At 40.0% G+C, this 72,089-nt stretch overlaps 2 protein-coding genes and 1 long non-coding RNA gene across 6 annotated transcripts; 2 read left to right on the top strand and 1 right to left on the bottom strand.

Annotated features, from left to right (window-relative positions):
* The first annotated feature begins 15,944 nt into the window (after positions 1-15,944).
* eda2r (ectodysplasin A2 receptor) lies at positions 15,945-37,578 on the top strand. 4 transcript variants are annotated; one of them, XM_048266447.1, is made up of 8 exons: positions 15,945-16,120; positions 16,800-16,903; positions 18,091-18,269; positions 18,435-18,523; positions 18,928-19,098; positions 20,472-20,573; positions 20,698-21,209; positions 23,263-23,832. In XM_048266447.1, the coding sequence occupies exons 2-7, from the start codon at positions 16,820-16,822 to the stop codon at positions 21,207-21,209; spliced, it is 1,137 nt and encodes a 378-aa protein (XP_048122404.1). In that variant the 5' UTR covers positions 15,945-16,120; positions 16,800-16,819; the 3' UTR covers positions 23,263-23,832. The 4 variants fall into 4 exon arrangements, 3 of the variants coding, with proteins under 3 accessions (XP_048122404.1, XP_048122413.1, XP_048122421.1); XM_048266456.1 differs by having other exon boundaries at positions 16,795-16,903; XM_048266464.1 differs by lacking the exon at positions 15,945-16,120 and adding an exon at positions 16,154-16,338.
* A 9,085-nt stretch (positions 37,579-46,663) lies between these two features.
* gpr83 (G protein-coupled receptor 83) lies at positions 46,664-65,714 on the bottom strand. The gene is made up of 4 exons (XM_048266480.1): positions 65,357-65,714; positions 53,633-53,758; positions 48,124-48,257; positions 46,664-47,617 (listed from the first exon to the last, which is right to left on the bottom strand). The coding sequence occupies exons 1-4, from the start codon at positions 65,675-65,677 to the stop codon at positions 47,152-47,154; spliced, it is 1,047 nt and encodes a 348-aa protein (XP_048122437.1). The 5' UTR covers positions 65,678-65,714; the 3' UTR covers positions 46,664-47,151.
* Positions 50,979-58,414, top strand: LOC125309581. Its single transcript, XR_007196148.1, has 6 exons — positions 50,979-51,129; positions 53,650-53,771; positions 56,843-57,235; positions 57,354-57,506; positions 57,606-57,701; positions 58,193-58,414. It is a non-coding gene; the product is annotated as an uncharacterized LOC125309581 (long non-coding RNA).
* Positions 65,715-72,089: the final 6,375 nt, after the last annotated feature.

The following is a 72,089-nucleotide window of genomic DNA, read 5'->3' as shown; positions in this document are numbered from 1 at the left end:
TCCCAGAAATGGGTAGCCCACACTGCCATGAAAAAGGAATATATGTATAGATAACCATTACAAAGATACCTAGCTTATCTTAGATTACCTATCTGAACAACACATGTGACCACTTCTGCATCATTTCATGGAGTGCTGAAATGTACACAATTTCTGACCATTTCTGAACTGTGAAACTCAGCAAATATGCTTTGTTGTTGTGAACTTTTTGCAGTATCATAACTATTCCACCTGTGTGTACATGGATAAAATTCTGAACTGCAAAATAGTTTAGGCTACAGCACAAATATTTCCACCCACAGATAAAAACGAGCAAATCTAGCCTAGAATTTATTTAAGTACACCAAATGTATGCATGTAAAGGTTAAAATATACAAAATGTTCTTAGAGGGGGGAGCATGCCCCTGAACCCCCCTAGGGGGGCTTGTGCCCCAGTGCAGTTATAGGTTCCTGGTGAAAATAGTCACAGAGGTGACTAAGACCAAATGACCAAGAAAGTATTGCTACACCACAATACTCAATATGTTGTCCCCCGGTGAGTCATTTTCCCCTGTTGCACCGACACTGGATTTGAGGGTTCCCCCACCTGTCAAATCCCACTTTAACCACTGACTGTAAATCCAACCCAGTGTTCTAATCTGTGTAGTAATATACTGTGATCAAAAGTGTCAAATGCTGCACTTAGGTCCAGTAGCACTAGGACTGATGTTTTGCCAGCATCTGTATTGAGGCATATGTCATTTAAACCCTTAATAAGAGCTGTTTCAGTGCTGTGATTTGCCCGAAAAACCTGACTGAAAGTAATCAAAATGCCCAATGTTAGGTAGAATGGATATGTAAGGCATAATGGACGACATGGCGTTTGGTTCACAGAAACACTATAGGCTAACACAGATATCAGAAACACTATAGGCTATGTGAGAGACATAACAGCTGAGTATTTAAACAGTCTTTGCCATAGGCCCCTGTCCATAGATTGGCAAGAAGTGCGGGGATATTGGATCCCGCCGATAGAGCGAGGCAGGGGCGAGGAGCATACCCCCCGGCATAAGCTTGAAACGGGGACCAACTGGTGGCAGTGGGGTGGTGGTGGAGACGTCGAAGTCGGCTTGCTGAAAGTAGCAAGGAGCTGAGTTATGGTGTATTCATGGGCTTCGGAAAACCTTTTTCCCAGTGAAAACATCATCATTCTGTGTCATTCACGTCACGTAATGTGTGAGTCAGAGGTCGGAAACTGGGGCTAGATTTTGCTAACAGAGTTGCCCAGTTAGGGGCTCGTCATCACTTTTGTCGACACGTTGTAGTTCGTTTGTAGTCCATGTGGCCTTTCATGTCCAACAGTTTTAATGTGAACTTGGGAATTTGCCGTTTTTGTCACTTGAAAGCTGCATATCTTTCTTTCACAAGCGTCTTACACTATATTTTAATCAAATACAGTTGTTTATTTAGGATTAGTGAGTGTATGTTTTAACCTTTGTTGTGGCATCCGTGTTTGTCACACATTCTGATGGCAAAGCACATGAACACTTGCTGTGGGAAAAACAAAGTAGCCACGGGGGCGGTCCTTGTCATTCCGAAGTGCCTTGAATGCCCCATTAGACACAGAGGTTTTTAAGAAGCTCACTTCCTATTAGTTCGTAGTAGACTAATTAAATGAATGGGAGGTGTAGGCAATGAGACTTAAACGACCGTAATTGGCTAGGAAAAAAATGAATGGATGACGTGGCGAGTTAACTTGCTAGTAGTAGGCCTACTTCTCCTGAACTGTGATTGGTTAGCAAGTTACGGAATATGTGACTATGAGTCTTCCCTGTAGAACTTCACTAAAGCTACCATCTCTTTTTGTGAACCGAACGCCATGTCGTCCATTATGCTTTATCCATCTTATCGATCAAACAACTAATCCATTAATCGAGAAAATAATCAACAGTCCTTTTATCAAAGCAGTTTAGAAATTCTGTTTTGACATGCACCTCTTTTGGCATGACACTAAAAGAATTCATTTAATTGCTCCTTGTTCGCTTTTATTGTGCTGTATACAGTGTGATGGCAAGATATCAAAGGAAAATATCCAAGTTGCCCTCAAGATGTCAACTGAAAGTGTAACACAATAAATAAATATGGCCTGTGACTTAGTGAGTTTAGATTCATTTTACGAGGTAGAGATATAATGACTGAAAAGAAAGGAGTGACTATGTGGGAGAGCTGCTGAAATGAGAAAGTGCAAGGTTTCCCTGAGCATAAATGCCAAGGCTGAAACCGTACGGCGGTTTCTTTCCTTTTAGAATTCAAGGTTGCAAACATCTCTATCTTGTCATGTTTTTCCATCTATGGCTGAAAATAACAAGTCTTTATGGAAAGATTTGTAGCCTTTTATACTATCACTGATACACAGATACAGATACACACCGATGCAGTTGCCAAATGGCTGCAACTTTTTTTTAAGAAGATGTCTTTGTATGTGTGCTTTTCTCATTTTGTCCTCTCCAAAGATGCCTTTACAGTAGGTTTGAACAATTCCTTTATATAATTGATAAAAAAAATATATTTCAAAAGATACCTAAAAAGAAGTGTGTGTGTGTGTGTGTGTGTGTATGTGTGTGTATGCACTACGGACTTTGCCAGGGGAAGACTCCTGACCAAAAATGTAAACATATAAATTAGACCAATACTTACATATACAGATAAACACTTACAAACACACATACACACATTCTAACATTTCTCATCCACATTCCCACAGTAGAGAAAGCAAGTTTGCTGCTACTGACCGTTCACTTGCATAAATGATGATTACAGTCAAACCAACCAGCATATTCATACACACCTGAATTACCCACTATTTTACTTTTTTTGCTGTTACTGTTTTTCTCCTCTCTCTCTTTGGGAGCACTATTGCATTGCGGTCTGTGATTTTGTTTGTATTTGGTATTTGTTAGTTTTAGTTAGTATTAGTTCTGGTGATGCCTTTGTGGCCTAGCCTAGAAATCTAGACGCACCCTAGCAGCAGCAAATTTAATTTGCTGCCCTGGCTAGTGTAGCAACTCTCCGTTGGCTTGCGAGCTGGAAAAATTAAACTTCGATAGGGCCAATCACATCATGTAGAGTCGTTAGGCGGGCTTAACATAATGATTGATGGCAGAGTTGAAACGGTTTGGCGTGAATTCCCTGCTACTTGAAAACAAAGAAGGTGGATGTTGCTGTTGCCGAACAGTGTGACACGAGTTAAGCATTTTTTTAAGTTGGCAAAAGTTTGAACTAGCCAACCAGCTCCACTGGTGGGAAAACGCAAGGGACTCATGAGTTGTAGCGCTATCCTATTGCGTGCAGAGGGAATTTGAAAGACAACCGATTATCCCGCCCCTCGGGCTGAGCACTGCGAATGGTGAGTCCCCAGACCCTATAATGTGGGTCTGGCTTGTCAGGCTATTTGTGGCCCAAAGCTTATATGTCAGCAGCTTCACTGGTCAAAGCACTCATTCACTTCAGTGAGTGATTAAAGCGGACAGGGAGCTCCCAAAAACAAGGAATTAGTCTCCGTCCTCTAGACTAGAAGGCGGTGTGGGTCACCACCCTTGCCAAGTCTCTTCATCAGTCTTTAGAGGTTGTTTTGAAGTGGACTAAAGCCCCTAACGGCCTTGACTAGTTGTCATTGAGTCTGTTTTCAACAGTGATTCTGATGCGGTGTTTTAATGCTAAGGTGCTGACATGTTAAGTGTGTGTGTGTGTGTTTTCCTGCAGGTGTGAAATGTTTCTGTCAGCCTTATCTTTGGTATTTCAGAATCGTCCAGGCTGCCTTTGGCACCCGTTCACGGCCTTCGGAGATCAGTTCCCAGCAGGATTTGAGGCGCTGGAACTGGCTAAACGTGTGCCGGGGGGATGCAGCCTAAAATCTACACTACCTCATCTGTACTGGATCTGACCTAACTCCAGATAGTTTTCAGATTTTTTAAAATCCCTTTTGCATGTTTGTTTATTCGTCATTCAATAGTTGTAAATACCTAAATAGAGACACCATCAGACAAGACAGACAGACAAACTCATGTCAGAAATACACACACAAACATATGCAGACACACACTCACACACTTTCAGATTGGACCATACTGCCTTTCTGTTTCATCCCATGCATGCTCCTGTTTTTCAACTGTGGTAAAGTTAGTTTTACATTTAACTTTAAATTAAAACTACAGTGCAACATGAAGACTAAAGTTTCTCTTGATTGCTTAGATGCACATAATGAAATTGGGATCCACTTGATCTTGATCTTCATCTGTTTAGCACAGCAGAAGTCATCTTTTGCAAATGATTTAACACATTTTCATTGGTTCAACACGTTTCACATCCTTTTTCAAAACATTTAACACAGTTCTCATACAAAGACTCCAAAGTTCATTGGGTTAACTGTGTGAAACAAATGGAAAACATTTATTCACAGCTAATATATACTGCTTGCAAAATTAATAATTGTGTAATGTCAATGTGTGAACCTCATTTGCACAATTCTTCAATCAGCAATCATTCATTATTCATAGGAGATACCATGTCTGTTCTGTGTTGCTATTTGCAAGTATGGATCTAAGGCACATTTGGAAGGTAATGTATTGCCTATTTAGTGAAGAAAACAATACAAAATCTGCCAAGTCCAGGTGTTTACTGGTCTATTTCAATGAAATATAGGAGTATTGGGTGTTGTATGTAGAAGGGCAAAATGACAAAAGACTACAAATATAACTGGGAAGTTTGCCCATTAAGGCCTTTGCTATAAAGATTAAAATATGTATTTTTCTTTTTACTATATACTGTAAATGCAATGAAGTCCATTGAACCTTTTCATATAACATGAAAAGGTTCAACCTATTACAAACCGCAAGACAGAGTGATACACAACATCCAGTTTCTTTGAGGCCTAGAGAGGCATGCATATATATTACTGTAAGTTATGCAGCAATATCAAATCTTGCCTTCAAACAACACATCCTGTCATCAAATCACTGTGTGATTTTAATTAATCATTACGCACTGGACAACAAAATGCAAAATATAGTTCTCAAAATGAGCATTTTTGCTATGTCTGTTACATTTCTTTCTCATTTTTCTGGTATCAGAAAAAACTGAAAAGACTAAATGTACTGAATAAAAAATAATTATGGGGATCATATAGGGATTGTCAAAGTTTTTTTTTTTTTTCAGATTTGTTTTTTCATTATCATTCTGCTTTAATTGCCCCTATCCTCAGTTAAGATGTTCAGAACTGCACCAAATTTTATGTGTATGATTAACCTGACATTCTCTGGGGGTATTCCAAGTTTCGTAGAATTCCATGGGGGTATGTTATGTGTACATTTAGTGACTGTACACTCATTGGCCTGTAGATGGTGTTGAGCGAAGGGTTGCTGGAAGAGGATATTGTCTCACACATACTCTTTCTCACAAACACACATACATACATCAACACACACACGCACACATACACATGCACACATACACACACACGCATGCATGCACACACAATTACATCGACAGGCACAGACACACACAAACACACACACACTCACAGACAGAAACACACACATGCACACACACACATCCACATACACACAGACACGCACACACACAAACACACACACACACGCACACAGGCAGGCACATACTATCGGTATCGGCAATTATAACGGCCGATACATAATTACAAACTTAGTAGGATTTTACAGTTTTTCTCGATCGTTTTGATACATGTGTCAACTCTGACATCACGTTCTCAAAACAGTTAACACCCGTGTCTGAACAAAAGCACTCTGGACAAAATGACACATTTTGCTTGCAAAAGGCTGTTACTCTCTCAAAACACTTAAAACATGCAGCAAAAGCAAATCTTGCCTTCAAACAGGGCTGTAGTACTCGAGTCCGGTCTTGGACTCGAGTCCGGACTCGAGACCGTTTTTTTCTATGGTCTCGGACTTGTTTCGGACTCGCTAGTATTTGGACTTGGTCTTCTCTTGGTCTCTGCCACTGGTCTTGCCAAATATGGCTTTTGGTCTCGACCGAGTCCAGGTGTCTTTAGGGCCATCAAAATTAACGTGTTAATCGCCGCGATTCATTTTGAAATACATAATCCGTTACAAAATATTAACGCAATAGTGTTTACCTATTTCCTTTGTGGGGGGCTGATGTCACGTAATGGAAGCCGCAAAACCTAAAACCGCAAGCCTGAGAGTTTATTTTACTGTCTGTGGAGTTAGCTGCAGATGAAGAGGAACTGCAAGGAGCCAGGCAACAAAGACGAGGTTAGAGGAGATTGCGGATTTATCCGGTTCCCACTACTGACCAGTTATAAACTGTGAGTGCCCTCACTTTGACATACTGTAGGCTGCACTCACTGTGATTTGAAAAATGGACAAAAATATGAAGAGTTGTCTTTGCCTTTGTGTAATGGACCTGGTGAGTATTGCTGTCTTCAATAATTTGTTTACATGAAGCACAAATGCCGATTGAAACTCATTCCACTCAGCTAGCTAGGTGACTGACTCAGGCTCATCATTCACTTTTAATTGCAAACAGAAAATGTCTAGCTAGCATCATGTCATTACATGGTTCTATTTCAAAGGAATTAAAGCTGTTTATACCAACTTAATATCATGCTTATTATTGTGTAATACATGTGTACAAACAATGTTAGAGTTTGTGGACTAACAATAGGCTATATTTCAATGGAGCTGGTAAAAAAAGATCATTATAGAGAACGTGGCCACAATGGGCTTAAAGTAACAGTGCACCATTTACAAATGAGTTAAACAGCATCAAATGAGTAGTATTTCTTAAGAAGTTAATACTTTAAAAACACAATTACTGTATCAATATTATCATTTAAATAATATAAAAGTGTTTTACTTTTACCTTTGTGGTTACTCATTCATTTTGTAATTTATGTTATATGAAAAATGCCATTTAAGAAGCGGTTAATCGAGATTAATTTCAAAATATATTTTTTTAATCGTTTGACAGCCCTAGTTTATAATAATATTGGAGGAGAAAGGGGAATGCCTACACTTACAAGTCCTGGGTCACACTGTTTTTGCTTTTAGATAATAATAATAATAACCCAAAATGATTGTCTTGATACTGTGATGCGTAAGACTTTTTTTCCTGTCCTGGACTCGGTCTTGACTCGGACTCGAACCTTTTTGGACTCGGTCTTGTCTTGGACTCGAACCTCTTTGGACTCGGTCTTGACTTGGTCTCGACTAGTCCTGGTCTTGGACTTGTCTTGGACTCGACAAAGGTGGTCTTGACTACAGCCCTGCCTTCAAACACTACAACTTGTTCCCAATTCAAAAGCACTCTTTAATCAATCATTACACACTGGACAACAAAATGCAAAATCTAGTTCTCAAAATTTTTGCTATGTCTGTTCCATTACTTTCTCATTTTTCTGGTATCAGAAAAAAAACTGTGAAAAGACTAAATGTACTGAATAAAAAAATATGTATTTATGCCTCACAAGATGTAATTGTCATTGACATGTAAGACCTACAGTAAACACCTAGCAAGATACAGTAAATTTAATTGAACTACAATTTGTCATTTTTCATCTAAATAGACCTACAGTAAACACCTTTTGTACTGTTTTCTCCACCAAATAGGCAATACAGTACTTTATCTAAATGTGCATTAGATCCATACTTGCAAATAGCAACACAGAACAGACATCTCTTATGTATAATGAATGATTGCTGATTGAAGAATTGTGCAAAGGAGTTTCACACAGGTGTATCAGAGATTCAGACTTATGCAAGGAATCTATACCACCTGTGAAAATATGTTTTCCTTTTGTTTAACATGGGAAAACCAATAGAGTTTGGGGCTTTTGAATGACACCTGTGTTAACTGTTTTGCAAAAGGTGCGAGAAATGTGTGAACCCAATGAAAATGTGTGAACACATTCGCAAGAGATGACTTCTGCTGTGCAAAGAAAGTAGTCATGAAGACCAAGTGGATTCCAGTTTACTTAAGCAGGTAAAAGCAATCGAGAAAAACTGAAACCGAATATTCATCATCATTTAGACTGCATTTCCAGTATTTTCCATGCTACGTAGTTTGTCCACCAGATGGCGCAGCAGCAAGACGTAACTTTGTTGGAAGTTAATCTAAAGTGGGTTGGAAAAACAATGGACGTTTCCTACAAGGACAACACCGTAGGTTACTGCAGAGGATGTCTAATAAGGGTAGGATGATTTTTTCACGTCATTCCCATTTCTTCTTGAAGCCAAAATAAATCTGAGAATGTGTATCGGACATGCTTGGTTTTTACTGCAGGTATGTTAATCTAATACAAGTTATAGCCTAGGACCTAGGTAAAATAATGTTACCGTTAGCATTGGTTGAGTGATGGAGGCCAATTTGTTTGTTGGTGCATTTGTAGAAAACCATAAATGCGGTTAGCAAATTGATAACAACATTGTAATTGTATCTTTCTACTGTCATCTCATTCTTTTCTGACCATAGCCTACTAACAGGAGTTAAGTGAGTTAGCCACAACGTGTTTGCTAACGCAATGGTTTTCTAATGAAAAATATACCTGCTGTTGATACAGTTCTTGGTGGCCCTGTCAGTGTAAATGTTGCATTAAGACCACAAAAAGTCTCAGAAAAGCATCTGAGTTTAGCCTGGAAAATCCAGACCCTGGTAATCTAGAAAGATTAAGGGTCAGGCCACGAACAATGTAATGGCTCAACTCGAGGGGCGGCACCAAGCATGCATTTGAAAATCTCACTGCACGCAATTGGATAACACTAGACCAATGTTTACTCTGAATGATTCCGGACTTCGACACAATAGGATAACACTACGACCAATGTTTACTGACCTCCAACGTTGCAGCGCTGTCGTCATAAGTTTAGCTCGCCTCTATCCGATACGGCAATTTGATTGGTTCCCGGAATGCAAGGGGCAAAAGTAACGTGCATCATTGCTCATTGCCAGAGTGTCTCGCAGAGACAATTCCATTGTGCTCTCGTGAGAACTCTGGATTTCCAGGGCTCTGGATTTCTGAGCTAACGTTCATTCCCAAACACACACTACTTCAATCCTCTATTTTCAAAGGTGTTTCAAGTAAGGAAGAGCATGGCTCAAAGTAAAGTAACTAGGCTGAGACTACGTAATTGACTATATAAATTCGTCAGAGTAAAATTTGTGTCAACTTGCCAACAATATAGATTTATTAATGCACCTGTGATGATCTACATCTCCATTTAACCAAATATTTTAGAGCACACTTTGAGAAATGTATCCAGGGTAGGGCTGTAGGTACACATATTTGTTGCACGTGCTACAAAAAACATTCGGTTCGATGGAGTATTTACCAACGTTACACCGGTCCGATACAGTTTTGCCTATGGCTATACATGCGTGAGACTGAGACGCCTGGTGTGTTTGTTTGAAGTGCGTGTGTAGGGTGTGAGAGGGGAATCGATGTGCTTTGATTTCAGCTTGGTAGTTGTAGTCTATGCGATTAAAAAGCACGCGTGTGTGTGAAGTATCCAAACATTGATAACACTTGCATTATGGCTTCTTTAGCCACAGACCTTCTGCTACTGTACAGTGGGTCACATTTAAGTGGCCACTTCATTCGCGCTTTCCGTGATTCACGCAACTGCATTACAACTTTTCGCAGCTTAAGTCCGCTTGATACTGTAAGCCAGGGGTCCCCAACCTTTTATGTACTATGGACCGGTTTGATTCCCATTTTTTTTTCACGGACGGGGGGGGTTCGGGGTTCCATGTTCCGTGTTGTGCATGCATTACTTGAAAAGAACTAGCTCATGTTATGTATGAACACTACAGTGAAGGTAACGAACTCTTAAAAATGTGAAAAACGTGAACTTGAAGAAGTGAAAATTGAACAATATGAACTATGAAAATTGAACAACTTGAAGCTACATCTATCATGTGTGAACATGCTTAACAAAATATGGTAACAAAACAGGGGAACTAAACGTGCATTACGAATATAATCAGTGGGAGCCCTGTGCTTGTTTCCCTGCAACAAGAAGGTTCCATCTGGGGGTGATGGAAGATAGTGACACCCTCAGTGTGTTTGAAATGTCCAGTCGATTGCGCAATTTGGTCTTAGTTGCAGTCATTGCCGAAAACCTGGCCTCGCATAGATACGTGGTGGGAAATGGTAGCAACGTTTTCAGCGCTTTTACGGCTATATCAGGATATTCTGCTTTGGTTTTCATCCAAAAACCCGCCAGAGAGGTTTCCTCGTAGCCTACACACTCTTAAGACCACCGTCATTTGCAATTTCGATCAACTGCTCTTCCTCCTGCGCTGACAAGTTAGGACTATTCGGGATATTGACAAATGGGTTGCGGACCCACTCATTGGTTTGCCGTGGATCTTTGGAGGATGGGAAGTAACGCTCAAACTCATTTGAAAGCGCAACAAGGTGATCGCGCACCAGCTGCGAGAGAAAGGGCCCTGCCTCAGTCTCTCCCAAAACCCCCTGCTACTGTTTGGAACTACTGTTTGGAACATATCAAATACACCCCGATCCACTTGTCGTACCCACAAATCAAGCTTGGCTTTAAATGCAGCGACTTTATCTGCCAGTTTAAAGACAGTCGTCATTCTCACCTGCAGTGACAGGTTGAGGTCATTAAGCAACCCGAATATGTCACACAGGTAAGCGAGTTTTAACACCCAGCCCTCGTCACTAAAATATGCAGCTAACGGTGACTTTTTTCTGTAAGAAATCTCTGCAGCGGCTCTCGCAATTCAAACACTCTGGCCAGTGACCTGCAACCAACCAACTTCGATAGCGTACCACAGTGACCCATTCACCCTCTCTAACAACTGTGCCTCAATATCCTCTGACATATCATCAATTCGCCTAGTGCTTGCAGAAAGCGGTACCTGAGCTATTTTTTTAGCTGCAGCCTCCCCAAGGAGTTCATTGCACATGCCTTTACCAGCAGGCAGAATTAACCCTTCCCCAATAGTAAAGGGCTTCTTAGTTTTAGCAATCCGACTAGCCACTATGAGGCTTTTAGCGCAGCCACGTTCACCGATGTGGTTGCTTTACGCACTAGTTTTTTGTCCTTGCTCGCGTTTCTTACGCTCAAAGAACTCAAGTGATTTGTCTTTAAGTGTAGGATGCTTGGACTCTAGATGTCGAATTCGCTTTGATGGTTCCATTGCTTCGTTTGACAACTTATCGCCAAATACCACACAAGGACTTGGTGCATGCGAGTCACCGGTCTCTGCGAAACCATATTTTAAATATGACTCGTCATATTTCGTATTGAATGACCCCTTCTTTTTCTTTGAGGTATCTGGCTCACCATCGTCAGTGGGTAGGCCTATTATTGCGAATGTGACATTATTGCGAATTAAATTGAACTTTTAAATGTGACATTATTGCGAATTAAATTTAACTCTTGTCGTAGGCTACGCCCGGTTAGGAATGTCCCGCGGCCCGGTGGTTGGGGACCGCTGCTGTAAGCCATTGGTTTCCAAAGAAGATTTTATTTGGGTCGCCAGCATAGCCTAGTAACAATTTATGTTGTGTACCATGGACTAGGCGACTAGGTGAACCCAGCCTGATTTGCCAGCGATTTCTTTTTCGATTTCTTAAAAGATTGAGCTTGGTCTGGTGAAAGCCTGACTAACCATGGACCTCACAGTTGCAAAATGCAAGGGAATTAGCCTATTTGCACGAACAATAACGAACAACAGCTCTTCAACTTGGCCCGTTAAAATGTGTATGAACAGTCTAGCGACGCATTTCATGAAGGCCCTTTTGGACATGTCAGTTATTTGCACCACTAGTTAGATGTAAAAATTTGTGCATTGACAATAAAGTTCAATATCATATGAACTAAAGATGACTAAAATCTTGCATATGTAGAAGAAGAAACATTCACAAAAAATCATGGCATGACCTCTCTTCTTGATAACTGTTGAAAACTGCATGGAACTGACAGGGATTGTTTTGTTTATTAATAAATAAATAAAAATAAAACATTATGCTTCTGCTTTTCCCAAATACAATGTAGCCTACAGGTGTACATGACCTTTCATCAGTCCAGTTGCAATGGATGAACTGTGATAAACTGCCCTACTTGTGATTGTTTAGAGATTTTAAAGGTTTTATAACAATGCTACACAACTTTTTGGCTAGTGCTACAAATCTATTCACCTTTGCAGCACCAGTAGGCTACTTTCTGTGTGGCCTGCACAAACACAGGCATGCCAAACAAAAGTTTCAAGTAGGGGTGCACCGATCCGATATTAGGATCGGATATCGGCCCCGATATTGACAAAATAGCTGGATCGGGGATCGGAAAAATTAGCAGATCCATGGGCCGATCCGAATTTAGGCTACTTCAACTTCAAAGACTGGGCCGTGACACGCGCCACTTAGCATTAAGTAGACATTTCTTCTTTTGTCATTAGGCTAAGTCATTGTCTTTACAGTCTGCCCGTCATTATATTTCTGGTTAAACATGGAAGAAATTAGTTTTGCTGTTGTGATTACATGGTAAGCTGGAAATGATGTTTAAGCTGACACTACATCAGATCCCAGCTGGGCAGCCTTGGCCCACATCCCTAGTGCTGTTCTGCATTGTACCATGTCAGCAGAAGTCCCTTGTGGTGTCTAAGAGACATAGACATCAAGAAAAAAAACACATGGGGACGATATCACAGAAGACCACCCTGTCATGTATGACCTTTAGTGTGGAGCAGCCACACAGACATCTGTGTTAGTCTACAAAAGAACTTCATTGACATGTCAGCTTTTTTATTCAGTTCTGACACTATGCATCTAGGATGATCTAGGGAGTAAGTGTATAAGAGTATAGATATCTCGCACAGGTATAGGCTAGTACACATTTTTAGTAATTTAAGTCCATAGTTGCTCTCGGAGGAAAACATTTTGAGACCAATGATCTGGTTGATAGGTTGATCCTGATCTGATGGTTTTAACATACTATATTTTGTTCACCACATTTAAATCTGATGTTACATCACATAAATCTGTTCAAGGTCAGGCTGTCCTGCACTGGCAGTGACATTAATGAGGTTACCTGACTATCAACAGCAGACGGCAGGCAACACTTCAAAAGTAATCCTGCCAAGCCAAAGCTCTCCCTTCATGGCTGGTTGATTGTCTGTGGTTGAAAGCCAACTGTGGAGTTTCATCTGGCTGATAGCATCACTGCAAGGGAGAGGAAGAAGGGGGGACATGCAGGATGCTTTGCCTTAGGGTCAGAGCGGAATGGTCCTGCATTGAGGACAACAATTTTCTTGTGATGTCTGCCTAAGAGGATCGTTTGTAAAGGGGCTGCAGGGTGGTAAGTTCCAAGGATATGGACTGTGGAAACTTGGGATGGATCACGACACCCCCTGGTGGTTTCAGTGATGTCCTACAACAGTGTGAATGTGATAACTAGTAAAAAGCAATGAGCAATCTGTCCATGTCTTTTTGTATAATTTTTTGTATTTTTGTACACTATAATATGTAAGGGATAATGGACGACACGGTGGTCTGTTAACAGAAATTAATGCACAGTCGAGGTTGTACTACGGCCCGACGCGCAGCGGCTCATAACCATGCTACCTGTCACATAGATAGCCTACTAAAGAGTGAGTTAGTCTTTCATAGACATCTGTTTTCTCAAGGATAGGCTATGTGATAAATAAAAGCCCATATGGTTCAATATTAAGGTTTTACTATTCTAAACATTCAGTTTGAGTTAAAGTCATAGGCTAAGGCTTCTCACACAGGATTCCTAAACCCTATTTCAGTTTTTCTCGATCGCTTTAATGCTTGTGTCAACTCTGACATCACATTTTCAAAACAATTAACATGTCTGAACAAAAAGCACTCTGGCCAAAATGACACCTTTGCCTGCAAAAGGCTCTTACTCTCTCAAAACATTTGAAACATGCAGCAAAAGCATATTTTGCCTTCAAACAACACATCTTATACCCATATCTGGGAAGTGGGAAAGTATGATGTGAATGTTTGCATATGGCTTATGTCAGGCTTTATATATATATATATATATATATATAAAATATTTGTGTCTCATTATTTGATGTTTGTTATATTTTTGCATTAATGTCACTAGGAAGCAAGCATGCCAATAGAAATATAGTAATTTATCTGTGTAAGTGAGACTGGCTGGAACATGGCAATATAAGAACCATGATAGTGGGATAATATATGGCTGAGCAATTTACAAAAATGTATGTACTGACAAATAGTTTACAATACATTATAATTTCGCCCCAATGAGACTATGTAGAAATGTGTTGCAATTTCAAAACCGGGAACCACTTATTGCACAGAGGCATGCTTTATCCTCGTATTCAGTAGCCTACGGTTTGCTGTTTATTGTGATATTGGTTTTGCCATGTGTTGTGTGAAGGGTTAGTGAGATATTTAACCAAGAGTAATGGGTGTGCACTGTTTGCAAAATGCAAATATGATTAAATTGCATGTAAGTTCAATGTTAAATTTCTCGCGAACCATTTATCACAGCTAATATCATTGGAAAGCTTAGATTCCACTCATTCACATGACATGTGATATCTGTATAGGTTTAGTTTATTTGAACCTCATCTGCCAGGTATTGGACCTACCAGGTTGACACTTCAGCGTGAAAAATACTCATTAAATACTCAAACCATACCTGAAGCCGGGAAAATGCGGGGATGTGACTGGATTGGAGGGAAATGCGCCTAGGATGGCTTGTGAATAGCAACCCCCTCACAGTCTCTGAAAGCATAACTAGTCGATCACGAATGGCTCAACAGGTAGATCTATAGATAAACTCATCTTTCAGGCATTTGACCGACCGGGTTGACACTTCAGCGTGAGAAATCGGGGGTGTGGCGTGTGAGCCTGTGAAACTAATCACGCCAATGCGTGAGACTTGGCAGTCCTGGGTCTTTGAATGACCTCTGTGTTAACTGATTTTGCCAAAGGGTGAGAAATGTGTGAACCCAATCAAAACGTGTGAACATATTTGAAAGAGATGACTAGCACATTCATTATGGCCCAAAACTGGCTCGGCATTTTGGCAGAGTTTTGGAGGGATGTACGGCCCATATATAGCAACAAATTAGGCAAGCCAGAATCAAAACAAAAGGATGCCAAAACTCACCCAAAACCAATTGTGGCATTCCAAAATATGGCCATAACCATCCCAAAGAGAGCCCAAAATCCTCAAAATCCAGCCAAAAAGTAGCCAAAACAGACCCAAAGTGAGGCCATAATTATGCCAAATGATTGCATCTACATTAAAACCACTTGAAAATCTTTACATTTATTTAATTTTGCATTTTGCAATATGTCTACATTAGTTTTATACATGAATTGCTATGTCCTAGTGCACTAGGCTCATATTGTTAAATTAGCCTATATGTCAATAGATATTTTTACAACAACAAAAAAACACGAAGATTAAGTGCATTTCATTGTGATTTGTATTTATTAAGTCATATCAGCATACTTATTACTGTAAACGGGTCGACTGTTGGCAGAGCAAATAGAAAGCATTTACTTTGCCGCTTCTATGCCAAAACAAACCCAAAAATACCAAACGTATGCCAGACTTGCCAAATGACAGCCAAAATGTGTGCTATCTGGGTTCTGCTGTGCAAAGGTGTTCATGAAAACCAAGTGGATCCCAGTTTCTTAAGCAGGTCAAAGCAATCGAGAAAAACAGTAGGCTATAGCCTCCTATTCTGTGCCACTTTTTGTAGGCCTATACTCGGCGTTCAAGGTTTGACTTAAGCAGTGTATTCGAGGAGGGATAACCATTTCAATATTGAAATAAATATATCGTTTTCATTATTTGTTTTGCCGGTGAGGATTGGTACGGTAGCCTACCGATATTAGAACTAGGCATTATAAGTCTGTGTATGAGGTTCACTGCGGGTGACGCTGCCGCAATTTGGGCACCACGCAGTGAACATGTCGAGACTTGTCCGGCTACTGATCTGGCAGTGGCAAGCCAAATCCATCTTACCTCTTACCGCACCAACTTGCAGCCAGACGCAAAGGCTTTACGGACACAGACACATTTTTGAAAAGCAGATGATAAAGGTATGCGACTTTTCTTACCGTGACACTATGCTATAATGAATCAATAGGGAAGTCGAGGAGCGAGTGATGCGCAAGTTGCTGGGTGTCACATAACCGCAGCTTTGTGCTGACTCACTTGCCAACGCAGGAACGTCAGCACTCAGCAGTGTAAATATGGAACATGCCGTTTACATGAGACACACTGCCATCGGGGAATTATATAATATAGGCTACCCTTTGTAAGAGTTCGGATCCATTTTAAAGTAGTGTTTAGTAGTAGTAATAGCAGTAGTAGTAGTTTTTGGATTATGTTTGTTTTTGAATTTATGGGCCTATTTGAGTTTCATTGTTTCTTGGTTGTCAGTTCAAATGAGAATAACATTAAGTTGTAGGCTACTACATTGTAAATGTATGCTGTGCAGTTTTAGGAGAGCTAATGACAGGTTAAATCACAGGTTGTCCATTTTGTGGCATAAATAATTGATAAAACACGAAGACCACTTTATATTTACCTTACAAGTCTGCACAATTTCAGCACAAGAGTAGCCTAATATTGAATTATTGCGATGGATCCATAAAATTACCTCTGTGACAGATCATTAATCTTAAACCACATGGATTTCACATGCCATAATATCTTATGTTTTTATTTATTTCCTAAAAGAATGGTTAGCATAATCTTTTTTCTTGCTCAGAATAGGCCTGCTCAACTGATTCATAATGGATTGCTCTGAAAATCAGTATTATGACACTGGAGAATGCTACCCTTGTGTGCAGTGTCCACCAGGACAGGAACTCACAGAGGTAAGTCTAAAATCTTTCCTTCTTTCTTTCTGTCTGTCTTTCTTTCTTTCCCAGCAGCTTTGGAAAACAGTTTGTACCAAAACAGAGCTCAATTGTCCTCCGCTTCTCTTTGCTCACTGAGTCTCTCAGCTTCTCTGGAGTCACTGGAGAGGAATCCCATTGGCACACCCTGCACAAGTTTACACTAGTCCAATGGGAAGGGAAGACTGAGGGGGAGAAGAGGACAGGAGAGGGAACGGAAAGAGGGAACAGAAAGAGAGGAGAAGAGTGTCAATGGAGGGCAAGAGAGGGAATGGAAAGAGAGGAGAAGAGTGTCAATGGAGGGCAAGAGTGTCAATGGAGGGCAGGAGAGGGAACGGAAAGAGAGGAGAAGAGTGTCAATGGAGGGCAGGAGAGGGAACGGAAAGAGGGAACAGAAAGAGAGGAGAAGAGTGTCAATGGAGGGCAAGAGAGGGAACGGAAAGAGAGGAGAAGAGTGTCAATGGAGGGCAGGAGAGGGAACGGAAAGAGAGGAGAAGAGTGTCAATGGAGGGCAGGAGAGAAGATGTGGCAATGAGGAAAATTAATTATTACAGCCTAGAGAATGAAGATGGATACGTTTCATGAACAAAGGACAGGAGATGAAAAGAATGGCAGGGAGAGGAGTGCCTCCTCGTTTTAGAGAATGAGCATGAAGGAGTCTGATGTGGACACGGAGCAAGAGAAGTGGAACATGGCATATTAGCTCATAGAATATAAAGTGGAGCTCGACCATGACCTGAAATAACCCCAGGCAACGTCATCGACAGGAAGCTGGAGAATACCTCACATATACCTCCACCAATACAACCATCACCACACACAGACACTCTTTCCCCCCTCCTGTCTTCCCTCTCTCATCCCTCCGAGGTCCAGTATGAAAAACATTGTTAACACGAACTAATTCGCATCAAGAGCTCCTGGCTCATTGCAAATAGCCAAATGTTGCCCAAAACGGCATGGAATGATCAAAATAGAAAAGTTTGAATATGTCTTCAAGTCATTGCTGCCCAAAGTAAATAGTAAAGTTATGGTGTAGAAAAAACATGCAATACAGAAAGGGCATTACAAACCAATTTATGTAAAACAAACCTGTAGCTTCTAGCCTATAATGTAGACACAGAAACTACATGACAGAAACAGAAGGTTATAGGACTGTATTCCCACAGGATTGTGGGTACGGCTATGGAGCACTGGCACGCTGCAGACCCTGTGACACCCGCTGGTTCAAAGAAGCATGGGGGTCTCATACGTGCCAGATGTGCCAGGCGTGCCGCCGCGTGAACAGGAGAGAGCTGTCGCCCTGCATGCCCACCAGGAATGCCGTGTGTGGACCGTGCTTGCCAGGGTGAGTAGTACTGTGTAACAACTCTCTTGTTGCCATTCTGAAATCTGAGAAGGGCATAGGAACTGCTGCACAATCACACAGCACGGAAATTGTACTGGGGACAACTTGTAACTTGTCTAATGAGTGAAATGGGAGAGTTGTTCAATTTTCTTTTACTTCCTGCAGGTTTTACAGTAAGCGAAGGCTGGATGGCCAGGAGAGTTTGGAGTGCATGCCATGTGGACCTCCCCCGTTCAGAGACCCACTCTGTCGCAGTAAGTAGCAGTTTCCGCTGACATACAGTAACAGCAGCCGGTGCCTGAATTTAGTGTCAAATTCATGGCACAGACATTACATCCTGTGATGTAACAACATCCAGCAACACAGCCTCATTAACAACAACAACAACGCATTAGCCTACATTTATATTGCGCTTTTCACAACACTGAAAGTGCTTCTCTGTGAAGGGGGAACGTCACTAACCGCCACTAATGTATAGCACCCACCTGGGTGAGGCATGGCAGCCAGAATGCTCACGACACACCAGCTTGAGTGAATGAGTCAATTACACTGGGGGGATGATTAGGGGGCTAGATTGAAAGAGCCAGGTTGAGAATTTTAGCCAGAAAAAAAAAAACACATTACATACATTCACTCTCTGTTCCCATGGCTTTCACAGGAAGTAGCGGAGTTGAGATGGAAAAATTCTGGAGACCCCAAACCACATCTCAGTCCACCACTGCTGCAGTCACCACCTACGTTTGTTTGGCGGTTGCTGCCATGGTGATCCTGCTGTCTGTCACCTTGTTTATGTATCACAAATATACTTCTCTCAGGACATTTTTTAAAGGTCTGCATGCATATTTTATGATTTCTGAGTGTGGTATGACTAGCAGACAGAGTTCTAGAATCTACTTGTATATATTTAAGTTATTTTAGTTCTTCTGTTTAAAGGTTTAACTGTTCATTTTTAATACTGTGGGTTTGAGGCTGGGTTTTATTGAAAGACTTGCATAGGGATGTAACGCTAACGGTATACATCGATAATACCAATTACCGTTTTAATTTTAATTATCTTAATTATCGTGGTGGATTACCGCGGTGTGAAAAACGTGTGTGGAATTCTTTCCAGCATCTTCCGAGTCCCCCAAAGTAGGCGCACAGGCGCAGCATGCAACGTGGGCTTAATACGTGTTTCAAATCAGGTGCCACTGCAATGCATAGTCTATTTCAGGATGATTGCAAATACAAATAAACCTAGCTAGATTGTGGATCTGCGGTGCATTTTGTAGGCCTAGTCTCACAGGAATGGTTCTCCATTTAATCTACCAAATGTATAGGGTAGGATAAGTGGCATAACACTTTTGAGCGTTTTAACTTTTTTACCACTCGTCTGATATGAATGCACAGCTGTCTACTGCATATTAGAAGTTTGTTGTGATAAATGTTGTGACATCTGCTAGGCTACAGCTAACAACAACTTGTGTAGGCCATTCATTCACGATATGTTGTAAAATATTGAAATGATCAGAAGTTTACATAGGATAGTTTAAACTGTAGCCTATGCTTTTCTTGTCTCTCATGCCTGCTTCATCACGACCAGGAGGAATGAATGAAACATTACACGCTCCGCTTTTGTTGAAATAATTCCTGAAAGATTTTGTTTAGAGCTGAAAATGCAACTGTATTTGACAGAGGATAGATGTAGGTTGCTACTGAAAAAAATATTAACTTTCAGTGTGGCACGATCTCTTTGTAAATTACATTGAATTAAAAAGTGTTTAAAATTGTCTCCCTTATGTTAGGCTAGTAGGACAGGCACGCACAAGATACAGTTACAATCAAAGGAGTTGCAGATTTATTTTGTGATCACCAATTCACTAACTTTACCTCAGTGTCCAGCCCATCTAACTTCTATTAGTTTTGGGTATGCGTTTTCTCTCTACCTCTGCACTAACTCGCACCGAGTAACAAAAAAGGAGCCTTTTGCTCTTTTAGGAGCCACACCACTTTTATGCGATTCTGTTATTCATTTTTTAGAGGATTTGAAAAACACCGCAATAATATCGACAACCGTGATAATTTTGGTCACTATGATTATTGTCATGTTAAATTGTTCTGCCGTTACATCTCTAGACTTGCATAACCACAGTATGTGAATGAGTTAGAGATGGAGTTAGACAGACATACTGAAAGAAAGTGTTATTTCTCTCCTCAACGTAGGTTGCCTGATACCACACTGTAGCAGCAACGACGCTGAAGCCCCCTCTGTTTTCATGGAAACACAGTGCCCACTGACCTCGGCGGAAGAGGAACAAGTCTCAGGTACTTCAACGATTTATTAGCAAGCTTTGTTGACAACCATCTAATCTAATTTGAAAATAATTATCATACACACACACACACACACACACCTGCCTTTTTATAACCCCTGCCTTAATGAACCTAGGAGTGACGCCAACACAAACAACCAGTGATAAGGGATCACCCAGCAGTGAGGAGGGCTGCAGCTTCTCTGCCATGCCAACTGCACTCTGTGACTGGAGGGGGCACTTGTCGTGCCCTCCGCACCCGTCCATCTGCAGCGACTGCTTGTCCGGCCTCACATCCCAGCCGACCTCGGGACTCCCCACACCGCTGCCTGTAAGTGGCCACCTCACAGCAGTACCGATGTCTGCCACAGGAGGGGGCCACTGCTCCTCGGAGGAGGGCTCCGGGTGGCTGCAACAGTGGCACGTCCCCGTGGAGTGCACTGAACTGGACATCCATGAGTCGTTTCCTCCTGGAGAAGCGGAGCTCCACACATTCCCAGGGTCGGGATCAGAGCCAGGGCTGCCCAGGGAAGTTGAGCATTCCCTGGACCTCTACTCTGCTGTCCCCTTAGACAGCAACCTGGAGCTGCATGGGTGTTTGGAGACGGGGAGGACCAATTACACAGAGGAACCAACCAGTTCTCTTTAGGTGAGAGAGAGAGAGAGAGAGAGAGATGAAAGGGGGTGGGGACACACAACAAGAAAATAAACTTGGGGGCTGCTGTTGCAATTTTTACAGTAATGATACAGTAATGATATTTCCATTCAGAATTGCACAAAATCTTCTCTGAACACAAAATCTTGGATATTCACATACTTGCTGCTGCGTCGCGGTTGTGTGTAGATCTTCACACTAGGAACGTCTTTGATGGGAAAGTTTAGGAGCTACTAAATTTGTTTGCATCATAGGCCCAATTCTGAGATGGAAGCTGTGGGTGCTTCTTTTAATCTTTCACAGATGTCTGACGTCTTCAGTTTAGTTTCGAAGGAGATGTGACATCATGCAAGATAGTCCAATAAAACGGGCAGCATTATTACCTTTAGATGTACTATCAGCTTTTTTCACTCTATAACAGATTCACTACTGTGAAGATTAGACCCATTATGGGTCACTAAAATTGCCAGGACATGGATGTTTATGGATACATTAGTTTATATAAGTTCATGTTCAGTTCAGACGTCCTCAACTGTCCTCAAATGCTGGATCACCTCTGTCACTGTTTTCAGACACAGGAACTGCTTGAAGGGTTTTCTTCCAGTCATGTCAGGTCTAGTTTGAAATGCCTTTCAGTGGCTGCAACACTCTGTTAGATATGCAGTGGGTAGACTGGGGCTGGTTGTCTCACGGGTTGGTTGTCACATTGCTTATTCCAGACACACTAGATGGCGCTGTGGTACAATTTTGATATCAAACTGTTAGCCTTTGATGGCTTACTCATTTGCACTTGCAATTTGGCTGAGCAGACACAAAGCATTGAGGTGAGGAGACAATTTTAATTTTCATGGGTCAGAGTAAATTTTCATGTTGGTGTTGTTTTTGTATTGAGAGCTTGTAGGTTATTAGTCATTCAAAAACAAAACACCAAGCCAAAAAAAGCCAAAAGTAGTAGCTTTATTTTGAGTAATCTTTTAGCTATCAAGTTAAAGCCATGTGGCAGCTAGCTTAACATGTTTGTCAAGAAGTCAGTTAGGGGTGGTTGTCTCATAGCTTGCGGGGTTGGTTGTCACATGTATTTCATTGTATTTCTCAACACAGTAGACAATTCAAGTAACTGATTACCTACTTTAATCCCATTGTATAAAAATAAGGGGCATTGATGACAACTATCATAGGGGTGGTATTCATATTCAAACTTGTTTGCAGTTTCTAGCTTAAAAAACTAAAAAGTTACACATCATCTTTAAGATTCCAATTTATCGCTAAAAACCAACCCCATACCCTGTGACAACCAACCCTGTGATGGGGTTGGTTGGCACATTGTGTCAGAGTGTCTTTGATGGTTACTTACTTTCTGTTACAATACATTCTAAAAGTAAAAAGTATACACATTTAAAGCCAAGATTTTTTGAAGATGAGCAATTCATGCATGAGTAAAAATTGTGACAACCAAACCGTCTCCCCTACAACTCAGTTCTATCTCTGTCGGTGCGGCTCAATAAAATCCATTGTTTATCGAATGCTTGTCAGTGGCTATGTGCTGAGGCCTTAAAACTTAATTTATACTCAACGTTAAAAAAACCTATATATGGATGGATACGGATGGAGCTTTTGCTTGCTCTTTACATTTATTTTGTCCATTCACCTCAAGCTTACAGACACAAAGTGCGTTTTTTAAGTGCTTTCGATTTCAAGGCCGACAACAAAGGTTCTATCAACAAAGGACTAATTAGGCATTCGGATGATATCGGATGATATTCTCTCACTGACCCCAAATGCATTGGGTTTTTTCCTGCGTGGTACAGTTGCTGCTGACATTTAAGTAGCCTATTTCTCCAGTGTTGGAAGTGAATTTTCCAAGACTGCCCAGATTCTTATTCTTATATATATATATCTTCTATTCTGACATGACTGACATTTTAGCGTTTCTGCTCATATTCTGCTCCAGCTATTTGCTTTAGCTATTCTACTATTCTGAGTTCACTTGTTGTTCTGATAAAGAGGCTAGCCTTAAGGTTTTCTCTGTCCTTCTTCTCTCAAATAGGCATGCCTCTAAGTGACTTACAGGGTTGCTGGTGCGCAGTGGCTGGATCCAGTGTTTCCTGGAGTGCAGAGCTACCAACAGTTTGCTCAGTGTTTGGAGGTACCTGCAGAGATGGCTTGAGGGCTCAGAGGGTTCGAGCACGTCTTCCACTACCTCTTGTCCTGCACGCTGTTCACCGCACGGGTATGCTGCCAACCTGCATCGGCCTCAGAGACTGAAGTCCTAATGTCCACTCAAAGCATTAAAGATATAAGGGAAAACCAGTCATGACAAAACACACACACAATCCTGCCCCCTCTTGCAGACTAGTGCATGTAAAGAAAGTGCAGAAGGGATAACGTATTGGTCCTACAAATGCTGCAATGGCTTATGTAGAAAATAGGCATATGTATTCAACAAAACAACCAATTCCTTGGGATATCTGTCACTAGAAGCCAGGCTGCTTAACTCCTGTTGGCTCATGGGGTTTTCAACACTCAACAAAGTGTCAGCTGCCTGAAACTTGAAACTTTCACTGTGCCAAAAAGCAAAGAAAGTAAAGCAATCAAGGGTTCATGTTGATCTTATATATATATATATATATATATATATATAGATATATATACCGGTGTATATTTTCTTTTCTTCTTTGAATGTTTATTTATTTATTGTAGGATATCTTGATTCTGACAAAGAAAACATATTTTTTTACTGAGGAGCATGTATGCAGATGATCCGATTTGATTTTTAAGGCCAGTATTAATGATTGTGGCGACTACATGACATGGATATATTTCACAGTTGCAGATGTTTAATGAAATTAAATGCTGGATTAAGACATGTTTTTCTTTTTTTCTTTTTAATTGACAAAGACTTTTACAAAATGCCCTGCTAAAGTTGTTGTGATGCTGCCAAAATAAATGTCCATTTTAAAGCCCCCTTAAAGACTTTTATTACCTTAAAATAAAGTTTCCAAAATAATTTTGATGGCACAGAAACTCTTAATAGGGCGAACGACACTTCTGCTGCACTCTGAGCAGGTCTTGTCGCTTGTAAAATAGCCATAGGAACTTGCTGTTCGTGTAGGAACACTACCACCCCCTCCGAAATGGAAAAGAGCTGCTGCCTATACAAATTCTACACAAGCTCTCTTTCTACACACTGCTGTCGATGCATTCCTTCTATAATGTATCGGAGTTATGTTTACAGTTAATGTATTATTGCACTTTTCAACTGTAGGGGGACCACGAGAGCAACTCCTCTTTAGTGCTGCTCTAAGGGTACGTTCAGACTTAGCGTCTTTTTCTGACAAAAGAAGTTATGCAGACCGCTTTTTCAGTTTGAAAAAAAAAAAATCTGCCAGCGTTCTTGTTCCAAAAAGCAGCCGGAAGCGTCTTTTTGCGATAGACAAAGTGACTAACGTTACGTGTGGGTACCAAATGTCGCGGAAGAGAAAAATCACGTTGGCTATTGCTTTTGGTATGTTATGGTAAAGTTGTGAAGTCATGTCAAACAATTCCCTATGCTCAGACACAAAAACGAGTCTCTCGACCGGTGTTCTGTCACCTTCTCCATTTTTTACTTGGTTGCTGGTTAGAAATTCTGTCCGACTTCTGTTAGCCGGGGAGGGACTTACCACCGTGACACCATGTCACATGACCTTAAAATATCGCGGGAGTCTTAGCCTGCAGACAGATCTTGCAGTTGCCTTCCACAAGTTGCACGAGCTAAAACACGCCCTCATGACGTCAGTTCAAAGACGTGATAGGGCCATTTGGGAGGAATGTCCTCATGACTATTATGACGGGAGTCTCATGCTGCTTACTTATGTTGGAATATGCGAAAATAAACAGAAATCGAAGGGATACCTTCTTATACGTGATTTCTGCAACAATGGTAGGCTAGCCTACTGAAAACGTTTGGATATTCTGTTATTTTCTGCTGTTGGCTAAATAGATAGACACACATATAGGGAAAACACTTGATATTGAATTTATGTGCTACATTGCAGGCCTGTTAACTGTATGACAACAGTGGTTTATTTAAACTACATCATAAGAATTTATTTTGTCAGTCATCATGCTCATTTTAATGAGTAAGAATGAAAGTTCTGCTGTGTTTATTGCAAACAAAATTCCGCGATATCTCCCGCGAGTCACGTCAGGCAGACTGTAGCCTGTCTGTCCGGGATGAGCTGCCCTCTGTTGTAGCTCCTCCCGGCTAGCCTCTGAAGATCACGTTTACGTAGAAAGCCAGACCAAGTCCAAGTCGAACAAGCCTATTCTCTGCAGGTACACAAATCCTATCCTGTGGTAGTCTGAGCGCGATCCAGGATCCAGATCCAGCCGCCTTGTTTTCTCGATCGATTCGGTCGACGTGCACACATACAAATCTTTTTGCTCCTATTATATCACCTAGCCAGGAGCAAAAGTATCGTCACTCGTAGAAGCAGATTCGAGCACTTGTATCAATTGACTTGCGTCGTGCAAGAAAATCAAAGCGATCTGTAGAATTTTATTAATGAGAAATTATTTCACAGATGCACAACTTCGGATGCATTAGTTCACATTTGGGTTTACAAATGCACGAATGTTGTGCATGTTCTCAGATTATGAAACACGAATGTGCAAATGTGTTTCGCACCAACTGCGCTGCAACGATTGGAGCAAAAGAGTCGAGTGCATGACTCTTGAATGTTGTGACTCACAGGATAGGATTTGTGTACCTGTAAAAAGGATTTTTGAACCCGTAGCCCCTATTTTGTGTTAACAAGATATAAAAAAAAATATGTACAACTTCAACTTTACTGTTACACATTTATGACTTTAGTGTGCACATGCAAAATCTGCAGTTAAATGTGCTCGCCACTTTTGCACCCAATATACCTTCATAGACGTATGGCATTTTTCCGCCAGAAGTTGAACATTTTTCAACTTCTGAGCTGCAGAAAAAGACGGTTGCAGTCGCGTTTTAAAAGAAGCCGACGACTTTTTTGAAAACACTGTCTACTCCATAGGGTTATAATGTAAAACGGACGCCGGCAGCTGAGAAAAACACGCTTAGTCTGAACGTACCCTAATGCATTCAAGACCTCAGAACGGTAATATGAACGTCACAATCTATTACATTATGTATACTGGGGATGTTATCATAATGTTAAAGGAATTAAAATGCACTTTAGATCAATTTACGGATGATTAGGAGTACATACGTTGAGTTGACATCCAAATCATGTCATTCGGATGTGTTTTGAGAAAGTTCGATTTTACCATTTTTAGTCAAAACTCTAATTTTTAGTAATTTTGCCTACAAAACGCTATTTTTATACCTCTTCTACAGTTCCAAACAACATTACACTTACGTGGTAGTGAGTAGAGGGTCCCTAAAGCCAAATCGAAGTATCCCGAGGTCTTTATGTGGTCGGATAGAGAGTCCAGAATGAATTTCATCCATAGACAGATTTCATCAAGCCAGTACCTTTCCGGAAATGTTGCCATATTTGCTGCCATCTTCAGGGGAAAGTCCGTAGGAGTCAATTGCTGAGTGTGGAGTAACACGCTCTGGAAATTCACAATTTCGTCGCCGTTTTTTTTTTTTTGGCAGCAAAGATGGCAACATTTCCGAAAAGGTACTGGCTTGATGAAATTCATGACAACCTGACTAACAGAACAAACTGATTGTCAGTAAATGTTCCATCCAATTGGATTTTGTTGTTGAGTGGCGTGGTGTATCTTGGGCAGTTCAGTTGTTTCAGTGTTGCTAGTTTAACACGCTAGTAAACCATAGGCAGAGAATGGGATTCCTGCTAGCATGTTAGCTATCTTTGTATGCTAAGCTAAGCGAAAATACGAACAAACAAATCATATTGCTTATTACGAAACAAAATAATTAATGTTTTGTTATTACGAAACAAAATAGTTAATGTCTGTATATGAAACAGTAGGAATTACCAAACATTCCCAGTTAATTCCTGTAAATTCCCATTAATTCCTATAATTTCCTTTAATTCCATGAAAGTTTCCAATTTGGAATATTTCCAAAATTCCCCAACTTAATTTCCCATGGAAAGTTTCCGGTAAGTTTCCGGAAATTTACTGGGAATGTTCCGCCCCTTTGCAACACTGGTTGTGTATGTGTGTGTGTGTGTGTTACAGTGTGAATGTGTGATTCCGTGTGTGTGTGTGCTTGTGTTTGCTTGTGAGTGTGCATGCATTAAACATCAACTTTAACTTAATTTAGGCTATTTAATCATTCTGTCTCTCAGTTAGATGTTACTGTAAGCTCAGAAACCTTTGCCTGTCTTCTCCATCAGATTTCTGTCACCTGGATCCAAACACATTACACAGAACTGTCTGAGGGGAACAGAGGATGGAGAGGTTTGATAGGTGCCCTCAGGTGCTTTGTGGAGAGGGATTGTCTGGGCGCTGCTACTGGGAGGTTGAGTGTGTGTGTGGAGGTAGGCTATAGTGACATATGGTAGTAAATTTAAACAATAAGCCCCGAGAGGCCATAGCTTACACTGATTTACAGTGTAACAGCTAAGGGGCGTTGTTAGGCACGACAGGCTAATTCGAGGAGTTCTTTGCCTCTCGCCCTAGTCGATTAATTCCGTATAACAGGACACCTCGGCGGCCGTTATCCCTTATTTAACAGACATCTGTTTGCATGAGCACGCCCATCATACAAGTTGCAACTAGGAAGTAATTTCGAAGTTACTGTACACTACGCATTCGCACTGGTTTCAGGCAAAGTGAAACTTGGGTACTAGCGTAGCCTACATGAAAACATTTGAAGCTCTCAAAAGAATGGCAGACATTTTCATATACCCATATATATATATATATATTAGGGCTGTCAAAATAACTGACTAATTTCGATTAATTAATTTGAGAAAAAATAACTGATTAAAAAAAATAGCGCAGATTAATTGATTCCGCATGACCTTTGACCCTGAGCCGTTCTAGTCAGTAACCATTAGACCAGTGTTTCTCAAACTTTTTCAGACCAAGGACCACTTAATCAATAAAAATAGCCTCACGGACCACCTAGCTAAAAAAAAAAAAGTAGACCTACTTCAACAGTAAATTACACAATAGGCCTACTAACTGATTGTCTTTGCACCTTGCTTATTGTGTCAGAGAATTTATATGATTTAAACTGGCATGCCTTACATAGGCAGTGTTGCAGAAATGTTTGGATTTACATACAACTTGGTTCAATATTGCAAACAACTCATCTATATTATATTTTACCACGTCTGCTCACGGACCACTTGGGCTAGCTTGCAGACCACCAGTGGTCCCCGGACCACACTTTGAGAAACACTGCATTAGACTGTAAAATGAAGGAGAGAGAAGAAAATGTGCTGCCTAGATCATTGATTGGAACATTTACTTTAAAAAAAAAAACGCCTGATGGTGTTGATAAAAATAAAGTGTTGATTAAAATAAAGTCCTCTGCAATGTCTGCAGCAAGGAATTTGCATATCACCGGAGTTCGTCAACTCTAAAGTCACACATCAATGCAAAGACATAGTGTTGACACTATTTTAATGTCAATAATGCTGATTATTCAATGATTCATTTGAATTTAAATATTTAATACTTTCACAGCAAAAATTATTTATGTGATTAATTTAGATTAATTAATCACAGAGTATGTAATTAATTCGATTACACGTTTTAATCGATTGACATACAGTACCCTCCAGAATGATTGGCACCTCTGCTAAAGTTGACTAAAAAGAGGAATATAAAATCATCTTTTGGAAATTGATCTTAGGGCCCTATCATGACATTCGAAAGCGCATCGTCACTCGTCAAAAGCATGTATCAAGAAGAATGGGTGTAAATAGCAGACAGAGCTGTAACACATTTTCCTCATTTCTCTCCTTGGTTTTGAAAATTCAATAGGAGTGCATGTACTGTAGGCCTACTGTAGCCAGGGCACAGACAGATAGGTCTTTTCAGTTTTCATTAGGCTATTGTCTACACAGAGATCATAGGCTATAAGGCTATCTTATTGATTAAATTCAAAGCTAATTTTAATAGCCTAGAAATCTAGACGTACCCTAGCAGCAGCAAATATGTTATTGCCTAGTCTGGCTTGTCAGGCTATAATTTTAATGTTTATCATAGTGAACTACCACCATTAGCAAGTGTCTTGCAGATTCACGTGCTGTGCGTGTGGCCACTGAGTGAAATGACGCGTAATGTAGCCTACTGTAAACAGAGAACGACGTGTGGAGTTGGGTTAGTTAAACAACTTAGCCTATGTCGTCGGCTTATGACGATTTAGAAAAGGTTTGCCTACTCTGTTTTATGAACTAGGTCTACTAACCTAAGCTACTATAACATAGTAACCTAAACAGAATATGTTATGAACGTTCAGCCTTAGATTTTCGAAGCTGTCAGGTTATTGAAATGGATGGACCATCACATGGTTAAAACGGGTTTGATAGCCTACTTCATTAAACATGAAACAACTTTAAACATTTTATTCTCTATCTCTAAGCTGAATACTATTGCATGTTCAGATAGGCTAACTGCCGTGAGCTTACCGTGCTCCCAAACGTCTCCTGCAGCACTGTGCCTGCACCTTCTGAGAGTTCACTGAATGTATGACGTCACGGATTGGTGGCCGCAAGGCATTTCAATTAACAATGTAGCGGGTAGGACGTAGACAGTAGGATTTGTATGGCAAGCCGTTCAAGACAAAACGTCTGTCAAAATAACGCCTCCACGTGTAGATTTTTTACTTCTTCAGGAGTAAAAAATAGACGTCTGAGTGTCAGACGTCAAATTTTTACGTGTGCCACTCGCAAAAACTTTGCGTCTGACGTCAGAGGTAAAAAAATGACGTCTGGGTGATCTGCTGCAATGCCAGAGCCTTTGTGCCCATAGACATAATATACATAGACGCCGCATGGACCGCTACTCCTTACTAGCGCTGACGAGATTTGGAGCCGCCATCTTGGACCGGTCATCCACTCCACTCAGTGTAATCTGTTTGGCCGGTGAGATGAGCTGTCAGCACACTTAATTAATCATATCTCACTGAATACCGAACAGATTTCTCCAGCGTTTTTTTTGCTGCAAAGATCATACATGTAGCTATGATACAGGACACATGATTTAGCGTATTTTAATATTCATAGTGGGTTTAACAGTAATAGAATATTCTGATATACGATATAAAGTGACCTGACGTCCGATATCAAAACTGGGAACATAATCCATGTTTGACAGCATAGACAAAACTAGTTTGATACAAGTTTAATGAGTTAAATATAGTTCACAGTTGACAGAAAAGTTCCATCAACAGCATTATTCACAGTCCACAGAAAGGTTCCATAAACATTTAAGTGAGATCAGTGCCATTCAGTCATCTGAGGGGTATTCCAAGTAGGCCTATGTGGTTTAGTGACAAACTTGGGTAAATTGACTCAGAATAAGTTGTAAACCTCCCAGTAGAAAAGCTGTATGATACAGGAAACATGGTTGTGTATATTTTAATATTCATAGTGGGCTTAACAGTAATAGAATATTCTGATATATGATATATTATAAAGTGATGACATCCAATATAAAAACTGGGAACATAACTAATCCACGTTTGACAGCATAGACAAAAACTGGTTTGATACAAGTTTTAATGAGTTCAATTTACAGAAAAAAATCCATTAACATTTTCAGTTCAGTGCCATCAAAAATAAAGTGATGAACAGACATTGGTGTGGCATAAAGGAAATGGAGTAACTGGGTTCAAAATCAACAGCATTTGTTAGACAAGTTCCATAAATATTGTAAAGTGCAAGTTTGTAGGTTTGTTTCTGATCCATTGGTTTGGCATAGTAAGTGTAACAGTTCATCAATTCAAGACAAAAAGGTGACTTGTCACTTGAACAGTGTCAATGGGTTCATCAACAGCATCTGTTATTTACAGTTCACAGAAAGGTTCCAGCCCCAATGAAGAGATTAAATAAAAAGGAATTAAGAAACATTTTAGAAACTGCTAAGATCAACCCGTTCATTGCAATCAGTAAAGAATCAGGGAGTGTCTTCACAGGCTCAGTGAGACAGTTACCGTCATGCAGTTGGTTCTATGATTTCGACAACTGGTACATGTCATTTTGTATGTTCCCACCTTGCTAAAATTGCTTGGGTACACTTTGGCTGAGAACAAAAGTGCTTCAGACAGCAGGTGGGCAAATAAGATGGCATAGTAAACTGGGTACTCCATAAAAGAGGACTGAGTCAACCAGACGATGGGAAAATGGGACACAGAGTGGCGAATGCAGGTGATGAAGGTGGAGCTCATAAATCAAACATTCAGTCACAGTGTAGCAGATGCCCTGCAGTACTGCAATGAAGAGCTGCACCTTCCTCAGTTCCAGGGGTGTGAGGAGACCGTCCAGTTCATTCACAGTCTTCTTGAACAAGGCAGTTGTTCTGGAGAGATACAAAATAATAAATAAATGAATGAAAAGGAATTAGAGAGGCATCTTATTCTTGTCAGGGTAAATGACATGTGAATAATACAGTGTTGGGCAAGCTACTTCGAAATTTTAGTGAGCTAAACTATCAGTTACTCTGCCATGAATAAAACACTACACAAAACTACCACCCAGTCAAATGTATTAGTAGCCTCCCAGATAGCAATTACTCATTGAATCTATGTTAAATCAACATTATTTTGTCAATGTTAAAATCATTGAGTCAACGTCGCACTTAAACATTGATCCTATAACATTTTACACCCTCTATTAATATTGAAGCAATGTTGAAATTCCAACTACAGATCAACGGAATTTCAATGGTATTTCAATTAAAATGAATATTGAAACAACGTTGAAATTACAACCAAACTAAAGATCAATGCGATTTCAATGGTATTTCAATTGATATTAAACCTCAGTAAACCACTTTTAATCTGAAAAAATATTGGGAAATTCACATCCTGCTTTATATACAGCCAGGATAAATTTGACTAGGCCTAGTATGGCTGGTTTAGGCTACACAATCGTGCATAAATAACCAGACAACTTATCAGTTTGAAAATCAAGTGCATTTATTAACTCTTCTTCATTTAGAAATGCACGTGTGTTGTGCTTCCCTGCCATCCATTCAGTATAGCATTCATAGACCACCCGTTCGCAGTTAGCCCTCCACCATCCAGTAGCAGAGTGAAGTGGCACCTAACAGAAACAGAAGAAAAAGAGATAGACAGTGTTAGATAAATATGTTCAACTGAAGGCTACTTATAATTGAAACTTTAGAATAATCATAGAATATATATTCTATATGTTTGTTGAGTTTGCTGTCAAAATGGCAGGCTGAAGATGGTGTTAGAATAATTCAGTTTCGCAAGCTGGGTGAGCTCATTGAACATGCCGTGTTTGCTAGCAGCACCAGCCATTCGGGCAGCTCTGTTCGTCCGAACACTTTTGCTGCCCAATGAACGGTTAATGATAGCAGTCTAGTCAGATATGACTTAAAGTTGACTTATATCAGTATTGCTAAAGTTAGCCTATTAAAAACTCACAAAAATATGATCACCAGGAGTTACATAAATGCAGAGGTGGAAAGTAACGAAATACATTTACTCACGTTACTGTATTGAGTAGTTTTTCAGTGTATTTTGTATTTTTTAAGTAGTTTATAAAATCGGTATTTTAAATTTTACTTGATTACATTTTGAGTGAAGTATTGTGCCGCTACATAAAAAATCCCATCCGTTACTTGAGTAAAAAAAAATAAAAGTTAAGACTAACGAAAACAGAAAGGGAGAAAAGAAATCGTGCCCTAAACCACTAGCCTAGTGATAATGATCAGCATGTAGCCTACAACAGGACATCAAGCTGGCGCCATGCAGTCTTTCTGAAAGGGATGGAGATGGAGCTGGAGATGGATCACGAGATGCATCAGATTACCTGTGTAGCCTAACCTATGAAAGTGTATTTTCCGCTATTTCAATGGGTTGTCTCAGTTCGTTTTAGCACTAATGATAGCTGTGATATTCAAGCAAACACCATGGGATTTCGTGTTTTGACGTTTGTGCTCACCTTTCTTTGGAAAGAAGTTTATTAGCAGTTGTTTCCCCTCATTTTGATGTCTCTCTTTTTAGTAACCTGACTTGGCTTTCTTGGAGAAAACATTGCACCAGCAGCACAACAATTAGCGGTCCACTACTAGCAATGCTCAACTAAATAAACAAAAGATAGACTACCTTATGAATCGTGCAGGCGGACTAAACCATTTAGCTCTTTAGCAAGGGAGAGTGACCTTAGACAGTTTTCACTATGTTTTGTATACAAAATCCAGTCAGTCAAACTTTAAATTTCGTCTGACATTCATTTTGACATTTAATTTGGAAGTTAAAATATTCAGGTAAAATAAATATATGGTGGACATATATATATATTTTTTTTTTTCAGTAATTAGCTTAAATTTCCAGTGAGTCTATTCGAAATTTTCACCACACATTATATTAACACACGTATAAAAAATCCAAACATAAGAGTTATGTGTATTAAAGTGGAATGACACAGGAAAAAAGTACTGAACGTGCCTACTGAAATTTCTTCAATACTTTGTGGAAAAGCCTTTGTTTGTAAAGACAGCTTCAAGACATTTCCTGTATGACAAAACTTATTAGTCACAGTATCAGGTGTGATTTTGGCCCATTGTTCTAAACAGATTCCAGGGGTCCCTCTTGTGAATCCTGATCTTTAGTTACTTCCAGAACTGTTTAATTGAATTTAATTGAATTGGCTGCCTTCAAGTCTTTCTGGAGCTTACTCCGAGTGGTCCTTGGCTTTTGGAATTGACTATCCTTCTGACTCCCTGGTCAGAAATATTGCGAGGAGATCCTGCATGGCAGTGATGTTTCTTCCACTTGCAGATAATGGCTCCCATGCTGCTTGCTGAAGATTCTGAAGTTTTGAAATGCATCTGTAACCAGTTTCATTGATATGTTTTGCAACAATAAGGTTGCAAAGGTCTTGGGAGAGCTTTTTGCTTTTATCCATCATGAAATGTTTCTTGTGTGACACCTTGGTAATGAAAAACCTTTTTATAGCCCATCAATATACTAACCAAGCTTATATTAATTTGCACAGATAGAAAGGATAACTACTCTAACTACTTACAGATTCCAGCTCGTTCCTTCCCTTTCCTTGCCTTTAGTGCTTTTTCTTAGCTTGTTCAATACTTTTTCCCTGTGTTATTCCACTTCATTACACATGACTCTACTTATGGAGTTGTTTGGATTTTTTATGTGTGGATTACCTGAGTTATTACTAATGCCTGGTGAAAATGTTGTACCCCCGTATTCCACTTTTCATGGGCCCTCTCCTCCATTGGGGCCCTATACTTCCCACTCTCCCCCCCAGTTCGACGCTCTTTTAGTCTGCTGAACCTTCTGCTTGTTTCCAAATATAAAAAAACAACTCAACATTGGCCTCCCTGCCTCAGCTGCCTGTGAGGGGCTTTTCAGTTGGATTACTGTTCACTGCAAAGCGACGCAAGGATGAGTGCAACTAACTTTGAAAATCAACTACTGCTCAAACTTAAAAGGAGAACTCCGGTGATTTTTCACATAGATCTCCATTTCTCAACGTCACCGAGTGCTGACGGTATGAACAAAACTGAAACAATCGGTTTTACCTAGCTCGAGTTACTGCAGCGCTACACACTGGGAGCATGAACATGGCTGCCTTAGCTGCTGGCTGCAGCAACTCGAGCTAGGACCAAAGTCCTTTTCAGGCAAGTACCTCCCTTTCGGCCATATTGCAACACTTTTTGGGCACTTATCGTGCATCTATTTCGGCAGAAATGCGTGTGCGTAAGGCTTCACGACACCAATCTTGCTCCAGCAGCGAGATCACAACAGATGATTGGCACGATGTCTTCACAGCACACCACATGATTGGCTCAATGTATTTTACAACACACCACATGATTGGCTCAATGTACTCACATGTCAACGTTTTGCCGCGGAAGGGTTGTGATATTTGTAGACAACTGACTAACCCCATGCATTACTATGGAGGATTTTTTGAGTGCTGTATCTCCTCATTAGAAAGTCTCTGGTAAAACTGGTTGTTCTGGAACCCCAAAAAAAGTAACTAAGTAACTTTTACTTAAAGTACATTTTAAATGAACTACTTTTTACTTTTACTTAAGTACATTTTCAGATCGGTATTTTAACTTGTACTTGAGTAATGTTTCATCAAGGTATTGGTACTTTTACATGAGTACAATATTTTCGTACTTTTCCCACCTCTGCATAAATGTTAGCTAAATCTCCACGTAAACCAGCAGCACATCTTCAGCCTATAATTTTGACAGCCTAGAAGCTAACGTTACCGGTAGGCCTAGCACTACTTCATATTTTATTATCATGAGAATAATAAACTGTAACTTACTGACAACAAAGGTAGGACCTAATTATAAATCAGACTGCCGAGTAACGTTAACCTAACATTATGATGAACTGCCATAACGTAAGTTAGCCTAAACATTAATTTGACAACAGCAAGTAAATTTAGCTAGCCTAGCATTTGAATCAATTTGTAAATCTGACAGTACGATGTACATAGACTGTAAACATGACCGAATTTAATGTAGTACACTTTTACAATAAAACATTATCGTTTGATAAATAAATGCTTGCTTACCATTAAGGAGGAGTGAACTTGACAGAGAGCTGAACACCCCCGTTGGTCTGACTGAACTGTTGCTGAAAATGAACTGGACAGTTCAAGCGTCGTCGTAGCGGTCAACTATAAATCCACTACTTTTCAATCACCACGTTAAGATTTCCCAGTCAACCACAAATCCATGACTTTTCAATATCTTTTAGTGAACTATGTATCGATGCTCTATCGATTATGGCAACATAAACTATAAACCAATGTTGTTTCGATATCTCTCTTATCGATATTCATGCACTGTCGGGTTTTTGTCAGGATTGTAATGCTGATTCAATGTCTATTTACCATTGAGATTTCAATCTCAACCAAAATGATGATTTGGATGGAAAATCAACATCATATCAATGTCACCTTGCTATCTGGGCTAACACAAACACAGCAGTAGGCTAGTTCACTACATAGGAAGCTACTTTAAATTGTGCTAATTTCACATGACAAGAAAAGTGTAGCTTGTCTGGCTAAGCTACTTGATAAATAAAGAAGTTGAGCTATTGAAAAGTTACTTTATTCAGGAAATAGTGAGGCTACCACCAACACACTTATGCTACAAGTAGCAGCTAGCGATTGCCCAATAGGCTAGTCTGTGCCACTTGTGTAAAATTCGCCGGCCAAATCTAGTATGATTTATTTCTACAATAGCCTTCTTGTGTCAGTTGTAATCTAAGTCAGTGTTATGGAATATGACTTATCAAGTCTCAGTTCATAGCCGGGTGAACACCGAGTAAACATAGCCTAGCTAGATGGCTACGATTTTCATACAGTAATATCAAAGATTGTTCCTTCTCAGCTCTCTGGTAATATTCTATTCACAAAATACAACCAATAGTACGGTTATGTTAAATCTTACTTGTGAAAATTGTAAGTTGAAAAGGAGCAAGGATCTTTGTTATTGTATGTAAATCGTAGCCAGCTAGCTAGGCTACTTGCTAGGTGTTCAGGTGTTCACCCGGCTATGAACTGAGACTTGATGAGTCATATTCCATAACACTGACTTACATTACAACAAGAATGCTATTGTAGAAATGAATAAAATATTACTAATATAACATTGGCCGGCGAATTTTACACAAGTTGCACAGACTGTAGCCTATTATCGGGCAGTTGCTACTTGTAGCTTAGCTAGTAATAAGTGTGTTGGTGGTAGCTTCACTATTTCCTGAATAAAGTAACTTTTCAATAGCTTAACTTCTTTATATGAAGTAGCTTGGCCAAACAAGCTACACTTTTGTCATGTGAAATTAGCACAATTTAAAGTAGCTTCCTATGTAGTGAACTAGCCTACTGCTGTGTTTGTGTTACTAAGCTTGCTACATTTGACTGGGGAGGTAGTTTTGTGTAGTATTTTTCATGGCAGAGTAACTGATAGTTTCGCTCACTACAATTCAAAAGTAGCTTGCCCAACACTATTATTCACATGACTGATTCACAAAAATAAGATGCATCTCAAATCCCTTTTTATTCATTTATTTATTTTAAATCTCCCCAGAACAACTGCCTGGCTCAAGGACTACCACAAATGAGCTGAACGGTCTCCTCACACCCCTGGAACTGAGGAAGTTGCAGCTCTACATTGCAGTACTGCAGGGCATCTGCTAGACTGTGACTGAATATTTGATTTATGAGCTCCACCTTCATCACCTTTTTGGTATGGCAACTGCTCTGCCCATGACCGGAAAGCACTGCAGAGGGTGTGAAAACTGCCCAACGGCAAATACATTATAATGTTACTGTTTCTGCACTACAATGGTACTGTTACCACACTGCACATAGCTGTACATACTGTACATATCTGTTTATATGGTTTATACTAAATATCCATATTTATTCAGTTTGTCTGTAATATATTCACTGCGTAATACACTGCATATATCTAATAATTTTCTTACTACTACTATAATGGTACTGCCACTACATTGCACATATCTGTACATGTTGTTTATATTACATGGCCATATTTATTCTGCTCTTCTAAGGTTACTGCTAATACACTGCACATACTTATATTTAATTTAAACTACTCTAAACCACCTTCTGAAAACAACTGTACACTGTCTACACTGCACTATATCTTTTGTCTTTCTATGCACCAACTACTTTGTATATCACATTGCACTTTTCTGCTTTTTTGCACTTCTAGTTAGACACAAACTGCATTTTGTTGTCTCTGTACTTGGACTCTGCACAATGACAATAAAGTTGAATCTAATCTAATCACCTGCATTCGCCACTCTGTCTCCCATTTTCCCACTGTCTGGATGACTCGGTCCTCTTTTTGAGTTTACCCAGTGTCATTATGTACTGCCACCTGCTGTCTGTAGCACTTTTGTTCTCAGTCTAAGTATATCTAAGCAATTTTAGCAAGGTAGACTGGGAACATACAAAATTACATGCACCAGTTGTGCATGTACTGTCACCAGCATGACAGTAACCTCTGTCTCACTGAGCCTGTGAAGACACTCCCAGATTCTTTACTGATTGCATTGAACAGGGCTGATCTCAGCCGTTTTTAAAATGTTTCTTAATTCCTCTTTATTTGATCTCTTAATTGGGGCTGGAACCTGTGAACTGTGAATAACACATGCTGGCCTTTTTGTCTTGTATTAATGAACTGTTACACTTATGCCAAAAACCAATGTCTGTTTTTTAACAATCAGAAACAAACCTACAAACTTGCACTTTTCAATGTTTATGGAACTTTTCTAACAGATATTGAACCCAGTTACACCATTTCTTTTACTTATTCCAAACCAATGTCTGTTTATCAAACTTTATTTTTGATGGCACTGAACTTAAATATGAAAACACTTGAAAATGTGTATGGAATTACAACTACATTTAACTCATTACAACTTGTATCAAACCAGTTTTTGTCTATGCTGTCAAACATTATGGATTATGTTCCCAGTTTTGATCTGGGATGTCATCACTTTATATGATATACAGTATCAGAATATTCTATTACTGTTAAGCCACTATGAATATTAAAATACACACAACCATGTTTCCTGTATCAGCTCTTCTACTCTGAGTCAATTTACTCAGATTTGTCACTCAACCACGTAGCCTACTTGGAATAGCCTACCCCTCAGGTGTCTGAATGGCTGATCTCACACTCGATCAGTAGGAAAAATGTGTGGGCAGGGGAAGTGGTTGAGCACTGCTCTTCCATGCCCACATCCACAGCTGAAGTGCCCTAGAGCAACCTAACCCCCTCACTGCTCGCCGAGCGCTGCTGTAGCAGGTAGCTCACTGCTCGGGGTTAGTGTGTGCTTCACCGTGTGTTCACTGTGTGCTGTGTGTGTTCACTGTGTGCTGTGTGTGTTTCACTAATTAGTGTGTTTCACTAATTCACAGATTTGGATAAATGCAGAGACCAAATTTCCCTCACGGGATCAAAAGAGTGTATATATACTTATACAGAAAGGTTCCATAAATATTTAAATGAGATCAGCCATTCAGACACCTGAGGGGTAGGCTATTCCAAGTAGGCTACGTGGTTATGGGTGCAGAGAGACCTGTAACGCCTCCCTGAGGGGAGTGGGGTGAACAGTCTGTGGTTGGGGTGAGAACAGTCTTTGATGATGCTGCGCGCCTTACGCAAGCATCGCTTGCCCTGGATGGCCTCAATGGAGGGGAGTGAGGAACCGGTGATGCGTTGGGCAGTTTTCACACCCTCTGCAGTTCTTTCCGGTCATGGGCAGAGCAGTTGCCATACCAAAAAGGTGATGAAAGTGGAGCTCATAAATCAAATATTCAGTCACATTGTAGCAGATGCCCTGCAGTACTGCAATGTAGAGATGCAACTTCCTCAGTTCCAGGGGTGTGAGGAAACCGTTCAGCTCATTTGTGGTAGTCCTTGAGCAAGGCAGTTGTTCTGGGGAGATATAAAATAAATAAATGAATAAAAAGGGATTTGAGATGCATCTTATTTTTGTTAGGGTGAATTACATGTGAATAATACAGTGTTGGGCAAGCTACTTGGGAATTGTAGTGAGCGAAACTATCAGTTACTCTGCCATGAAAAACACTACACAAAACTACCTCCCCAGTCAAATGTAGCAAGCTTAGTAACACAAACACAGCAGTAGGCTAGTTCACTACATAGGAAGCTACTTTAAATTGTGCTAATTTCACATGACAAAAGTGTAGCTTGTTTGGCCAAGCTACTTCATATAAAGAAGTTAAGCTATTAAAAAGTTACTTTATTCAGGAAATAGTGAAGCTACCACCAACATACTTATTACTAGCTAAGTTACAAGTAGCAACTGCCCGATAATACAGTATAGGCTACAGTCTGTGCCACTTGTGTAAAATTCGCCGGCCAATGTTATACTAGTAATATTTGATTAATTTCTACAATAGCATTATTGTGTCAGTTGTAATGTAAGTCAGTGTTATGGAATATGACTTATCAAGTCTCAGTTCATAGGGTGAACACCTAGCTGGCTACGATTTACATACAGTAATAACAAAGATCCTTGCTCCTTTTCAACTCTCTGGTAATACTGCATTCACAAAATACAACCGATAGTACGATAATGTTAAATCTTACTTGTGAAAAGCCCCCGAGCCCTGTTTGCAATGGTCCGCCGATTTGAGCAGGAATACGCTGCACATTGCTCTGGCATCTTGTTTCTTCTGCTGCAACTATAGCGGCTGCATTTCCTGTTTCCAGCAGCCAATGCTGTGTCTACTCTGGCACATAGGCTCTGACATTGCAGCAAATCACCCAGACGTCATTTTTTTACTTCTGGCGTCAGGCCTTAAAGTTTTTGCGGCGTGGCACACGTAAAAATATGACGTCTGACGCTCAGACGTCTATTTTTTACTCCTGAAGAAGTAAAAAATCTACACGTGGAGGCGTCCTTTTGACAGACGTTATGTCTTGAACGGCTTGCCATAGATTTGCGCCTTGATTGGATGCCTTGATTGAATCAGGTGGTGGCCGCTTGGCGCTACACTTTTAAATCCAGCAAACTGCCGGTGCCTCATTAGTGTGTCTCGCCACCCAGTTTCTTGGTTCCTTAGAGTATCGGTTGGTCATACAAGTTAATCTTGGCCTGGTGTTTGTGCGGTTAGTACCGTGGTTACGTGCTGCCCATCAGTCTCTTGTATGTGTTGTATGTTTCATGTTTGTCTGTTGTATGTTGTATGTATCCTAGGCCATTGGGTTAGTGCAATATTCGGGAGGGGTAACAATCTTGCTGTGTGGTCACTGAATTGTTGTGTATAGTAAATGAATTGCTGTGTTTGTGACCTGCGATGTGCCCTATATATATATATATATATATATATATATATATATATATATATATATATATATATATATTCTGTGTTTGCTGATTGGAATTTGCTGAATCTTTGAGTGTTGCTTACCCAAACACCTTAATTTTGCACATTGTTGTCCCTGTGAGTTTGCTGCCCAGAGGCCTAGTGTCTGTTTTAATGTATGTATCTAAGTGGATAATAAAATAAACTGTATTTTTTTTATTTATTTTTTTTTACTTTTAGAATACTCCAGTCCCTCTCTCCATTTATTTCCCTTTATTGGGATGGCCTGCTTGTAACACCTAAAACTCAGATTGTTGGTTACAAACTGTAACTGGTTCAAAGGCCCCCCTAGGGGTCACACAGAAAAAAAATATTTTTGTAAATTTCTAATTTCACAAACTATTAATGAGACACTTTAGCGAATATTCACGTTGTAACTAGCGGAAGTATTGCAAATTTTAAAAAGTAAAAAACGGGTCTTGTCAAAAGGGCACTTGGACATCAAAAGGGCAGGTGCTAGAGCCCCTGTAGCCCCCCTTCTCTGCACGTGCCTGGTCACCAAGTCATGCTGATGCCTGTACACTGGAAGAAAGTGTTACAAAATACTAGTACAACGTTGACCCTATTGGCTTTCATCAAAACAGTGCCAAATTTTGATACATACAAACATACAAAGCCCTTTTCCCCTTGAAGGTATCTGTGCAATCAAAAGTTCTAATGAACTAACCCCAAAATGAAGGTGAGTCATTATCTCCCTCAACTGCTTTCCAGGAATATTTGACACTGCAGGTCTATCTTCCTATTTTCTACAGTGGCATTACATAGCCTTATGAGAGTGCCATAGCACCCAAATTGCACAATTGTGGGCTAACATGAGTTATGTAGGTGCTTTGATAAACCTTTTATTATTAATGGTTATGGTTATGGATTTAGCAGACGCCTTTGTCCAAAGCGACACATAAATACAAAACAACATAATATTTAAAATTGAACAGGGAACAGATTAAAATGTAGGTCAAATATAGTAAGGAGAATAGTTGTAGTACACAATAATATCAATTCAAGCAATAGCCTAATAAAAAGCAATGTAAAAAAGGGGAAAGGCAATAATAAAACAATAATGTCAATTCAATCAATAATATAAAAACAATGACATGCTAAGACTACATTAAGGAGAATATCAATAATAAACAATGATGTCAAATTAATTAACAGCCCAATTAAAATAAAACAACATTATATAAACCATAACACATAAGCGCTTAAACAACTAAGTATATGTTGAATAGGAATGTCTTTAGACCCCTCTTAAACGACTCAAAACTACCACAGGAACGGAGAGCACTGGGCAGTTCATTCCACCAACATGGAACCACTGAAGAAAAGAGTCTGGAATTAGACCCAGTTTTCATGACTGGTCGACACAACATACGCTCACCAGAAGACCGCAGTGGGCGGTTGGGGATGTAAGGCTTGATTATTGAATTAAAATAACTAGGAGCAGATCTTATATACCTCTGATTTCATGGATTGCAAAATGTTCGACACTCCAGTTAAATTTGCCAATCAATTGAGTAGCAGATAAAGAGGCATTATAAGTTTATGACTCATACGCCTATTTGAGAAAAAAGTATGGATTTCTCCAACAGTTTTTCAAACTGAAATGCATGCATGTCAACATATAAGAAATCTATTTATTTTTTCAATGACAATGAAATACACTTCAATATACAATTTAACAGCTGCAACCAATTGACACAAATAATGCATTTGCAAATCTATTAACAATGACATATCAAGTTAAGGACATCTAAATTAGCAGCATGCCATGGTCTACTCTCATGCTCTTATCTTGCTGTTGAAGTAACACAGTGCATGATTACCCTTTTCATAGATTTTCAATGTATAGGTACCCATTTAGCACTAAGCTTTGTGTGTGTGTGTGTGTGTGTGTGTGTGTGTGTGTGTGTGTGTGTGTGTGTGTGGGTAGCCTACCTAAAACCAACATAAAGGGTCATGCACCTACCTGCGACAACATTGCATAGTGCAATACAATGCCTTCCAGGCACACATCGGCTATAGGCCTAGGCCTATTAGAGACTCTATTCGCTATTTTTATAATTCAGTGTAATATCAAAATGAGTGTGCCAGCCAATCAGAAAAGAGTATTTCTTCTCTCCGGGTGATAAAACATAATATAGTAGGCCACAAAATGACCAGACCAGACATGTACTTTGTTCCTTTCTAAATCTAAAATGAATTTCAAAAGCACAAAAGATCATTGACTTAACAGTAGGCCTATCACAACACGAAATGATAGTTTGTCGAGGGATAACAATTTTTGGCAGGTCTACTGTATGAAGGTGGAGAACGTCAGATTAGGGCTATTCAATTAGTTGTAGCCTAGTTCATAAAAAGCATCACTGAGGGGCCAGAGAAATGCAGCTTGAAATATCCTAATCACATTAACAGCTGTAGATAGAATGAAGTACAACAGCAGCAATATGGGTGTTCAAATGTTGTATTTTGTACATGCATAACATCATTAGCCAGTTGTTGGTGGAATGAAATCTGTGATAACAGATGACAGTAATGGAATCTGTGCTTTGCGCAGTAACTGCTAGGTCCAAGATTTCCAGTGAGGAGGCCTATAGGCCTACAAACAGGATTCAAACACTGTTCAGGTGAATTAAATGTGTAATCAGTCGCATATGTAGCTCTTCTGACTTATAGGCCTACTTATTTGACGTTCCCACCATTTAAATGAGATGACCGTGACCTCTAGATTTTTTTAGCAGTGGGGGCAGGGCAGTCATAATAGCCTAATAATATAACACGGGGGTCCGGGGGTTTCTCCCCCACGGTTCTTTTCTTTTCTGGTTGCTAATCACACTATTTTAACATGTTTTGAGAGGGACAGGCCCATCTTTTTTCTGACGCACGTCACGTTACCCCATGCATTAAACCAAATGTCACTGCTTGAATAAATGAAAAACATACAGAACATGGGCATCGTCATAGTTCACAATGACAATGAAAACGTTTAGCTTACTTGGTTTCTGACAGAAATTACGTTTTTGTGCCAACATATTGCAGAAACACAACCACGTTTTGGTTCTCAAAGTGGGGTCCGGGGACCCCCAGGGGTCCGCAGCACATTGTCAGGGGGTCCTTGACAAAGTTTGCTACAAAATATGAAATTGTCTTATATGGCGAAAAATGCTACAGTATCAGTATTTGCCCAATTGATCTGCTGATACGTTACATCAATACGTCAAAACACTTTACTATTAATTAACCGCCAACAAAATGAAAGTTATGTGAAGCATGTGTTCAACACAATAGGCCTACATTTGACAAACAAACAACAATCCTTTAAAAAAAAATCCTACATACTGTACTGTCAAAGTTTTCTAACATGACTATTGTGGTATTAGCACTCTATGTTTTTAGAATACATATAACATAAGCATCTAACAGAAAAAAAAGGCTATACAGCTACATGATTAACTAAAAGGAACCGTATGTAAGAAATGTATTTCAATTAATCATAAAATGGACCTGATATGTCACTAGACATTAAGAAATCATGTTCATTTAAAATACTTCTATCACTGACAACAGTTCCGGCCAGGATATTGTCATTTAAAAAGTGAAGTTGCAGCCCTCAACTGATGTTGATGTTGTCATGTGTTTTGGCCTGATGTGCCACCCTCCACCTATCTATTAATCACAAAGTCAGTAGTGTTTCGTCATCCGGGTTACCAGCTCTGCCAGTCAGGGGGGAGGGGGAGGGGATACACTACTCTACAGTAATTTGAAAGTGATTGCAGTACCAGTTTTGGCCACAATCTTACATACGGTTTCTTTAAGTTTTATGTGTTGCGATTATGAGGGGTCCTTGGAGAATTTTCCACTCCATGAGGGGTCCCCGGGCCCACAAAAGTTTGAGAACCCCTGCTATAGATGACATCCTAGGGTCAAGCATTACGGCACATGACATGTTACTTACTATACAGCCCGACTGACAAATCACTTTATTTCAGACAAACTATAAAAGTCTTCCTCTGAAAGGTTTCTTGATCCCTTTACTTATAAAACAAATACATTAAAAATATTATTGAAATAAGAATTTCCCTCATGGAATCAAAAGAGTATACTATACTTGTTATCTTTGTGTTAATGTTCTCTTCATAGTGTGAGATTATCCCATATAATAGTTTTGCTTGCCATTTCAATGCCATCATTTTCTTGTGCTTTAGTTGAGGTAAGAATGGTGTTATAATATAAGCTACAATGTGTCTGTGCATTATCCCACAATCCCTACATCCACCAGTAATAAGCAAATGGCTCTCTGCATTGTGGAGGTTACTTTACAAGCACCATTAGTGCAGAAAGAAGTACATAAAATATGTGGTTTCATAGCAACACTGCAGCGTGGTTGAGGTTCATTGTGATGGAACAGTGGTTTTGAATGAAAGTAGCACTGCATGTAGGCTAATAAACACATTCTGCAGTCTCCTTCTCCATTGAGATTAGTGCATGAACGCATCGGTCTCACTGAGCAAAGAGCTTCAGAACAGGCAGGAAAACAGACCATTCCACCCCCATTACTCTTGATACAGTATATTCAAGTCTGGTCACTTTCACCAATAACGTCTGATCTTTAGCTGAGGTGTAGGCTGGGTGAACCCTATGCCCGTTGATCACTCCTCTTGTGCAGTAGAAAATACATAGCGGACTCCCTTGGTCTGGTTAAGGCGAGACACGGCAGGTGAAAACATCGTTTTTTCATGCACTGGTCAATTTCGAGCTTTTGGGCTAATTTACCTTAGCATGTATTCTTTCACACTACTAGGCTACAACAACAAAGTCCGATTTACACATTTAGGTGTTTATTTCATTACATTTTGTCTACTCGCGCCTGTATAAAATCAAAAAATCAGAAAATCAGATTAACTTGAAAATAAAAAAAAATCATCTCCATAGAACTCCATAGAACTTTTTATTTATTATTTATTTCTCCTCCATCTATCTACCCATGTCCTTGATTGCCTAGCCTTTCCTTGCCCCTGTTGCTCTTGGGTGCTCCTTGTTGGTGCCCCCCAATCCCAATCCTCCCCCACCTTTCTTATGCAGCCCTTGCCACTTAATCTACTAAACCCCTCTTCTACTGCACTTTTTACCCCCCCCCCCCCCCCCCATAAATGCACAAATAGGCTGACACCAGACATAATTTCATGCCTACTGTCACACTGCATGGTAGGCTATAACCAAAAGCCCATATTTTGTAAATAAGCAGGTCGGATCGCGGGTCGGCTAAGCTGTAATTGTGTCCTAATTAATATTCGCGGTCTGAGTTGCGGTCGGGTTGATTAAAATATCGGGGGAGCGGGGCGCTTGTGACCAAACCCGCGCAACACTGGCACCTTTGTACACCAAACTTTCCAGTTATAGACATTTAACCGTATTTTTAAGATATTTACAGAGGGATTTGTTAATAAATCATTCCTGGTCTGATTTATGTGACATTTTAATCAAAACAATATGGCAAAAATAGATTTTTTAAGGCTATGGACAGTATATTTTGATTTCCTAGGTAATGAAAGCAGATATCCTGAAATCCCTCTGTAATTTTATTTTCATCTTATGTGTAAATTGTACACACAAGTACTTTTGTAGTAATTTTGTACCTGGCTTTATCATATCTTCAGATCTATCTAGGCCTTCCGAAAATATATGCAAAATTGCATATTTAATGAGAATACCTAATTTGCATAATTAAACATTTGAATTTCAAAAACTTGTAATACATTTTTTTTCATACCTGTGTAAGTAATCAACTGAGGAAGTTTCATGGTGCTGTCTATTATTTTACAATTTTACCCTATTCACCTGTAGTGTCTAGTCGCCTTAAAGCCAGACTAGCTGAGGCGGGGAGTAGCCTTACATCTGCTCTTAAAATTCAGGGCTTTGAGCTCGGCCCTAAAGTTGTGATTGAGCCAGCAGTAGATGAAAGGGTTGTAGCAGGTGCTGCTGGTGGCGAACCAGTGAAAGGAGAAGTAGACGGCATTGTTGGCCTGGATGACTTTGCTGGAGAGCAGCACCACGTAGCAGTTGAGGGGGAACCAGCAGATGGCGAAGACGGCCACCACCAGCACCAGCATCTTGACCGTCATGCGCTTGCGGCGGCGGTGAGCGATAGACTGGGCCAGCGTCACGTCGCCGATGGTGTTGTGCACCCACACCTTCTTGGCCACGATGATGTATGCCACTGAGATGATGGACAGCGGCAGAACATAGAGCAAAACGAAGGTGGCCAGGTCCAGATACTTCCAGAAGAGGTCGGACGGTGCAGGGAAACTGGGCAAGCAGATGACGCGCACTTCACTGGTGGAGCGACAATGAGAGAGAAAGAGAGAGAGAAAGAGAGAGAGAAAAAATATTCTGAATGTATTCAATTACCTCTAAATCATGTGTAAAAAAACAAACAGGCAGGCATAAATATAAAACATTATCCAATCCACAGGGATACAGTGAGACAGATATGACCAGTAAAGTAAGAAGGACAAAGACACTTCCCTCCTGAAAAACAGACACAAATGGATGTCTGACATAAAATGTCAGATGCTGTTTTATTGGTCCAGTAATTTTAGTATCATGTCTCCTCTCATTGGTAAACATACTTATTTCATTAGTATATCTAAATGTTGACCGTTCAGCTTATTCTCAGGCCCTTCTGAATGAGCCCACAGTGGAATCTGATCATAAGTCCCATGAGGAATCCTCCCTGAGCCTACATTTATATAGACAAAAGAATTAAAAACAAACCACTATGAACAGAGGTTAAAATAACCTCAGCTTTGCATTAAGAGTCATTTCAGGTTTGTTCTTACCCATACTCAAAGCGCAACAGTTGCTGATAGATCGCATGTGGCAGGGAGAAGCTGGAAGCCATCACCCATATCACCGCAATCCACACCAGGCCTTTCACACGAGACATCCGCTGCTTCATAGGATGCATGATCAGCTGGTCGAACACACATACACACACACACACAGCAGCATTAACATTCATTGGCCACAGAAAGTTTACCTTGCAATTGATTCGGTCAGAATGTTTTATCAACATTAACAAAACATTTATTAACATTTTCAGGAATTTTCTACTTATCTACAGTATATCGCATGACCACAGGTACCACAGGCAACTGTCCCTGGAACAGACTACTGTGCATTATAGAGATACCAAAGATCCTTGATTACTAGCTCCGCTTTAACCCTCTCTGGAGATACGGTAGGGATTTTTTGTTTGACTTTCATTATTCAACTAATATCAACAGAACCTTTGCAATTTCAATTTTTGCCCATTGCTTACATACTAAAACAAATGCTTAGACAGAACCCTCAAATATACCTAAACTTTTTGTAGCATACCTTACTGTATACACGGTGTAACTATAGCTTAAACACATTTTCTGCTTTGTACATTATTTGCAATTCTGTAACACACTTATTGTGAAACACTACACACGGTTTCTTACATCAGACACGTTCAAAAATGAAATCTTGTGTTATTGTTAGGAAAACACTTACATTCAAAATGCAAGCATATGGTAATTGGTAATACTCACACACATACCTGAAAACATTTACAAAGAAAGCTGAATACAAATCAGTCTGAGGCTTAGCACTACAAATAGACTTGGCATGCAGGTATGTGGTTGGTGGTCATATACTTTTCATTGGCACACTGAAAATAAATTTTCAATAGGTTTTTAGAAATGGGGAGAGGCAAATACAGAATTGTACAAGGGTACTCAATGTAAAAGTACACTTGAACAGGTACACAATAACTTACCTGAAGTCTATTTGTAGTGCTAAGCCTCAGACTGAGGCAGATCTGCATGCATTATGAATGGAAGTGTTTTCCCAGTGTTCCCTTGATAACAGGATTTCATTTTTGAAGTGAAGTGTCTAATGTAAGAAACCGTGTGTTTCACAATAAGTGTGTTGCAGAAAATCGTGTAAATCAGGTATTTGCTTGCGTATACAAGGAATTTGGTCTCTGCATTTATCCCATCCTTGAATTAGTGATGCACACAGAGCACACAGTGAACACACAGTGAGGTGAAGCACACACTAACCCGGAGCAGTGAGCTGCCTTGCTACAGCGGCGCACGGGGAGCAGTGAGGGGTTAGGTGCCTTGCTCAAGGGCACTTCAGCTGTGGATGTGGGAATGGGAGAGCAGTGCTCAACCACTTCCCCTGCCCACATTTTTTCGAAGCCCTAACCAGTAGGCCACATCTGCCCCTTCTGAAATTGCAAACAATGAGCAAAGCAGAAAATGTGATTGATCGTACATGCGTGTGTATTTAGTGAATTCTTGCAATGTGATGCTGTGTTACATAAGCAACTCACCCAATGCATTTACAGTCCATTAGCTCAGCTAGTGCTACGTAATGCAGCTATTCCAATTGGTATATTCATAATTTACATTATTTACACTATTACTTATGACAGTATGATTGTAAGTGATTTTATTTGAACAGGCTATACTAGCTTAAAGGTGCTTTAAGCGATGGTAGGCTACGTGTTTTTTAGGCTAAAACCTTTTATGTTACTTTACCAACCGCTATCTGTCTGTGTCCTGAATACACTGTAAAAAAAAACATGATCTCGCGATCTCTGTGGACAGCCCAGGCTCCAAAAACGGCAACAAAAACAACCTGGGCAAACCTAGCCGATAAAAACATAACAAACTGTTCCAAATTTTGTTTGGAACAGACAAGATGTGTCAGACGAGATGTGCGTTTAGAAGAGTTTCAATTGCACAAGAGCAGCAGGGGAGGGAGAGGGAGGAAGTAGCGAGCTAGCTCTAGCTCTAGTTTTGTTTGAAAGTCAACAGAAGTGACGTTACCCAGCGCTTAGAGCACCTTTAATACTAATCTAAATAATATTTTTCTATTTACTTTCACAGATTCAGTGGTTTCCTGTATCAGTGCCCTTATATACAATTAAAGAGTCAACTTTACTTCCATGTCTGGGTTTTCATTCAACACTACTGACAGTTTAGCTACCTGTCAACTCATGCAAGATAGACACACACTTCTGGAGGACAGAATATCTATGCTGTATGGTAGGTGAACATTTCTACTATTACAAATTTGTTTACCATCAAATTGGCTTCGTAAAGGTTATATTACAGTAAGGTGAAAATCTTGCATAGTGTACCTTATGCTACAAGAAGTTTAGGTATTGAGTCTTTAGTCTAAGTATTAGTTTTTAGTGTGTAAACATTGGGCAAAAACTTTATTGCATTGATAACTGTGATTCTATTTTTCTTTATTTCTGAAGAATGTTATCTTTTGTAAAAACTTCTGTTGCAAAAAGTCAGCTGTCAGAAAATAAAGAAAATGACAATAACTGACAATAAAGTCTGAGAAAATGACAATAAAAATAGAAACACTGCCGTGCTTAGAAGACTGCATTGTTTTATATAAAGCACATCAGTGTGTTGCTGTTGATTTGAAAGAGTATATCTATAAATGTCACCAAATGCTCTATTACTGAGGAAATATATCCCTTATTTTCAAAGCCCAATATTGAAAAATAATTTGACTTGCTACACAATCTATGCCAGGTCTCTGGGCTATGGTGATTTCAATGGTTAGATTGATTTGTTTAGATCCAGTGAAAATGCTGCGTTGACAACGCCACGCCATAACTTCGGTGTTCCAAAAGCCTCTGTCAGAAGTCTGTCACTTTTACAGTCTGTGATAAAACACTTTGTGTACATGTTGTTGAAACGTTATGGATATTAGAACGTTTTTCAAAAGACCACCCAGCTCCATTCAAGCAACAACATCGCCCAGTGAACTGACGGATGGTGTTGTTTCAGGTTGGTGATTTCACGTTAAGAGCTTTCTGTCAGTTAGGCAGGCTAACGTTAGGCTACTTGGCTAGCTCCCTAAATGCTTAACGTTAACGTTAAATGTCCTCGTTCGTCGGCGGAAAAGGCAAATTCAATACTCTCATAGGCTAGCTAAGCCTACTGCAGAATAAGAAATTCCAGCTCCCAAAACAAAGTGATCCTCGTCTTGTAATAAATTAGGCTACACTGTTTTGAAATCTCAGAAAAAACCATTAACAGTTATCTGCCCATGTCAACTTTTCAGTGTCATATGTTGCATAAGCCTACCTTAAAACCTTGTTGATATCCTATCCACCACCACAGATCTTATAATCCAAGAGTCCACATAAATATAAAAGTCATGTTATGTTGTTTTGGATGCCTAACTAATTATTATCTAAAAAAAACCCCATTACAATGATATATTGAGAGGAAAGGGCCCTTTCCATAAGTGTGTTAATCAAGCACCATGCAGTCTGCATTCATAATCTAGGTGCTTGATTTTATGCACCTGTGTAAAGGGGCCTGATGAAACCTATGAATAATCTTGCTAAATTACAAAATTAATATAATTTAGAAACGCCTATGTCAAGATGATAATGCATTCCTTCTAAAATACCCTTGTATCATGATGACTGGCCATACTGTAATTATATCATAATATTATGTATATTATAGTATAAGATATTCTATATATTTGTCACACAGATGAGATCAGGGAAGAGGAAGAAGGAGAATAGCAATAATAAACAATAATGTCATATCAAACAATAGCCTAATGAAAATAAACAAACACTATAATATACAAACCATAAGAAACGCTTAATTAACTAAGTACATGCTAAACAGATATTAACAGATATTGCCTCTTGAAAGACCCAAAACTATAATTTTGTGTCACAGTGTAGTGCCAGTCAGATACCTTGAATCTGTTGAATGTTAGTTTCACATTTTTTAAGTCTCAATGTGTCCATTAGTTTACACAAAATTCACTAAAAGTCATTATTTAGCCAAATAACTTTCAGTGACCCCCGGTGGACGGTTACCCCTCCCCACCTCCCCAACATTCTAAATCAATTGTATGCACCATATTGCTATGTAGCATAGTAATGTTATACACCATTTCAAAGCTTTGACTCTTGGGAATCCAAAAATGACAACTTTTTTTCATGTACAATCTGAATAGTGCTTTACATTCTCAGATTAATTTTATTATGTCTCAATTAAATTTGATCCAAAATGCCCCCCTCCCCCTCCTCCGCTTTTGGTGATACCCTGACTTCTGGCTGCAGTGTAGCTGCAGCACAATAAGTAGATGCCTCATATTGGGTACTGAAATATTCACAAGAATCCATAGAAATTGAATCTTCATGTTGTATTATCCAATATTAGTTGTACAGATGTATAGTCTATCTTATACACACTCATTGAACCAACAAAGTAAATGCAAAAATAGAGACTTTTTTTTGTAATTATTCCATATTTTGTGTAGTCAGTCTATATCAGAACACCTGACATACAATCTAAATAGTCCACAAGAAACCTCAAAGTGTTACCTTTCATTTGAGACCAGGATTATGCTTCTACACAAGGGGTTCATGTTTGATTGTCAGTATGCATTTTGGATAACAAAAAGTCCTATGGGGAGTATCCATAGGCATTTTACAAAACGCATGGGCATACCTTGGCAAATAATCTAATAAAATAGTCTAAAGCACTCATATTTTCATTCTATATTGATCAACTTTTGCACACAGCTGGTTGCTAGGGCTTAGTTGTGTTTCTAAGGGATATCAAGTGACCTAGAGGGCTGAAATGTGGTCAGTTCAGAGATGCTTGTAATCCGGCAGAAAGAAAAAACTATATTCTAGCCTCTGTAGCTCTTTGTCAGTACATCACACAGTTATCTTGACTGCTTCCTACGAAAGCTACAGGTTCTCAGCTTTCTATAGAAGTCCAGCACTTGATGGTTGACCCCAAAAGAGGTGGGAACAATGCCCTTGTAAATAGGCACAGTGCAATTTCAGGCAAAAAAAAACTTGACATTTTTACTGAGAACTATGTAGTTAGGGGGTTATTTAAATTTTTTTAAATGAGCTAAGCCCCGAATGTTTACAATGTCTGGCTCCGCCCCTGACATCCAACCGTTGGAACTCGGCCATCAATCATTATGTTAAGCCCGCCTACCGACTCACGATGTGATTGGCCTTATCGCAGCTTAATTTTTCACAAGCCAACAGAGAGTTGCTAGAATCTAGAATTAAATTTGCTGCCGCTAGGGTGCGTCTAGATTTCTAGGCTAGTAAGCTATATCAAAAACTGTAAATTGATGCATTAAACGTACCAAATTGTTTCAGAAGAGCAGCAAACACAATCTTAAACAAAGGTTTTAAATGCAGCTGTTTACCAGGCTCTGGTAGGCTACCTGGGTCTTAATGGAACTAACACAAACCAGGCTAGACAGATGTCTGAAAGAATATAATTAGGTTACCTGATGTCTGTCCACAGCAATGGCGACCAGGGTCAGAGCGGACACATGCACGGAGCAATACTGCGCAAAGCGACTGACGTGGCACATCGCCCTGCCAAAAACCCAAGTGCTGTGGACAAACCGCACCTGCAGTATCGAAGTAAGCATCAATCTATTAGCACACATTCATAGGCATCAGTGGCAGCATGTAGGCCTAGCACTTTTTTCTTGGAAAGACAGGAAATTCAGGGGAGAGAAAATGTGATTATTCGGTGTGACGTTCATACACTTCACGTCATGTATTTGTATTCTCAGTCAATGATTAAACAGTGAACACAGCCAATGATTAAACAGTGAACACTTAAGCAATATAGTGAGAGTGGGGTTGGTCATGGATATTCCCACGGGTGTTGTTCGGCCGTAGCCACGAGGCCGGAGGCCGAGTGGCGCAGGCAACAACAGCCGTGGGAATATCCATGACCAATCCCACGATCACGAGTGCTATATTGCTTTTATACAACAATTCTACCACAAACTAAATAATCTGAAAACACCCCAATATTGTTTAAAAATGTTAATTTCGACATCGTTCTTACGCATCAAAAACAGTTCCATTTTCTATAGACCCTTTCAACAATAAAAACAAAAACAATGCTTGAACGTTCTATTTGGGCCCCAATCTACTTCCTCTGCATTAAGATAACATATGGAATGTTAAAAAGGAAGTCTTGTGGGGCCAACTATGATGCTGATAATGGAACTGTCTTGAAAGGGTCCATAGACAGCGTCTTGGTTGCTAGGTAACCTACATTCCAGATCCCTCTTTACGGGTCTTTGTGGTTTACGTGTCTTCTTGAAAGAAATGTTGAAAGTCGGGCTGAAATCACATTCATATCTAGCTTTGCTGCATGCATGTTACAAGGACACTGGGCCATGTAATTATGTAAGGGACATGGTACTGCAAAAAAACGGAAACATAGCCTACATTGCAGAACAATTAGCATCCTCGTTTATCTTACATACATTGAGTTGACTGTGTGGCTTAATCCACAGATGTGGTGAAGCACTGCTTCGTTATGGTTTGCTAAGGAGTAACCCATTGCTTGAAATAGTGGAGAGCTGGGTGTCAAATCCTCGCATTGTATCGCGGAGTGATTTATTATTAGCTGTGCTGAGTCTGAGTTGAAATGTCCAGGGATATTCAAGTCAAGTCAAGTCAAGTCAGTTTTATTTTTAAAGCGCATTTAACATGCACATATGTGCAACCCAAAGCGCTCCAACAAACAAGACACATAACAAGACAAACGATGCGGATGGGCGTGAGTCGCCTAAGCGTGCCCATGACATCAAGACATGACAAATACATTTAAAAAATAACAAATACAAAAAATGCTGGACGGAGCGGCGTAGTCGCCAGCGTACCCGTGACACCAAGACATATAAGACAGACAACACAACAAATAAACAAATAAAAAGTGAAAAAACAAAAAGAAAATATATTTAAAAAGGGGAAGGTGATGTTAAAATTAGTCCAATTTCCAAACCAGCTGAAAATGTCCAAGGGCAATGGTGATCCGTGAAAACTGCACAGAGTGTCTTCACAACCGATATGCCAACAAAGTTCTTTAACGATAGCAAATGATCAACCCAGTGAATTCACTGGCAGTTTGGAGATCACGTTGACGTTAGGCCTTGTAGACTGCAGTCTGGAGATCACTGGAAGCACAGTCTGAAGTAGTGGGCGATCGTGTAGATGCGCAACTCGGTGGACTTCTAACAGCGACCGCCTGTTACTCCGTGAGACTGCAGCTCCTCACCGCTAGGCTAACGTTAGTCTGCAGTTGGCATGGCAGCTCGCAGGTCAGCAACAGCTTCGGCCACCCACGGCAGATCTTTCGCAGAGTAGCTAGCCTAGGTCCAGCTGTCCTGAGAGATCCCCTCGACCAGACAGTGAAGTGCACCGTTCACGGATGGATGGAAGGATGTCAGAGGCCCAGTTAGTCTGCAGTTGGCATGGCAGCTCGCAGGTCAGCAACAGCTCGGCGGTCACGGCAGATCTCCCGCAGAGTAGCCCAGGTCCAGCTGGCCCGAGAGATCCCCTCGACCAGACAGTGAAGTGCAGCACCGCTCACGGATGGATGGAAGGATGTCCGATGCCCAGCTAGGGCAAAAGCTAGCCATAGCAAGCTCCCAATGGACAAACGTCAACGACGTTTCAGCTGACTTAGAAGCAGTAAAAAGGACTAAGAATAACACGAAAACTATCAAAAACAACGTAAATAAATAGGGAAAACATTTAACTAGACAAACCAATACAAAAAATAAACATGACATTACATAAAATTACGAACATTACATAAAAACAAACAAAAACATGATGCCAGACGGAGCGGCGTGTCTCGCCAGCGTCCCCGTAACCTAGCAACCTGATTCCAACTCATGGAACGTCACTCGGCCAATCAGAAACAAATAAATAGTTCCATAGAACCCAATTGTTGTATAAATTACGTTTTGAAACTACACCTTAGTTATGGAGTGGTTTAGAAGAACTGGATGATTTTCAAAACATGCATTTCATCGAAAATATTTCGTCAGAAGATGTGCCAACATTAGTTTGAATTGCACTGTCATTGCACGTTGGTTACACTTTTATTACAAGCGCAGGCTAACATCCCACCCATTTATTTTTTTCAGTTTTATCCACAACTTAGCTGCTAACGTTACCATTAAAGTGTGGTGTTCAGTGGTTAAACTTATGTGGCCAGAAATATATTGTAGCCCATTGTTGAGTTTAACTTGATGAGGTAGAAACATAGCACTAGACTAGCTAACTAGCATGAAATCAGGGATCTTTGGTAACAGTTAGCCCAGCATTCACCTATTTTGTTCGGAGTAACCAATGTTATGGCTAGTGAAGATATTTTTTCAGCCAACTTGTCATTGTAATATTATGTTACTGATTTTACTCTTAATCTGATTTACACCTTAAAAAATGTGATTAATGGCCTTGCATTTTGGTTATGGTATTTATTCTTTTATGGAACTAAAATCACATTATTTACTTGTAAAACATGCTATGGTAACACACTATTTACCTAAAGTAAACTGCCAGTTTAGTTATTTCCTTGAAGGAACAATATGGAACCTGATGTAGCCTAAACATTTTTTTGCATTGTGTGGGTCCTTATGTAATATTAACTCTTTGAATGTCATAATAATTATATGTTTCAGGTGAGAGAATTGACACCACATGCATTGCAAGTTTTGCAATTATTCTGCAGACCAAGACGGTCTCATCAGACATCACCAGCTTAACCACAGAAGACCAAACCATTGGCCGTGTGTTCACCCCAACTGTGTGTGTGTCTTCAAAACCCAAGGAGCTTTAAGGTCACATCTTTCAAGAAATCATAGGAAAGGTACATCTGTTCACCATCATGAACATGAAGATGATGATGCTTCACTTGAGGAACAAAGAATGCTCTTGATGGAAGCATCAAAGAAAGCCCGAGTAGATGACACACTTATCAGGGTGAAGATGGACCTGACATTCTCCCTCAGGTGGTTGAGGACCAACCCATGGTGATACAAAATCGATGGCCTGCTTTGTTCTTTAAAGAACAGGTGTGTTTTTACAAAATTGACAAGTTGTCATTTAAACAGCTGTAGACTTTCATTTACATGGTAATATTCGGAGCAACACTATTGGCTTTACTCACTGTTCTTCTGTACATGTTAACAGATTGGTGAGGAGTTTTTTTCGCATCATCAACAAGAACTTACTGGGAACATTTTGAGCTGCAGTGGAGAAATACACTCCGAAACTCCTTTGGCTCTACCGAAAGCATCCTTTGGACAGGACCTAGAACACATCCTGATGAAGCTTGATGATGAGGTATGAGTTATGGTAGAGAAAATACCTCTGTTCACTGAGGTGAATGTTTCTTTGTCTGATATAAACACATTTTCCCCTTTCTTTTGTCTTTTTTGATAGACCTCTAATATTATCCGGCACCGCCAAGATGCTGCACTCAGAGGACTTCCCATTTTTCTCTGTGAGGAACCTGGAGAACTTTTCAAGCAATGTCTTGTAAGTATCAGTCATCATAACAGAAATATATGGAGACAAAATTAACATAGAAAGATGGGATGGAAGAAGATTGCCTCAGCTACAAATGTAATTTAAAAATGTAAATCAGGTTTATTGGTCAAGTATACTTGTGTATACAAGGAATTTGGTCTCAGCATTTATCTCATCCATGAATTAGTGAACACACAGAGCACACAGTGAGGTGAAGCACACACCATGCTACAGCGGCGCTCGGGTAACAGTGAGGTTAGACGCCTTGGTCAAGGGCACTTCAGTCATGGATGTGGGCATGGGAGAGTAGTGCTCAACCACTTCCCCCGCCCGCATTTTTCCTACTGGGTCGGGGATCGAACCTGCAACCCTTCGGTTACAAGCCAGAACCCCTAGCCAGTAGGCCACGGCTGCCCCATTAGAATTACAAAATGAAGATGATATGTGTGTTGTGTGTACTTGAAAATCACCTTTGAATGCTTTTGTCATCTCTGTTATAGGAAACTGATCCAGATGATGTGGCTGTGGGGGTGCTTTATGTCCTTGAGGACTGTGCTGTGGAAACCTCCTCTCCAAAGGTGCAAAACATTTCATTGATTCTGGAGGAATCTGTAGTTCTACAGGACATCGCGGATACTCCCACTGCAGTGGCATACCTACGCCCTCAACATTTCCTACCCAGAAGATCTCTCACACACACACACACACACACACACACACACACACACACACACACACACACACACACACACACACCCTCTCTAGCATGTACACACAAACACTCACTCATATACACTCTCTGTGTCTATTTTTCATTCATATTATTTTAAAGAGGCTTAACATAGTGGCACTCTTTTATTTGTTTTTAATCAGTAAAATACACCCTTGGTCACAGTGAAATAAAATACTTGAAATGTACAACATTGTATGTTATGGATTTATTTTAGTTTGTGAATTTAAAAATTATGCAAGGGAAAATAAGTCAGTTTCCAGTATAGTGGAAAGAGAAATCCATATATTCTTGATCAACATTTTGTAGTGCTGTGAACGAGGCTATTGACTGAGCAAACATATATTAATTGGTAGAACGAGGAATTTACCATCAACAGAACTAAACTAGATGTACCGCAGAGCGGTACAAAATATGGCCGCCGCCCAGTCCAGCACATTTTTTCCACAAAAATAAATCATGCTGAAAGGCCTATATGATTCTAACTGTCTCACTAAATTGCATTATCCACCCTCAATTCTCACTGGTATCTGCTAGACAACAAGTACCAAAACATGATTAGTTCATAGATTTCACATGTAAAATTCATTTTATACAACCCCACCCCCCATCTTGCCTGTTCATAATTCTGAGAAATTCTTGAATTGTGTGCATGTGTGCGTGTACACGTTTATGTTTATGTGTGTGTTTGTGTGTGTCTTTTTTTTCTTTTTCGCATGCCCAAATTTCCGTCAATGATTCCCGGGACACTGAAAGACCGGGGTACACGAAACTTGGTGGGCATGTAACCCCACATGGATAGCATGGAACCATCGTTTTTCGTTTTGATCTGTAGCCCCCTGCTGGACTGGACCCCGAAAGGAGGGTAGGGCAGACACAGTTTTCTGTGAATATCTCGAAAACCGTAGGGTTTAGGAGGACCTTTTTTTTTGTATGTTGATCTCAAGGGGCCATGTCAACCCATTCCATAACCACTCATTTCATGTATAGCGCCACCTAGTGAAACACAAAAAAGTAAAAATGAGGTGTTGTAATTGAAGGTATCTGTGACCTAACATAGTCAAAACTGCACGAAATTGGAAGTGTAGGATCATTATGACACCCTCTGTATGCACGCCAAGTTTTGTGGAATTCTGTTCATGGGGGGCCACACAATAAATTCATTTATGTTACTATACACCAACTGGCCTGTAGGTGGCCGGAGACAGTTTTCTGTGAATATCTCGAGAACCGTAGGGCCTAGGAGGTCCACCTTTTTTATGTATGTTGGTCTTAAGGGGGCATGTCAACCCATCCCATTACCACTTATTTCATGTATAGCGCCACCTAGTTAAAAATTAAAAAGCAAAAAATGAGGTGTTTTCATCACAATATCTCTGGCTGACAAGGTCAAAACTGCACGAAATTAAAAGTGTAGGATCATTATGACACCCTCCGAATGCATACCAAGTTTTGTGTACTTTCGTTCATGGGGGGCCTTACAATAAAATAATTTATGTGTACATTTAGTGACGTACACCAACAAGGATTCCCGGGACACTGAAAGACCGGGTACACAAAACTTGGTGGGCATGTACCCCCACATGGATAGCATGGAACTGTCATTCTTCGTTTTGATCTGTGGCCCCCCCCGCTGGACTGGACCCCCCGAAAGGAGGGTAGGGCAGACACAGTTCTCTGTGAATATCTTGAGAACTGTAGGGCCTAGGATGACCAATTCTTTCCGTATGTTTGCCTCCAGGGGTCATGTTAACCCATTCCATGTGCACACATGTGCATAAACAGATACACACGCACACACATACATTTACAGTAATCATAATGTGATGACACATACTCACACAGTAGACATATGTACGCATGCATGCACATGCACAAACACACATACGCAGGCAAACACACAAGCACGCACATACACACACACACACACATAAACATAAATTTGTACACGCACACATGCACACAATTCAAGAATTTTTCCCGTCATCTACTCCCTGAATTTTTGGTCATTGATACCCGGGACACCGAACCACCGGGGTACATGAAATTTGTTGGGGATGTAGCCCCACTAGACTTTTACGGAAAAATTTCATTTCGTCCCCGGGGGTTCGCTTCCTACAAGGACTGTAATTTACCGCAGCGAACATCTAATAAGGATAGGACGATGTTCACATGAAGTGTAATTCCCATTTCTTCTTGAAGCCGAAATAAATCTGAGGATGTTTATCGGACATGCTTGGTTTTTACTGCAGGTACGTTAATCTTGTAATATCAATAAGGAACTAGGTAATGTTACCGTTAGCGTTGGTTGAGTGATGGAGGCATTTGATTGATTGCATTTGTAGAAAACTATAAATGCGGTTATACCAAGCAAATGTATAGCAGCACTGTTTGTATCTTTTCGACTGTCATTTATTGCACGGCAACAAAATCATTCTGTGCAATGGAAGATTTACCAACGTTATAACGGGTCTGATACAGTTTTGCCTATACATACGGGAGACTGAGAAGCCTGTTTATTTTGTTTTAAGTGCGTGCAGGGGGTGTGAGGGGAATCGATGTGCTTTGATTACAGCTTGGTAGTTGTAGTCTGTGAAATTAAAAAGCACGTGTGTGTGAAGTATCCAAACAATGACACCTTCATTTCATTATGGCTGCTTTAGCAAAACACCTTAAGCTACTGTGTAGTGGGTCCCATTTAGAAGTGGCTACTTCATTCGCTTTCCTTGACTCATGGAGCTGCGTGAATGTTATTACAACTTTTCGCCAATGATATGACAGTTTAAGTCCGCTTGATACTATAAGGCGAAGCCATTGGTTTCCAAAGGAGATTTTATTTGTGTCGCCAGCATAGCCTATTGACAATTTATGTTGTAAATAGGCCTACCTTATAATCCTACCTGTAGCTTAGGGAAGCTAACAGCTTTCTATTAGGATCTAGTTTGTTAGTTACCGCTTTGTCATAACTCCCTGATGCAGAATAGCCAGAGCGTGTATATCTCAATCGAAAAATTAAACAATATCGGGTGCCTATGGACTAGGCTGGGTGAACCCAGCCTTATCTGCCCGCTATTTAGTTTTTGATTTCTTAAAAGATTGAGCTTGGTCTGATGAAAGCCAGACTAGCCATGGACCTCAGTTACACAATGCAAGGGAACATGAATCAGCCTATATTTGCAATTTAACAATAACGGACAAAAGCTCTTCAACTTTGGCCCGCTAAAATGTGTATGAACAGTCTAGCGACGCATTTCATCGAGGCCCATTTGGACATGTCAGTTATTTGCACCACTGGTTAGATGTAAAACAGCATTTCGTTTCAGACTAGGCTACTGTTACTTAATTTGTGCATTAACAATAACGTTTCAGACTACTGTTACTTAATTTGTGCATTGACAATAAAGTATTACATGAACTAAAGATGACTAAAATCTTATGTAGAAGAAGAAACATTCACAAAAAATCCATCCATCCAAAAATGACCTTTGTTTTTGATAGCTGTTGAAAACAGCATGGAACTGACAGAGATGTTTTTGTTTATAAATACATAAAAAATAAATAAATAAATAACATTATGCTGATACCTTTTGCTTTTCCCAAATACAATGTAGCCTACAGGTGTAAGTGACCTTTCATCAATCCAGTTGCAATGGATGAACTGTGATGAACTGCCCTACTTGTGATTGTTTAGAGATTTTAAAGGTTTTATAACAATGCTACATCTTCTTTGGCTATTCTACAATCTATTCACTTTTTCAGCACCAGTAGGCTACTTTCTGTGCAGCCGCACACACACACTCAGGCATGCCAAACAAGCATACACAAAAGTTTCAAGAGTGGGGGATGGAGTAAAATATGGAGACAAATTGAAGTGTGATTTATTTTCGCGGAACGGATGTACAGGACTGAGCGGCGGTCATATTTTGTACCGCTATGCGGTACATCTAGTTGTAGTTGGGGTAATTACATGGCTAAAGCGCTGCCCTCATCAGAACTAAATAATATTAGTAAAGACAACGAGGTTATTGTAATTGGGGTAATCACATTGCTTATCGTTGGGAAAACATAAAAATCTGAATGCAATGTGTTGCCTTGTTTTTTTCAATATTAGCAATGATTTCTTTTTTACAGTGTAATAGCTGCCTGTATAAATTTAAAAAAGGAAGTAGCCTACAGACAATGCCAAGATTGCCAACCTAATAACACAGGTAATTAAATAATTGGAAAACCAGGCACTTTGAATAGGTTTGTAGAGAATGATTAAAGTAGGCCTATAGGCTTACATATAGACGGTTCCAACGAGTTCCACAAACAAACCATTTATCAGCCTGAGTGGCCCACTTATTAGTCATTAGACTAGGCCTACATATCAACATTGGACTAGCTTGTGCTAGTTTCCGCCTAGCAATAACGTCAATGCTTTAGCTCTGCTAACCTTTCTTACTGCCTTCCATGTGTAAAACAGGAAGCAACCACGCAAATCCATCAACTCAGGGCCGGTTCTCCCTATACGCACACTACGCATGTAGGGCCCCGCAAGTAGCCTAAATGAAGGCCCCCTCCCCATCCCCTTCAGTCAACCTGACAGACAGGTATATACAGATATAGCGACAGTGTCTCATATAGGCAACATTAACAAGTTGAACATGAAACCGAATTACCATTTAGGGCATGAAAAACGGAAGAAGAAACTTCACAAGCATTAACAACAGGAGCAACAGTAGGGTAAACTTCGCTCCATGGTTTGATGTCAACATACAGTAGCCTAGGCCTATATCTCTCCAGCGCGTGTTGCTGTCCTAGCCTAGGCCTACCTAACAGGGCAGTGCATCCCCTGATCTGTCTGCGGCTTGCTTGCCAGCCTTTCCTAGTCACAGTACACAGTAGCCTACATAGCAAAGTTGTGAAATATAATCGCATATTCCGTTTTTTAAATGCGGGCGACTGGCTACATTTATAGAACCGCATCTTTAAATGCGTTTATAGGCCTAATAACGTGCAGCTCGGGATGAAACTATGTGGCCCCCTATATCAGTTCCTAGTTTGTTCTTTGCTTAGTTCTTCCTGGGTCATATTCATCTGATAAATCAGGCAACTGTGAGTTTGTGCAGCTAGTACCACGACATTCTCCGCAAATGGCAGTGCAAGGGAGTCCATGTTTTTTGCATGTGCATCTCTTTGTGCTGTAGTCTTTCTGGCAACTACAGCGGAATTCATCTAGTAGTTCTGGTTTCACACACACACACACACACACACACACATGCATTCACACACACACACAGACACACACACACACACACACACACACACACACACTGTCTGTTTCCACGTAAAAATAATATACAATTGTATGAGAATCCAGCCCAGAAGTGGTGCCAATCATTTGTAAATCTACCCGCCCAAAATGTAATCTCATTACGTTACTAAGGATTAAGATGGGATGGCTATTCTGAATTTCTTCTGATGTTATCTGTGGGGAAATGTCATTAGGTAACCCTTTTCTCAAATTAAAAACAAAAAATTAGAAAGCAACTGGAGGCAAGATTGTGCAATCAATTCTTAAGGTCACTATAAGTCTATTTGTGGCAAGTGACCCAGGTAAGTGTGGCAAGAGACTTCAAATTTATCGTATTTATGCATAGGTTAACTTATTGAATGGACATGAATGTGTTAGTTATTTGGCCCCTGTTTTTACAGTGCATGAAAATGCCCTGTTCTGTTCTTCCTAGGCTTTTTCTTCTTTTGCTGATCACTTTTGTTTTTTGCTATTCAGCTTGAACCGTTTCACGTGGAAACTTTATTCCAACTTTGTAACGTAGGTATAGGACAAAGCTGCTATGTATTCTTCATCTTTTTAACTTTTTTTCTACTTGTGTTTTTTCTAATTGCCATAAGTCAATTAGGCCTAGTGTTGAGCTCATTTGCATATTTTACATTGATTTTTCCAAGAAACTTGTACAACAAAAGTGTTACTTTTCAAATTTTCACTGTGTGAGGTTTGATTGTGATAGGAGTAAAGGAAAAAATAAGCCCATAGGGTGTATTTTGGGCATATTCGATTAGTACATTGCTCATTTACATATTCAAATTAATTTTCAAAGAAACTTCTAATACAAAATGTTTTACTTTTCATAGACTTTCATTGTGTAAGGTTTTATTGTTGTAGGAGTAAATAAAATAATTAAGCCTATGCGGGTATATTTTGGGTAGCCTATATTGGATTAGTGTATAGCTCATTTGCATATTCAAATTCATTTTCAAAGAAACTTGTAATAATAAAAAAATTACTTTTCATGGATACGTTCATTGTATAAAGTTTTATATTGATAGGAGTAAAGGAATAAAATAGCCCCATTGCTCTGGCCTTACTGGCACACATCTTGGATTGATAAGAATTAAACATTTCCTCAACTAGGATTTCTTAGGAATTTTAGTATGTTGTTCTGGACACCTCATAGAAATTATCTTTTTTACAATTACTTCTATTTTTGGCTCCAAAATGAGTTAGTTTGCCTGGCCGATTTTACAGGTCTCCAAGAAAGACAAAAATGTTGCGTTGTTTTTAACACATCTCTGTGTACAGATAGATTCGTTTTAAGAGTGTAGGTAAGCCTTTCTGACAGTTCACCATGACAAGGCAGCAGCACTTCACATGGTACTCATTAATTAAACAAATGATTAATGCGTTTTCATTGACATCGTGCACAAATCCAGGAATTTAGTCAATGAAATACAGCTATCCTGTGGTATACGAGAGTAGGCTATTCCGTCTCTCATTAATGTTTGTGCGTCAATGTCTCATGATGTGAAATAGAAAAATGATTTTGTCTAGTTACTATATTAGCTTTAGTTAAACTTTGTAGGCTACTTTACCCATCATTCAAGTTAGGGTGCCCTGTCTCTTTTTCGATGCCTTCAGTCGGCAAGTACTTACCAGAGTAAACGGAGTGTTCAGAAGGGTGATCATCAGATCCGCAATTGCCAAGTTCATTATGAACAAACTGGTGACTGAGTGCATCCTTTTGCTTTTGATGACAACATGGCAAACCACGCTATTTCCGAAGAGGGATATAACGATGATCACGGAGTAGGCGATTATTAAGAGAGCTTTCATAGTCGGGTTCTCGGACTCGGTTTCATCCTTGGCACCACTGTCGTACAGTTCATCATCTAGAGAAAAATTCCAGAACGTTGTGTGGTTTAGAAAAACGTAAATTTGAGAAAAATAGCCTGATGAAGTATGTTTAAGACCCATTTCCAACGTTAAGACGAAAAGCTCCACTAGTCAGCTTTTGCGCATAGCAGAGGCGGTCCAACCACTGAGGATTTCCGAAAAATAAAGAGCACTTTTTTGTTGCTATGTGTTGTCAAAACGTCACTTGAGCAGGGTGGGTAGCAGAGTGACGGGGTTGGTAGAGAGCCCGTCAAAGCCCTCGCAACTGCTACGAATGATAAATTATTTGTGATTTTTGTGATTAGGATCCAATTACCAAATGGGTTATTCTTCTCCACAAAGTTACATAAAAAATAGGTTTTGTGTAATTCTGCTGACATACGACACAGACAAAGGACACAGAAAACCATGACAGAAAACCTAAAAATGGCCACTTTCCTCCACAAGAGTATGTTCTTAGTATGTTCTTTTATATATATATATATATATATATATATATATATATATATATAAGAATGTCTGTAGGTAGCACAACATCCATGTCTCTTATTATGACCGCAGCGAAGCCCCCCCCCCCCCTACACAGTTTTCTGTAAATATCTCGAGAACCGTAGGGTTTAGGAGGACCACCTTTTTTTTGTATGTTGATCTTAAGGGGCCATGTCAACCCATTCCATAACCACTCATTTCATGTGGTACTAGCATAGCATGGTCAAAACTGCACGAAATTGGAAGTGTAGGATCATTATGAAACCCTCTGAATGCACGCCAAGTTTTGTGGAATTCCGTTCATGGGGGGCCATACTTAAGCAATAAGCCCCGAGAGACCGTAGGTTACGCTGATTCTACAACAGCTAAGGGGCGTTGTTAGGCACGACGCGCTAGCGGGGATGCAGGATGTAAACTGATCCTGCTTCTCGTGATGTCTGAGACTTTGTGAGACTGAGGCCCCGTCCACACGGAGATGATTTTTGGGTTAAACGCACAGGTTTTGTATTGTCTTGGCCGATCGTCCAAACGAATCCTGTAAACGCACTGCCCGAAACCGCACTTTTTTGAAACCTGGTCCCAGGGTGGAAAAATCTGAAACCGTAGCCCTTTGCGAAGTTCGTTTTGATGGATAAACCAAGATACCTTGCGTATTGATGATGTCATCGCCACACCTCAGCTGCCCTGGACTTATAGTATTGCCTAACAATACTAGTTTTCATACATGACATTACCTACAATTACACTCAGTAGGATAAATATCACAACTGGTGCTGCGCAACGCCAATAGCTTATCATGACTTGGTGGACTGAACAGTGTTTTCCCTGTGTTTTCTTGATGCATTCTAGCTACTGTCAGTGACGCGAGAGAACTAGTCAGAAGTTATTAGGGAAGTGCGGTGTAAGTTTAAATTAATTTGTGCGTAGTGCCGGTGTCATTCATTTATTTTACATGTCTTACAACATAAATAAATGCATCACTGTCTAGTGAAGTCAGATATGAGCATACAAAGACGCTTAGAACTCATGTTAAGCCGATGGTAGCGCACTAATGCGAATGCGTGATTAGATGCAGGCAAAAGTATCGACTGTTACTAACAAAGGTATTATAGCAATATTATAAATGAGGCGACGGAATAGCCTAGAACTTGGGTAGGCCTAGCATTTAGTAGCCTATGCACTTGCGGTGATAGCCAAAACTAATGTGAATCGCGGACTATCCTACAAACAAAGAAAGTAAAGGAGAGTATTTGTACCTGCGTTAGCCAAATAAAGGACAGGACTGCACCCTTCACAACTGTACAAATGAAGTTTATTAGTTTTACAATTGACTACAGTTGACAGTTCACTATCAGCCCACACAAACAATTCTGGTTTCCATGTACTAGCCATTTTCATCGTAGCCTATTCTGTCTGTTTGTATAGCCTACAGCTCGCAAGCTTTGATCAATTTCTGTAAAGAAACAGTGCCATCTATAGGCCTGGGATATGAAGTAACGTGTTGAGTCGTATTGAGATGGATCCGTTTGGACGGAAATATTCTTGATACTGTTCCAGGGAAGAGAGAGGGAAAAAAGATCGGTTTGGTACGTGTGGACTAGCCCTGAAGGTCGGCGAGTAGGATACACCGAACTTGCAAGTGGGATATTCTTACAGGCTTTAGGGGCGGGCGAGAGAGGCTTCATTCGCCCTGTAATGAGTCATTTAACCATATACCGACTTACGAAGATGATTAATTAACACGAAAACGTTGCCTGGTGTTCCTTTAACTTTTGTATCAAGTTGTGGTAGCGCAGTAATATAGAACGGAATGCGGTCAAGGTGTATGTTTGTGCTGGATTTTACAACAGCATCGAATGTGATTCAGCCAATCACAATCAAGGACCGGAACTATCATTTTTAGAAAATAAATTAATTTATGTTACTGTACACCAACTGGCCTGTAGCTGTAGTTTTCTGTGAATATCTCAAGAACCGTAGGGCCTAGGTACCCTGGAAATCCAGAGTTCTCTGCGAGACACTCTGGCAATGAGCAATGATGCACGTTACTTTTACCCCACATCCTGGGAACCAGCTAAACTGATGAAGACAGCGCTGCAACGTTGGAGGACAGTACACATTGGTCGTATTGTTATCCGATTGCGTCGAAGTCCGAAATCATTCAGAGTAAACATGGTCTAGTGTTCCATCCAATTGCGTGCAGTGAGATTTTTAAATGCATGCTTGTTGCCGCCCCTCGAGTTGGGCCATTACATTGTTCGTGGCCAGACCCTTAAATCTTTCTAGATTATCAGGGTCTAGATTTTCCAGGCTAGGGCCTAGGAGGACCACCTTTTTTTTGTATGATGGTCTTAAGGGGCCATGTCTACCCATCCCATAACCACTCATGTATAGCACCACCTAGTTAAAAATGAAAAAGCAAAAAATTAGGTGTTGTAATCATGGCTGACATGGTCAAAACTGCACGAAATTGAAAGTGTAGGATCATTATGACACCCTCTGAATGCATGCCATTTCGTTCATGGGGGGGCCATACAATAAATTAATTAATGTGTACATTTAGTGACTGTACACCAACAGAGTTTTCTGTGAATATCTTGAGAACCGTAGGGCCCAATGTTGGCCCAAAGGATGACCAATGTTTTACATATGTTTGCCTCTAGGGGTCATGTTAACCCATTCCATATGCACACATGTGCATAAACAGATACACACGCACACACACACTGTACATTCACAGTAATCATACGTATGACACATACACACACAGTAGACATATGTACGCATGCATGCACATGCACACACACAGGCACACACACAAGCACATGCACGGGGACACACACACACACACACACACACACACACACATAAACATAAACACGTACACGCACACATGCACACAAATTCAAGTTTTTCTCAGAATTATGAACAGGCAAGATGGAGGTGGGGTTGTATGAAATGTATTTTACATGTGAAATCTATGAACTAATGTTTTGGTACCTAGCAGATACCAGTGAGAATTGAGTGTGCATAATGCAATTCAGTGAGACAGTTAGAATCATATATGCCTTTCACCTTTTGTTTTTATCCAGCAGCCAGACCAGCAGATACCCTGACTTTGCTGAATTACTGAAGCTAAGCAGGCTTAGTTAGTACTTGGATAAGAAACCTCCTTGAAAGAGTAGGTTCCTGCTGGAAGTGGTGTTGGTGACTGGCCAGTAGGTGTCACTCTTCCCTGTAGCAAAGGCTATTGCAGTGACAGGGACACTGTATTGCAGGAAATGTTTTCCTTTGCGTGAACGTTAAATTGAGGTCCTGACTCACAATGGTTGTTAAAGATCCCATGGCACTTATTGGAAAGAGCAGGGGCGCCGCTAGGGTTGTATTCCATAGTAGTAGGCCTACGCACCATGGCCCAGGACGCTAACCCCCCCCCCCCCAAAAAAAAATAACGGGTGCATGGCTACTTCACATAGAGGTGTTTCGAACTTTTTAAAATTTCTGGGATGAGGGAGATTTCACCCCCGGGATTTTTTTTTTTAATTCTGGCTGCTAAACACACCATTTTAACGCAATTTGGGTAGGACAGAAATACCTTTACAGAGCAAGCAGCTCTGGCCATATTGGATCTAGCTCACGTGACGTGACGCCTTTTACTGTTAAATACCTGAATAACGTTGCATTTTTAAGTGTCAGGACTGCTCATAATGTCGTGACAAAGTTTACACCAATCATCATCTTCTAAAGTATCCTTATGTTGAGATGTCCATTCTCTTTGCCCTAAATATAGGCTATCATTTGTGTGAAGCATGTTTCAATTAAAACTGTACACAAACTATTTTTATTGTTGTAATATTGAATGATTTTCATGAATAAAGCGTTTTTATTATAAAAATTATACGCACAGTGCGTACAGGATTACTGGGAAAGAGTAGGTGGTTCCCTGATTTACTGGCTAAATTCCCAACCATGGTTCATTCAATTTGGCCTTGTAATCATCCTCCCAGTGTGTAATTGGTTCATTCAGTCCTTCACTCTCCACCTGAAACTGTGGTGTGAACATTCTGGCACATAATGGCTGTTGTGCATCACTCAGATGGGTGCTACACATTGGTGGTGCTTAATGAGATTCTGCCTGTGAAGCACTTTGAGTGTCAAGAAAAGTGCTATAACTGTAAGATGTTGTTGTTACATAAACCCTTAATATTGTTGTTGTTGTTGTTGTTACATAAACCCTATTTGTCTATATTATTTATGCTGGTCTCTAGACCTTACTCTTGCACTGTTGGACTACTTTTTGCATCTTCACCATGACACTCACTCACTCTCTTGAGCACCTTGCCAGGCACACATAACTAAGGACTATGGCTGGACTACTGTTTGCACATTGGACTTTCTTAATTTAACTTATATAGTGTATTTAGTTTTTGGCTGGACTACTGTTTGCACCTTCACCATGACACTCACTCCCTTTAGCACATCACCAGTCCTGGCCCTGTCACTACAAGCGTCTTATGCTTGATCACCCTCAAGCACATTGGACTTTCTTAATTTAACTTATATAGTGTATTTAGTTTTTAGTTTTGTTAGTTTTCTTATCTGTCTTATCTTCTACTGTCTTTATTGTACAGTGGAGTTTAGTTATATGTTTACACTTACACTTATGTTTACCACTTCTGCTGTAAGTGCATTTTGTGTGTTATGTCTGTATGCTACCGAGACCCTTGAATTTCCCCTTGAGGATCAATAAAGTATCTATCTAATATGTTGTTGTTACATTAACCCTATATAATAACAACATATTACAGTTATAGCACTTTTCTTGACACTTGACACATTTGATGTTTGTTAACATTGTTAAATTATGGTGATTCACTAGTCCCCTACAGTATTTTGAAGGAAGGAACCAGTTCATATTTTGTACCGCTCTGCGGTACATCTAGTTGTTTGCATGTTGCAGATTGTTCTTCTAGGATCTAGAGTCATGGTCACTTCATTCAACCCTTAAACTTCCTGTATTCTGCTTAATGAAAAATGACTTCATAAATTTAGAGGGATCCTTGTAGAAGGCAACCATACTGTAGCTTGCTCTTTCTTCACCCTTTTTTGTCTGAGGACTGCTGCCCTGCTTAGCGTAGTAGTCTCCTCTTCAGCACTGCTTGCATTACTGCTTCCTAGACCTTCATTCCATTCATTAGACTGTCTCCATGTTCTTTCCTTGCCATTTTCCACTGCTTCTTCAGCTACTTCCTCCCCCGAACCAATCTTCCTATTTCAACTTGATGTCTTCACTTGGATTGAATTTGATGATACAATTATAATGTAATAAAATATACAATAACGTATACAATCTAATTAGTATACAATTGTACAGCTTGCAAACCATTAATGTGAGGATAAACAGAAACCTCTGAAAATTAGATTATAGACAACGTTAAACTCACAATGCTGATGGTTAGCTGAAACTCCATGATAGTTAAAAATGTTAAAACAAATATCCATGATGCTCTCCAGTATCCAGCAGCCTACAACATGAAAGATTCATGATAATAATCGGACTGTGGCCTCATCAAAGAGACAGATTATAATAATTACACCTTACAGGCTTAGATTGTGTTTTTGTCTTTTGAGAAGCGAACCTAGCATCAAATGCATGTTGTTTGCCAGCCTATGTGACCTCAATTTGAAAAATGAGAGAACAATAATTTGCCATGCCCCCAGAGAGAAATTGATGCATGAACCACAGTTAGAGCCAATAATTATGTCATGTGTTTTGAAAAAATAAATGTCATGGTTTCATCTTGTGCAGAGAAAAAGATTCTGTCACCCAAAAACACGTGACATTTCTTTCTGCTACTCAACACCACAATAACTGCAGACCACCTCAAATTACATATTATTATCACTGTGAGGGACCGAGGCGACCACCCGACGTTTAGGGAGGTGCGCCACTGGATAAGCTGGTGTTGAGGGAAGGCAGGAGACAGCAGCTCCGTACAAAAAT

Source organism: Alosa alosa, chromosome 2 (genome assembly GCF_017589495.1).
Source record: "Alosa alosa isolate M-15738 ecotype Scorff River chromosome 2, AALO_Geno_1.1, whole genome shotgun sequence".
NCBI classification, from domain to species: Eukaryota; Metazoa; Chordata; class Actinopteri; order Clupeiformes; family Clupeidae; genus Alosa; species Alosa alosa.
Note: the sequence above shows the minus strand (reverse complement) of the source record. Positions and strands in the feature narration are given on the sequence as shown.

Coding starts and splice junctions, on each gene's coding strand:
- eda2r (XM_048266447.1), top strand. CDS start 16,820: ATGGATTGCTCTGAAAATCAGTATTATGACACTGGAGAATGCTACCCT. Junction 18,270..18,434: donor TGTGGACCGTGCTTGCCAGG/GTGAGTAGTACT, acceptor TACTTCCTGCAG/GTTTTACAGTAAGCGAAGGC. Junction 18,524..18,927: donor CAGAGACCCACTCTGTCGCA/GTAAGTAGCAGT, acceptor TGGCTTTCACAG/GAAGTAGCGGAGTTGAGATG.
- gpr83 (XM_048266480.1), bottom strand. CDS start 65,677: ATGGGTCTTAAACATACTTCATCAGGCTATTTTTCTCAAATTTACGTT. Junction 53,759..65,356: donor TGAACACTCCGTTTACTCTG/GTAAGTACTTGC, acceptor TCGATACTGCAG/GTGCGGTTTGTCCACAGCAC. Junction 47,618..48,123: donor CTGTTGCGCTTTGAGTATGG/GTAAGAACAAAC, acceptor TCGCTCCACCAG/TGAAGTGCGCGTCATCTGCT.